We start from the raw sequence: 72,089 nt of genomic DNA, 5'->3' as shown, positions 1-72,089 counted from the left end.
CTTGGTTTACACAACGTCCCCGTTTTATCATCAATGCATGACTTTCTCAATCCCCGAGATAATCAAACTCCTCTAACACATCACTGCAATCAAGCACTCCAATATTCTCTAATTCGGCAACACTCTCTCTTACTGTGCACCATATCTTTTCCCTCCTCCCTCTCCTCAATTCATTATTTGGCACTATTACTTTTATATCGACAGTTCCCACACTTACGCTAACCAACTTATGCAGTCTGCTCTACCAGCACCACAATCAAACCCTTCAATAAATCTCACATTGGACACCACTATGTACAATCCTCACTTTGTCCCTCACTCATTCATGTCTCTATTATATACGTCTACACCAACCTTGCCTTGTCACTACAATACAACATGTATGCTCCACCACAACACACAACTTATTCGTCACCATTATGGGTCCTATTTCTTTCCGAGTCAACTCCTTGGTTTTCATTAGGTTCGTTGACCTATGACTTCATCTTAACCTTCTTCCGGCTCTTCCATTCATCACCTTTGGCTATACTGTCAGCTCGGCTTTGACAGCCAACTTTCCTAACCTCACTCGCACGCCTCTCGCACGCACCCTGGCTCGATGGTTTCCCTAGAACCGGCCATCTTACAATTTCATCTGTCACTCTGCTCTTGCGCGCTGGTCTTTGCCCCCTACGAGCTCGCAAGCCGCTAAGGGCATCACCTGTTCTATGACAAGAGATACCGTGTTCACCTTGCTCAGTCTGAGCCTCCTTATTGCCTGCTCTTTCCTTGCCCCTTTGTCTGCTCCTCTTTTTAGCTTTGATTGTGTTCCGGGTCATTTTTCCCGTTAGCCTCATATTATCAGTACGGCTACGTCCCCGCACACTAACTAGTCTTCGCCTCACGCAACCTTGTTCGATGCGCTTGGAAAGCTCGGTAGGGGACGGATGCGCTGTCTCGTTGATGTGCGTGCAAGACCGCTTACTGGCTTGCAAGGCTTGCATTACCCTATTGTCTGCGCCCACTTTCTCCTTCACGGTACCCCTGTCCGCTTCTTTTTTTCGCTTACTTAGGTCTTCTGCACAGCATTCCGTCTCAGGGCGCTGTCCTGGTTGTTCTGAAATGCCGGTACTAGGCTGCGCCCTACTGGCTGCATTGACCATCTCAGAATCTGAGCTGACCTTGGCCGTTTCGAGGATTGGGCTACTCTTACCACTCATACGCATTTCTAACGAACTTTCACTAAAGCCTTCAAGCCTGATGTTATTACTACCAGTGCACGGAGCGGCAGGTGCCTCAGTCCCAACTAATTCTCTTTCGGAGACCGTAAATCCAACTGAATCAACAGAGCCGCTCGGCGGCAGCAAGCTGTCCTCGCCTGGCGCGTTCTCAGTGCGCTCATCTTCAAGTGCCTTGCCTGCGGTTGAGCCACGCTCAGCCAGTTCACTGCCTCGCCCTTCGACTGCGCAAATTGTTTTCTTTGTCTTCGTTTTTACTTGCGACCTCGTGGTTGTCGGCGACCCGCGTTCTTTCTATCTCACGTGCCCCATCCTGATCTGCGACCTGCGTTTTCTCTATCGCACGTGACTCGTCGTGATCTGCGCCCTGCGTTCTTTCTATCGCACGTGACTCATCGCGGCCGGCGGCCCGCGTGCCTTCTGGCTCACGTGCGGCGCGTTCAACGCTCTCTTTCCGTGTCCCTTCTTCTAGCCACTGCTTCAATTCTGCATGTGCTCGCTGCAACTCTGTCCTTTTTAACTCAATTTCTCTCTTTTTCTCCTGAATCCTTCTTTTCTCCTCCTCAATGCTTCTTTTCTCCGTCTCCAAAGTTCTCTCCTCTGCCAAAAACCTTCTTTCCTCCACCTTTGACCTTTCCTTTTCTTTGTGAGATTCTTCGTCCAACAATTAAAAAAACTGCTTCTTGTTCAAACCTCGCGTTTGAACCAACGTCAACAACCTTCCCAAACCCATTCTCGCCGCTGGTAAGACACGTGATAGGGCCCGATGGAAATATCCTGGGTGAGGATAAATCTATCCTGGCAGGCTCGCCAATTATTTGTCACGTGAACGGATGGTGGGGTGGTCGTTACCAGCTTGGAGAAATGGACACCGGGAAGCTGTTGACGTGTTTGACATCACACATTTAATGGAAACACAAAAAAACCCTCAGGCAAAGCACTCAATATTTAAACTACACACCCGATAAACAATCAAACCTCAAACTAAATATCACAAATACAGTTCAAAGCAAAACACCAAAAGATTCTACAGTAAAGTCCCACACCATTATCGCAAATACACTCATTCTATCACCTTCAAGGTTATCTGTCTACACTTACAACTATGTCCCTATAATGGACTGGCCTACCCCGGTCGTCGGCTGTCGCACCCTTGCATGGCGGGGGCTCGGTGGTAGCCGTCCTCTTTTTGCTGCGTCAATGCCGGCGTTCGATGCGCACGGTCAATCCTTGGACGGCGTGGGCTCCGCGAGTCCTCACGTTCCTCTGTGGCTACCCCCTGGTAGCCGCTCTCGCTGGAGGTCCTTGATGCCGGCGTTCGATGCGCGCGGTCATCCCTTCGGCGGCGTGCTTCCTCGCTGGCTACCCCCTGGTAGCCGCTGCCCCTGGAGGTCTCAGGTAGGCTTGGCACGAACGTCGCCTTTCGGGGCCGTCGAGACGAACGTCGCCGGAGCGAGGACTCTGGCCGCTGGTGCCCCGACCGATGCCGCTGGGGCCACGAAGACACAGGTTCGTGGTGCACCTAGGATGACGGTGCCGATGCTGCCCGCTCCCGCCCAGGCTCGGATGGCGTGGTCGATGGCCTGGCCGCGTCCCCCTGGCTCATTCTTTTGAAGCGCACGTGCTCCGGCCGCCTCCTGGTTTCTTCGGTTTCTTGCCTGTTTTTTGGGGGGTTTGATGCGTCCCCCTCTCAGAGCGTGGCCTGACACATGACACTTCGGAGAATCCGCCTCGGCGTCGCACTGACGCCTGCTGGGCCAGCAACGTGGACTTCTAGTCTTGCGGATCCCTCGCCGACCAGCCACTACGGCCTTGCACCTGTTGATGAAACACTTATAGCATTGGAACACTTCCCAGGGGCGTGTCCACGACTCCAACCAGACCGAGCTCGACACAGGGTGGCCATAGAACATCGCCCAGGCCATCCTCCCGATATTCATCGGTGGGCAATGCAACGAGGTGGAGACCACGGCGGGAACCCGTGTGTCTTACTTTTCTTTGTATCGACGCTCGCTGCCAGGCCCTCTTCCTTCATTTTGCCTCAAAAGTAAAAATTCTCAGCTTCGCAGTATTATTCCCCTCGTGTAGCCATCTTCCCAAGGGTGATTAGGTTTTGTCTCCTAAAATACTGCTATCTGCGTTTTGCAACATTTGAGAAACTGTTCAGTCACCTTTCGGTCTCGAAACTTGTCATATGTCTTCTCTGTGTTAGACATTTCCAGCCATCTGTCAAGGTAGCTCTAGAGTAGTGAACAAATTGCTGCCCTGTCAAGGCGTCGTCTGGTTTCTAATTATGAATTTCACCGCGGAAACCTTTAGCCGTGAGTCTGAACCTCTGAAGAAATGCTGCCTTCATGGTGTCGTAGTCAATCGACTCTGATGCCGGTATTCTTCCGAACACAGTACACTTACGATCAGACAGGCACTCAAATCAACGGACTCTTCTCCCAACATTTCTCCATTGCTACTCTTTTGAAGCGATGGATATAGGCATCAATGTCGTCTCTTTGATCACAAAGGGAGCTGTAAGCTTTCGTGGGCAAATTTTAGTACTCTTTTTGTCCTTGCAGTCATTTTAGTACTACAACTGTCTTCGCACTCTATCATTATTCGTTCCAATATGCACCCTTGGTTCCAACCGCATCTGCCCTTGCTGTACTGCAACCGAGTCCTTGCGGCTTCCGCTTGACTCGTGTCACTGGGGTAGCATCCGCTAGAACACCCCGTGAATATGGTAAGGGGCCAACCGCGCCGAAGCCGCTGCTATGCGGGTGTTCGTGCTCGTTGGTCATGAAGACAGCTGAGAAGAGCTGCTGCTTCGTGGGCGCAGTTGTCCAAGCTGCTCGATGAGCTAGCGGAGCCGGGCTGGGAGTGCCTTAAGGCACATTCACATTTACGACAGGGCACGTCGCGCTGATTCGTGCGACGTTGCGAAGTGATCAGCAGGCTTTCGCTTTTCGTCGCTTTTTGAAGCCCATAGGCTATAATCCGGCATGTTTACACCTGGCAATGCAAACCGCGTCGATCCGCGGATGCCGCCGTGGGGCCCGCTGGGCCCGTAGGTGGCCCCGGTCAGCTGCTTCAACTCCGATTCGGCTGTTTGGTCAGTGGCTTCAGCGTACGCATGTACAAATCAACGAACAGCATGGGACTCATCAGTTCCGGAAAACCTGTTTGAATTGTAAAAGCAAGTATTCTTGTTATTAGCTAGACAGATAGCGGGTTGGTCTATTGGCTCAGCCTTTTGGTGCCTCTCTTGGGGAGTGGTCAGCACAGTAGAGTTCGGAGGCGTTCGGGCTCCTGCGTTGGTGAAATGATGCGAATTTTGTGTGCCGGCATACGAGGGTTGTCATGTGAGAGCTATTCTGGGTGTTTTTGTCTTCGATACAGCCAAACCCGGTTATAGCGAACTGCAATATGCGGTATGATTCCTTGCGTATATCCAATAGTTCGATATAGCTGAAGCCGCCTATGTAGGGTTTATTTTCGGCGAATTCGCAATACGCGGGAATCGCCCCCGCCACCCGGTGTGCAGTAACGAACAAAATAAAGTATGTCATTACCATGCACGAAACCATCGACTTACTGCAAATGACAAAGCAACTTTCCACCTTAACTGCCTACTTCCAAAAAAGTGGTGATTTTTGTTTCTCCTTTTGTTTTGGCAGCGTCAACTAACACAGAATTCCTTATACGAGACATTGTTTTTACCAGTTCGTACCCGTGTCCTCCAATGTCGAATAAATTCTGGCGGAGGACACCGACTGCCGGAAGCGCTTCATAAGGCGTTGGACGGCTATCACTCGCGACACCCTCTGCCTCCGTGGTGCTTTCCATCAGCATTACGACGGTGCTGCGGACGGTGTCCGCGTCCGTGGGCCTTACAGTGACGGCAAAGTCATCCTCGACACTCAGGAAATTTTTGAAGGACACTCTGTTCGACACAGCATCGGAAACGTTGGGCCGCTGCCGTCTTGGTCCAGACTCACTGACTGGGCGCGTACCTTCGTAAGTTCGGCGCGTAGGAAACAGTTACTGAAAGTGTCGGGCGTCATTTCGCTCTATGCGATGAGCAATGTCTCAATCGCGGCCTTTCTTTAGTGGTGCGGAATAATCTCAATAGCCGCTCCGAGACAATGCATTTTGGCGGCCATTCTAGGCATGCCGAGTTCGATATATCAGATGTGAACTCCGTTATAAGGAACATGTTTCGCGTGTATTTCCCTGACTGATTTATTTTGGTTCGATATAGAGCATTATTCGCTCTATTCGGTTCGTTGTAGTGGGATTTCACTCTAATAGGTGAAAAATAGCTAGCTTGAGTTCTTTATATTGGTTCCTCCAGGAATCCGCAATGCTTGCGTCATTGTTACAGGCTAGTAGCATGTCTTCTAGAGGGATTTTCACCACCTCTTGTCGCGCCACTGCAATAAATGTTCTTCGATTGAAAATGGTTGAACCACCGGGGAAGTGCTACAGGTCGGGCAACAGCTCTGCTAAACGCAGCCGCATCACGCTTCCTCGCAACTGTAACCACCACCACACCGCTGATGCGCGTCGGGCTCCACCGCTCGACATGCTCGAGTCGCAAGTGCAAATGCGCCTTTACGGGTTCCCAGACCTGGAATGGCACCCCATTCAGTCGCCATCAACGCAAATTGCTTTTGTCACCCTACTCCTCCCCGTACTTCTCCGTTTGCACCTCGTTTCGTTTCCTCGCTTCTCCGTCGTCTTTTCGACCATTTCCACCGTCATTTCCGACACTAAGTATTCACGATAAATTGCGACTAATGCCCTCCAAGTTACGACTAGAGCCCCTTAATAAATTACGACTAGAGCCCCTTAGGGCCTCGCGTTGTCGACGTAACCTGTCGTCGTCGTTGTCGTGAATCGTCTCATGTAGTCGCGGTACCCTTGCGAGAACGTAACGCGCATTAAACAAACCGACTAGGACACTCGTTTTCCAGCGCCTCGCATTATAACGCTTCGTGCTTCAGAGACAGGAGATTTTATAGCAAAGCTTTACACCTCTAACTACAACGGTTTCATCTCCGGATTTCGGTTTGGTTTAGAAGGCCCGGGTTATTTTGGTCTTATTACATGAATTATTCACTCGCCGAATTTACGCGCTATGAAACATTTGGCAACACAAATTTGGGGAAACTGACATAAGACAACTTATATAGCAGTCGTGAACTTCGCGCGTCACCTCAAGCATTCTTTAAACAAACTTCCCTTCACACACGCCACTGTTATAAATCGAAGGTGTGATGTCATAACGAAACCAACATCTTTAAAATATGCGCACTTTTATTCGCACGCCATAGTAATGCAACTGGTCTACCACCGCAGTTTGCTACTATAACGAGCGTTATAAAGTTGAAATGTACTGTTTGAGCAAAGGCGTTTCCGAAATTGCGGTAAACCTGGTATTTTAAATCGACAAAATTCACATCGCTTGCAGGCTTTCCGGATATTGCAGTCATTACGCCAAAATAGCTGGTGAAGTTGCAAAACTTCCACACGTTTTTTTCGTCTTGTGAGTGCCCTCATAAAATCACTGGTGAATGACCGACCAGAAATGAATGTAACTGTGCACAACGTTTCCCTCTCGCGAACCCCACCTCAAAACCCTATCAACCTCATCCGGAGGTGGTTGTTGTGAATTAGATATTAGCATTACCGCATACTCCGTTCAGGCGCTTTCGCACTCTCATTATTCAACGTCTATTTTCATTGTTACGTAGTTGCTTGAGTTATGATCGACGTCAGTAGGCAGTTAACTTCACAGATGGCCAAACTCTGAGTTTAAAACTTTTTCACCGCCAAATATGCTTATCTGTAGCATCAAGTTTACCTGGGATGCACAGGTCGTCGTAGCACAAATTAGCTAGAACAAACTTCGCGTTCAAAATCGCTTCAGAATGTCAAATGGGGTCGTCTTTTTAAAATCCAAATATACTGACATATTTATGTTTTATGGTATCCCGAATACAGCTATGATTGAACCTACCCACCAAAAACATGCAGCCTATTGCTTGGGTATTTTTATTACAAAGCTAACCTTCGCTGCAAAGGAAGTCTTTCTTTGACATGTACACTCACCCTCGCCTTGATCGCCATAACCTTGGACAAACTTGTTTTTGTTTTTTTGTTTTTGGGGAGGCGTGTATCGGAGCGCTGCTATTTTTGAACGGACGGTTGAGCATTACTTGTTCTGGGTGGGAGAATGCCAAAGGGTTGTCGAGCTAGGTGGAAAAGTGGTGCGGTGTACTCGCCATTTCTTGTCCAGGTGCCATATTGAGGGCTCTCGATTTGATAGAATTTTGCTTGAGTGACTGGCGGTTTGAGGAGCACACACGCACATCCTAAGCCGCGCTCGTCGATTCGCTGCCTCTGCGATGCGGACGTGGCTCTTTCTTTGCTGCTTCCCCAACATACCCTGGTAATGTGAGAGTTTATAAGGCACTACTTTTTTTTTAAAGCGGCGTTGGTGCTTCCAGGCTACCGCACTCGATTTCATAAATTGCACAGAAGTAATGGCACCTAGCGCCACGCAATTTTTTTGCTTTCAACACTGACGACATTGGTCTGATCTGCTTCCACTAGTAATCTCCATTGAAACTTTCTGGCTTTGAGGTGGGGTCTTTTTCCTATAGTGACGGTCTATCTTGAGCCCCTGTAATCCTGTCCTTTATTTGAAATCCAGCGATATTTTTGCGAAATTATTTTAAATTTGGGCTGATACCCATGGTTTTATAAATAAGTTTTAGGCTGGTTAAGTCGCAGGGTGCAGCCTATCAAGTATTTAATTCATGCCTTCTGCCGTACGGAAAGTGGCGTTTCTGTAATGTTGACAAAATGGAATGCCGCCGGAAAACTGCGGTTTTGAGGAGGGAATTGTTGCGGGAGTTTCAAACAGTGGCTTTATGCCCATGGACTAACTTTCAACCGAGGAGCTGAAGTCTGTATTTCGGTATTGCAGGAGAAATACAAAACAAATGCGGAGCCCTTGTGAACACGTGCCTCGCAGGGACCGTTGAGCGTTCCTTTCACGCGCACTTGCTTTAGCCGAAAGAGGCAGTCGTCAAGCGCTAACGTGCATGTAGTTCTTGGCAAGAGGAACACGGCGATCTAAGTGCATAGGTCGATGGCTACTACTAGCACAGCGCAGAGCAACGGCGGTACATACAAACAATTTAACACTTGTAGAAATGCGTGCTAATGCGTCCTTCAGTGCTCAAGTACAAAAAAATCGTGCAGCTTCGGTATGGTTCAAGCCTTGAGCAAACTTGTTGCAAGTTTCGCCAGTTGAGCTGGTGGGCGTCTAGAATGCAGGGGATAGGTCAAGCTTTAAACGACACCGACAACAAATGCCCATGCGACGTCGCCTGAATTCACAAAAGTTGCTGTACAAAGAGGGAGACGAGAGATTATACCAGCCGTTACTTGGAATTCGCTGGGGCGGCGGCCTGAACGCAGCAGCGTCGGCCACGACCGGGCTAGAGCAGTGGTCAGCCTTGTCGGCCGGTCAGTCTTGCCTCCCATAAACCCCTTAGTGCACAAAAACACACCCAATACACGCAAATACACCACACCCGCATGGCAGTCGGATGCGTACAAACGAGCGTTTCTCTGCCCAAAGCCCAGCATTGCTGAGTCATTGAGACGCATGCAGGACGACGCACTCAGAGCTCCGCCCACTAGCGAGGTCCCCCCGATAAAAAAAAGCGAAGAGTCTCCCACCCCCACCAACCTCTAATGCACAAAAGCGCGAACTGAACAATCTCTATAGCAAACGACATATAAATTATAATAAGGCTCCAAAAAGGATTGTAAAATATCCTGCCTCTGCCGGTACCACTTGCGTATAACCAGCCTTTGCCAATTGTGAAATAAATGAATAGGCCGAACGGCAAGAGAGGTTTGAACCACCCGAAGGTGGAAACAAAATAAAGTGGGAAAAATGCTACTAAGCGACACCACAGCCAGGAGAGCAGGCCGGGGAGACTCCCCTGATCTCCTTTGGGAAGTAGCAGGAAGGGTTGGGATGAGGGAAAGGGAAGTGGGAGAAGGGAAGGGGTTATGGGAAATAGGAAGGGATTGGGGACAGCGGTCTTTTGTTCTGCTCCTTGATGTCCGATTCCTTTTCAGGACTGAGTTGACTCAGAGAGGGCATCAGACAGTGCCAATATTGCCAATCTTGCGGCCCCTGCACGGGGTAACCGCTATCCGTTGGGCTTGTGAGCTTTGCCCCGACCGTCGGAGACAGGAAAGTCAGCCTAGCGTGAGGGCTGGAAGCGTAGTTCCTCCCAAACCTTCGGATCAGCTGCCGGAGTTTACTCATGGTACACAGTCGATGGTCCTCAGAAGCAACTCTGCACTCTCGCCCCTAAGACTTCAGATCACGGCGGCTTGTCCAAGGCCGTCGGCTTAGTTCGCCCCTGAGACATTAGGTTACAAGGGTTTGTCAGTCCCTCGGCCAGCGACCAATCCGCACTTGGGCCCCATATCGCATTGTAAGTTACGGAGGTTGCGCAGCCCCCGGCCTCTACATACGGACTGTACGGTTGAATGCAGTATTTGCTGATGGTAACATTGAACTCCCAGCCTCCTCTCACGCTGGATTACAGGGGCACGTTACTACCCCCGGCCGTTGGGTCATAGTTGGGGAATTAGATCAACCCCGAGCCAACAAGAGTCATAGTTACCTTGACCGCCCATTTCTGGGACTGGTATAACTTTGCGCTCTCGCCCCGAGACTTCAGGTTACAAGGGGCAATCCATCTCCCCTGGCGTGACGCAACGGCCTGCATTTAGGCTCCCTCATGCGTTGTGGGTTACAGGAGTTGCGGCGCTCCCAGCCTCACATACATACTGTACCGCCCGCCCCTGAGACTGCGGTTACAAGGGATCGTCAATCCCTCGGCCAGTGACCGGTTCGCATTTAGGCCCCCTCTCACCTTGTGGGTTACAGGGTTCGCTCCGCCCCGGCCTTTAGGCGAACTGTACACGTGAGCGCAATAGTTAGCAACGTTGACCCTCTGGCCTCCTCCCGCGCTGAATTACAGGGGCGCGTTACCACCCCCGGCCTTGGCTTTCTCTCACGCTGGATAACGGGGGCTCGTTACTTCCCCTAGCCAGAGAGGGTCATAGTTGATCGACCGGGACCATTTTCAGCCCCAACTGCTTCACCAAGAGAGTGTTTAGCACGCAGCCACCACCCCTTGCGAAGGATCTGATTCTCGTTGACCAGGAACCTCCGAGGCGGCAGCCAAGAGCACAATCCCCGTGCTGAAGGTGCGGTGTCCTCGAATTCCGAAGGACTCTTTTCTACGGAACTCCCCGTCCTCCTGCACTCTCGCCCCCGAGACGGGTTACAAGGGCCGAAACCCTCAGCCTGCAGACCAGTTCGCCTCAAGGCCCCTTCCAAACACCGGTTACAGAGGTTCGCAACACCCCCGGCCCCATGCTGGTATACCCCTTGCTTCAGCAGTGGTGCGCCCAGCATGGACGAACTGTACTGCGTGAGCGCAGTCGTACTTCGCAACATAGACCCCCGGGCCTCCTCCCACGCTGGATGACAGGGGCGCGTTAGCACGCCCAGCCTTTGGCCTCCTCCCACACTGGATTACGGGGGCTCGCCACTTCCCCTAGCGAAAGAGAGTCTCAGTTGATCCGCAGAAATTTCAACCGCGAATTTTTCCGAATTACCATTCCAAGCACCAACCTCGGTAGCCACCCAGGCTGTCCGGGCCTGCGTCCGCATCACGCATCGGTGTTCTTGGAAGGCACTTGCCCTCAAAGTACCTTGGGAGCCGCTGCAAACTGCCTTGGGCGTTGAATACCCAATACAGTGGGCCTGGTACACCACTGAATCCTGCCGTTGCCACGGACCAAAGCAGGACAGCGAAACCGACCGACACAGCCCAGTCCGCCGGCAGGGGGGGCCACGAGCAGGCCAGCAGTAAGATTTCCCCCCCTATAGCAAACGACAGTGCGCTCTCGTCGTTAATAACAATGACATCGATTTCTCGGAGCTGAAGACCCAAATCAGTGTGATCCCCGGTAAACTAGAAGCCACCACCAAAGCGGCAGAGGAGTTGGAGAAGAACACAGAGCCCAACTAGACCTTATGATGAAAAAAATCAATCTATCGCTGAAAGCCATACAGCAATCTCAACAGGACACCCAGAGGCACTTAGATGGCCTAGAGTCAACACCCTCCGCGGCACACCAATTTACGCCACCCCACTTGCATCCCTACGCTTCGGATGCCAACGAGCGCCAGCGCACTCTACACAGCAATAATAGGGATAGCTGAACCACCGGCGACATCGAACCTTTCCCCTCCACGACCATGTAATAACCCAGCCGATGACATTCGGGTTTGGCAATGGAACTGTAGAGGTCGTCAAATCAAAAGAGGACTGCTCCTCGAACACCTGCAAAATGTTTCATGCAAGCCCAACGTAATTCTATTACAGCAAACAATCCCATCGGCTCGTGTTACTGGGCACCAAACATTTCATACTGCGTACATACTGGACAACGCACTCAAGAGAGCCACAGTGGTGAACAAATCACTAACGGCCACCGAGATGCACGCGCACGCCGACGACATTCTGCACACTGTAACCACTGAAATCATACCGCAGCCTACAAAAAAACCGAGTACGCCGCAGACAATATTCATAACAAACCTGTACAGTCCGCCGCGGGCGTATGGAGCAAACTTCAATCGAATATTGAAAAAAATCCAAATAAGCGCGTTTGGCAAATTATCGGGGGTGACTGCAACGCTACGCATGCGGCATTGGGTTACAACCGCATCACTGCGAAGGGACGTAAATTTGACGCGCTCGTTTATAAACACGGCTACACGCTGCCAAAGATATCAACCAACCTACCAGAGAAGAACACTCGTCCTAAAAAAACACCACCTTTAACCTTACCCTGTTCAAAGGACAGTACACATGCCAGTGCAGCAAATCCCAAGAGTCACACATGACCACAATATCATCGAGACTCGCGTCCAAGTAGCCAACCTCAAGCGCCGGTGAAAGCAAGTCAAGCTTACACATTGGCACAGCTTTCGTTCACAGCAAGCGGAACAATCACCACCCACTTAAAACGGCTGGATAAATGAATTAAACGGGAGGCTCGTAAAATATACCACTGTAGTACAGACAACAGAAGAGCACCCGGACACCGACCCTCACCTCTTTTATCTCTGGGAAGCCCGGAGAGGACTCGTGAACAGTTGGAAGAAGAATAATCGCAACCGCAAGCTCAAAGACAGTAGCTAAACTATCTGTTGCAGTACAGCAATACGCTGAATCTCTCGCACGAAACAACTGGCACTCATTGTGCGAACGTCTCACTTTGAGACTAGGAAAGCGCACCACTTGGGCTCTACTGCGGGCTCTCATTCAACCTAATGAAACGAAGGCGTATCAAACCAACGACGTCCTCCGTCTCTTGCATCAGCAGGGCGTAGAGCCCGATGTGCAGATTCAACAGCTCGCCGCCAAATACGTACCTGCCGCAGACGCGCCGCGTTACAGGGACTACACTGGACTCTAGCCGGATGAAACTGAAAGGTACGCCGACATCGCGGTAGCTGAAGTCCAAGCAGCGTTAAAGTAGCTAAGGCGCAACTCTACTCCAGGCCTGGAAAAAATCGCTTAGAAATTACTCCGCAACCTAACAGACAGGGACTGCGAATCACGTACAGATTATATCACCATTTCAAAGCTGAGGAAGACGCTCATCTGATATAATCTGCGACCAATATCCCTCACATCTTGCCTCGGCAAACTGATAGAGAAGATAGTCCTACACGGCTCACAGACATCTAGAATGCAAGAACGCCTTCCCTCACACACTAAGTGGCTATCCATAATGCACATCCACGCAAGACTGTCTCCTGCAGCTCAAAAAAGACATCCTGGATGACCATAACTCGGCGCAGACGCGAGAATAGTGTCATCGGGCCTATTAAAAGCTTTTGATAATTTCGCACATGACCTTGTCCTTCAGAATGAGAATCTAAAAAACACGAATTGTGACCAGAAAATGTACAAACACATAAGATATTTTATTGTGGACCGCAGCATAAAGCTCCCCCTCGGACCCTATGAATTTAGCATTCACCAACCCCCAAACAGAGGCACACCGCAAGGCTCCTTCTTTTTTGCAATGCTTTTCAATCTTGCCATGAAGGGTCTCCCCAAAATTCTCGACCGCATACCTTGCGGTAAACATTAAATTTATGCGGACGACATCAAAATACGGACCAACCAAGGATCCCCGGCTGAAATGCAGCAGGCGCTACAAGACGCTCCTGATGCAACCGTAAGCTACGCGACCCCGGCCGGCCTCTCTTGCTCACCCGAGAAATATGAATTCTTGGTGGTCACGAAGCACATAGCGTATCAGAAACAAGAAGAACGGCCCATCACCACAGAAGCCTGTCCATTTCCCTAACGCTCTAATATCAGGGTTCTTCGTCTCACGATCCAAAGCAATGCCAAAGACACTATGACCATACGGAAGCTGCTAGATCAAGGGACACCGTTGATAAATATGCTACGCAGCATGGCCAGTCGGCACAAGGGAATGCGAGAGGCCGACCATGTGCGATTCAGCGCAGCACTCATCGACTCCCGTATATTGTATCACCTCCCATATCAAAATGCCACGAAGACGGATCTCGAACGCATAAATGTAGCTCGAAGGAAGGCCTTAATTCAAGCACTGGGAGTGCCGCAATATACATCGACACAAGCGCCCCAAGCCGCAGGAGTCACCAACACATTGGAGGCGCTTCTAAGTGTGCAGCGCCTAGGACAGTTTTACCGACTGCGTAGCACCGTCTAAGGCAGGATCATCCTCCGTGATCTCGGCTCCTCTGCGGACCCGCCACCATCCACATTGCAGGAAGAAAGTTGCCTCTCACTTTTACACCGAGCACGCATCACTATCGCTCCCTTGCCAGAGAACATGGACCCTGACCGGCATGCTGAACGCCGCCACATCAGGACCAATGTCCTCTCAAAAACGCTGTAGAACCTCGGCCCCGTCAGGCAAGTTTGCTACGTTGACGCACACCCTGGAGAGGATCAGGGCGGCATCACGGTTCTCTTCGAATGCCTAAACTGCGAACTTGTCAAGACCGAAGCAGACGTGCATGCAATCCACGACATAGAAACCATATACGCCGAAACGACATAGAAACCATATAAACCTATGACGTAGGCCATATACGCCGCTACCACCCACATATTTCGTCCCGAAAGACCCATCATCATGGTCACCGATTCCCAAGCCACCTGCACACAATTGATCAGAAATGACCTGCACCACCACAAAACCCGCCTCATCAAAGATGCGCTCCACTACAAACCGTACCCCATCCACATTATTTGTACTCCCGGGCACGAGGGTTTGGCAGGAAATAGGCGGGCACTTACGCTCACCCGCGCAACTATTTACGGGGCACCTGGCCAGCTCTCGTCAACCTTAAGCGATGCTGAGCTGCCTTTGAACCCGCGCGAATAGCTCGAGCCTTTTCGCACGCAGCAGAAGGTACATACGTCCCAACATCGTCCACTCGCTATGCGGCGGTCCGTCCTACTCCGACAGATACAGGCTAACATATTCCCTACTGAATATCTCACACATTGCTTTCAAAATTTACTAAGCACTGCTACGTGCTCGTTCTGTGGAGGTTACCCTGACATATTCCACACAATGTGGGCCTGTGATCGGCATATAAAGTTAACCCGTATCCCGAATCTATCTCTGGCATCCTGGGCGGCAAGTCTGGCTTACCCCAGCGCTCTGACACAGCTCCTTCTGACCTCCAGAGCGGCGGAAGCCATGGCCACAGCTTCCCAATAGAGCGCCCTGGACTGACGGTGCTTAGGAAAGAAAATAAAGTTTTATTTTTCCTACCTTGAGCAATCTTGGTGACAGTATTGGCGACACCGCGGCCTCGAGACCCCACAATAACTGTAACCTGCCTTGCTGATGTGTTTAAAGGTAAAGGGTAATAAACCACAAACGGTGGCCGTAGGAGCCCAGGTCAAGGTCCTCGCCAAATTTATACCACCCGCCGACGGTTGGTACTCAACACCGCACTTCCCGCCGTTACCAATTACACACCCAACGCCTATCACGTACCCTGTACCACCCCCCACCCCCCAGTTCCCGTTTAACAAATGAGGCTGCGTGCCTCATTCGGCAGGCTCAAACCTGCTCACTCCCCTCCCATCACATTCTTCACCTCACATCCTTCCTGTCCCACCTGCTCTTCCTACCCACCCATCCCTCAATCTCATTGGGACTGCACCCCGCCATCTCTTGATCCATCCCTCACCTTCGTCCCCTCCTGGGAGCTCTGGCTGTCTCCCCCGCCGACAGCGAACATCAAGGCTGCCCAGGAATCTCTCTACAAACATGTGCACCGGATCTGCACGGGCATTCTGGAGTACTACGTGGATCAGGTGAATTAAACTTTGAAATTAGGACCTGGACTTAGGTCCTGCAGAAAATGAAGTTTGTTGTCTCTCTCACTGGCGAATGGGCTCCCTGTCGGTTTACCAGGCAGGGAGCTCCGGTCACGCTATCACGCTATCAGGTCACGCTATCAGCGTGACCAGAACGAATACAGTACCCCCGTCCTCTGGTTTTATACTGTAGCATATAGTTTCTTCAACCCCCCCGGCAACTATCGGTTCCTAAAAATGGGCCACAACGAAGAAAATTGCTCTCCTCTTCTTAGTGTCTCTGTTCCCACACCTGAGAACTACTCGCGTTTTTAAGTCATTGAGTCTTTTGAAAAAAGCCTGTCACCTCACAATCCGTGTTCCTTATTTCGACATTTCTGGAAAATGTAATCGGGCCGTCGTACAAAGCTAAGGAGCAACTAACTGGTGAAGTTCTTGTAGTGAAGTCCCCAACGAGCTTCAGGCCCCGAAACTCATGAGTGTAAACCGAATAGGCGAACTGGGCATCAAGGTCACGCCCCATCGCAGCCTCATGCGCTTTCAGCGTGTGATGTCGGAGCCAGATCTGGCAAACGAGAAAGATGTCAATCTCCTTGAAAGCCTGGGCAATCGAGGTGTAACGACGGTTAGGCAAATTACCATCAGAAGGGATGACAAGGAAATACCAACTAGGCACATAATCCTCACATTCGACCGGCCCACTCTTCGAGATCACATCAACGCAGGCTTCATCAAAGGCTCCGTCCAAGAGTACATCCCGAATAAGCGACGCTGATACAAGCGCTAGCTGGTCGAGCTCGGTACTAACTCTCGTCAGGAACAACCAACCTGCGCCAAGTTCCCCCAACACCACCTCACTAATTATTCTACATCTAATCAATTCCTGTGCGCCAAATTCCAAGGACTTCACGCTGCATATTCGCGAGCTTGCGAACGGTTCTAACTGGAGTTAAAAATAATCAACCTCAAGGTAACGGAAAATGTCCCCTTCCCACAGGCGCGAAAGAGGTTAGCCTCTTCTTCCTGGGGAGGTACGCCGACGCGGCTCGCCTGGGGACGTAGCGTCGTCTCGTTTCGGCGGGAATCCCAGTACTTTGCTGAGCCAGCAGCGGCTGTGGTGGCAACCACACCACTTGGGGATACCGCTACATTCACTGCTTGCGCTCCATCTGCACAGAGAACACGCGAGGGCACGGAAGATATGGAGACTAAGGCACCCGAGGCACTTCCAACCCACACCGTAACGTCTCTGCCACCTGAGGCGTTCCAGACGCACTCGGCGGTCACGGCTCCAACGAAGTGCACCGGAAAGAATGCCAAGTCAAGGGGTATGATTCGCAGGGAACGTGATGTTTTCGGATGACGTCATGGACGTAGAGCCGTTCTGGCTTGCATCACAGCGAAATCAACGTCCTCTGGCGTCCAGGTCAGTACAGAAGGTGAAAAAAACCCTACCAAGAGTTCAAGCCCCCCAACGTCGACACATAAGCACGCACATATTCTAGATGCTCTAAACTTAAATAATTGGAAGAGAAATTGCCAGGAAATAGAACTACTGATGCCTTCCTAAAATCTTGAGGACCCCTATGAGTTATTGAATTCCAATCAGCCAAGGGTGATATGCCTCCAAGAAATCCATTGAAACTATGCCAACAAATTTCTTGAATAGTTACATGATATTTACGAAGGACAGTGATGGTGGTGGCACGTCCTCAAGCGGTGTGGCCAGCATTGCCCGAAAGTCCTTGGGGCGCCAAACTGTCCATTTACAGACCATCCTACAGGTTGTGGCCATTCGTACCATAATCTCTAAAAGGTTATAATACAAAGCTCCCTTTACATCCAACCTAACTTCCAGCTCCCGAGCTCGGATTTTGAAGGTCTGGTAGATTCGTTACCCGAACGTTTAATTCCCATAGGGAAACTTATTGCTCACAATTCTCTATGGGGCCCTTCCCGCACGCATGCCCGAGGTCGCCTGATAGATAAGTTCATAACATCCTCGGAGCATGCCTTTTCAACAAAGAACAGCCTACATACCATACTTTAGGACACAATAAATACTAACATCTTGACTTGGCTATCGGTGGTTCAATTCTCTTCCCTGCCTTGACTGCAGTCAGGGCACGGACCCATATGATAGTGAAAACTTCCCCCCTTCACTAACAGATATAGGTAAAAGCCCATGCAGTTCATCTTCACAGAACAGGTTCAATGAAGGAAGAGCAAACTGTAATACCATTGCAGAGACATCTAAACTACGCTAAACATCCATAAGAAAGCTACACGTTGGAGAAGCAAACCAACTCATCACGGGGCACATCCTCGACGCCGCCGCTAAGTCCATTCCCTACACCTCTGGTGCCCAGCCTAAACAGAGGAGGCCATGGTGGAATGAGGATGTAGGCGAGGTCAAGAGGACCAGAACAAGGCGTGGAGTATCATTCGACGGTACCCCACGTTGGATAAGCTCCTTTTGTTCAGGCGGGTAAAGACGTTTGGAAAACCTATGCGCCGTGGCGCAAAACGAGAGTTACCATCTGCAGGATTCTTGACCTCCAATAACTCATACACAGAGACACAAAGTGCGGACACGTACACGAAAACAGAAAGCACATCAGACACACAACCGGCCCTTGGTTAGTGCAACGGACGACACATTGGAAGACCAGGCTGACACACTTGCTTCCGACACGTCCGGTTCAGCACACTACACTAACACTTTCATGCAACACAAAACATCCCGTGAAAAGACGTCCTTGCATAAAAATGAGAAGTCTAACACTTCGTATAACAGCGCCTTTTTACTTCAGGAGCTAAAGATACCTATCGGCACTTGTATGCATTCAGCTCCAGGCGCAGACAACATGAAATACATAATGTTACAACAGCTACATAAAGACACGCTAGACACGCTCCTACACCTCTGCAGCAAAACATGGCTTTCTTGGCACTTTGCAATGTCTTGGAGGGAGGACATGGTTGTGGCGTTTCTGGTGAAAGGGTAAAACCCAACCTCTCTTGCCATTTATCGGCCCATCGCCCTTACAAGCTGTTATGCTCGTATATTCCACTGTAATACAAAGCGAGAGGCTGCAAGCGAGTGGCCGCCTGTGCCCGACACTGCCCCGCTTCTCGGGTGCGGGGCAAACAAGGGAGAGGGCGATCTCTTAGAAACAATAAACGCCACCCAGTTTCTAGAATGGGAAGCCAGTCGTCTCAACGCCAGCATTGCGTCTGCTCCTTCTTCGCGACGCTAAGCGCTGCCACCCTGTCTGGACGCCTTCCTAATGTTCTAAGTTCCGGTGTTTCCACTGAAACTATCATAACAAAGAGCGTGTTCTGCGAAGGTTCTGAAACCCTCAAGGGAGTGAAAGCCAAGCTATTCGTAAACGACGGTGCAGTTCCAAAGTTTTTCAAGCCCCGCACGATTCCGTTCGCATTTCTGGACAGCGTTGCAGAAAAAAATCAAAACATCCCCCTCGCGAGGGGCACGATCAAATGCAGAGCATTTCCGCGGGGGGCGTGCCTGGAAGTCTTATGGATTACGTATTGGCTGTTGTTGTTGTAATTGTTGTCTTCCAGCGTAGACATTGTCGATGAAGTGGATGGTGAAACGTGAAACGTGCCGTGAACCCCCTACCGCGGCTATAACGCAACGTGGAGAGGCTACGACGCAACGTGGCGCGTCTATGCCGCAACACAATCCAACACAATCCACTTTAATCCAACCCAATCCAAATCCAATCCAAGCCAAGCCAATCCAATCCAATCCAATCCAATCCAATTCAATCCAATCGAATCCAATCCAATGCCCTTCGCGAGAGAGTGTTATAGCGCCGAAATCGCGCCACCACATGAACGCGAACCGAACGCGGCGACAGAGGGTGTTGCGAGCGGAGAGAAGGCGAGGAGGACGCGGGGGAGAGGGCGCACCTGTGGCCGACGGTTGAATGAGTCAAGGATATAAGGCGCGTGCGTAACCATTCTGTGCGTGCGTAACCTTCCATTCTGTGTCGGCTCCGTGGAGCAGTCGGTAAAGTGCCGTGTACCTTGCGTTCCGCCCGCAGAGTCGTGGGATCGAAACCTGGCGCCGGAAGGTATTGTTTCTTTATATAGTGTAGGATGCGGACTACGGACGCCAACGCGGGTGACATCGTGAGTTACTAAAATGCTCTGCATTTAAAACTGGAAAAAATGCCACGAGAAGAAGTACTCGTACCTGTCAGACCGTCTGAATCGGCAGCCCCGATCGTTCCAGTTGCGAAGGAAGGCGGCAGGATTCGCGTGTGCGAAGATTTGAAGCTGACGATTAATCCTGTCGCGGTGTTAGAAAAGTACCCAGTGCCAAGAGTCGAGGACCTGTGGGCAAAGCTTTCCGGAGGTCAGAAGTTTACGAGGCTTGATTGAAGGATGCGTACCAACAAGTGAAGCTGGAGGAAGGATCGAGAATCTTGGCACGATCAACACGCCGGAAGGCCTTTTAAATGCAGAGCATTTCAGTAACCCACGATGTCACCCGCGTTGGCGTCCGTAGTCCGCATCACTACGTAGTCCGCACCCTACACTATATAAAGAAATATAGTCCGCACCCTACACTTAATTGACGCAGAGGGCCTGCGTCAATCATTGACGCAGAGGGCCTGCACCCAACACCGAAGAAGGTTGAAGCCGTCTGGAAGGCGCCAAGTCCCAAAGACGTCCGGCAGCTGCCAAGCTACCTGCGGCTCATCAACGTGTACAGGCGTTTTCTACCAGCCTTGTCATCAGTGCTCCGACCGTTGTACTTGCTGCCAGTGGAAGACGCGCGGTGGAAGTGGACAGTGAAAGAGGAAGAAGCTTTCAATAAAAGCAAGGAGCCGCTGACTTCCGCACCCGTCCTTAAGCACTTCGTTCCAACAAAGCCCATCGTCTTGAGCTGCGATGCTTCTCCGTACGGCGTGGGAGCTGTTCTTGCACAGATAGACGAAACTGGACAGCACCCAGTGGCTTTTGTATCGCGTATCCTTCTGCCAGCAGAACATAAATACAGCCAACTTGACAAAGAAGCATTGGCCAAAATATTTGGAATCACCAAGTTCCATCAATACCTGTGGGGCCATGATTTAGAGGTAGTGACGGATCACAAACCATTGATGGGACTGCTGGCACAGGACAAACCGATTCCGGACCCGTCATCGCCCCGATTGATCAGATGGGCAATACGCTTTCGGCGTACAGATACCAGCTCATCTACCGACCGGGAGCGTGTATCAGCAACGCCGACGCCTTGAGCCGGCTGCGGCTACCTGCACAAAATCGTACGTCCCACAGCCCTCAGATATCTTTATGCTTGAAGGATCCTGTCCACGACTCCTGTCTCCTTCGACTATTTCGAAGGCACCTCTTCGTGACCCCATACTGTTTCGTCTGCTTCGATCGTTAATGTGAGGTGACGAGATTCCGCAAGGAATAGAATGGTCGTGGTTTCAAAAGTGCCAGACGGAGTTCAGCGTTCACGAGAACTACGTTTTGCGGGGTGCCCGTGTCGTTATTCTTGAGTCCCTGCAGGCAGAGGTTCTAACCTTGCTCCACGAGACACATCCTGGAATGGAGAAAATGACAACAGTCGCACGAGGCCACGTGCGGTGGAACGGACCTGACCAAGACATTACCGACAAAGTGAAGCACTGGCAGGCGTGCCAAGAAAACTAGCGCATGGGAAGGAGAGTTCAATCGACTCCCTGGTCGTTCCCTAAAAACCCGTCGTAGCGACTACATGTCGACTTCGGCGGGCCATTCAAAGGCCATTACTTCTTTGTTTTGGTCGACGCGTTTTCAAAATGGGTGGACGTGGTCCCAGTGACTTCACCATCTCTGGAAAGTACTATCAAGTGCCTGCGGAAAATATTCTCCACGCTTGGATTGCCAGATATAATTTGTATCTGACAACGGCACTGCGTGTACCAGCGACAAGTACGCTGACTTTCTCGCTCGCAGCGGAATTCCCAGAATTCTCGTTCCCCCCTACCATCCTGCTTGGAACGGCGCCACCGAACGTGTCGTCCGAACCATCAAGTCGAAGCTCAAGAAAGCTCTGCCGGGGGATTTTCAGACGAGCACAAACCGCATCCTCCTCTCCTACCGGACGACGAAGCACTCGTTCAGAGGGTCGACATCCTCTGAGCTCCTCATGGGATGAGAACTTCAAACAGCTCTTGACCGGCTGCATCCGAACCTGCGAGCAGAGGTGGAGTTTAAATAACTCAAGCAGAAGGTTCGCTGCGACGAGAATGCCCGCAAGGCACGCATGCCTTCGCCCGGAGAGCCTGTATTCGCACGAAACTGTCACCTAGGCCCTGCTTGGATTCCTCGAACTGCCCGCAATTCTACAAGCTCGTGTTCAATTGAGATAGAGCTGCAAGACGGGACAGTCTGGAGCAGACATGGGGACCACGTTCGACCGGGCATTGCCCTCTGCATTATCTCCGATGACGAAGAGCCGCCAAAAACCACACTTGAAGCTGCCGAAAGGTCAGACTGACGCCGGAGGCCACCCAACACAGGATCTACTGTTTATGCCGACGCCTCAGCCGCCGAGGATCGTTCGCCAGCCGAGCCCCGCTTCACAAGCAACGGGGCCAGACACGGAATTTGAACCGCAAGAGGGGCCGGACCGCCATCATCGGTGCTCGCACCGACGACGGAAAGCCACCAGCTATTACGCACAGTGAAGACAGGCTCCCGAAGTGGTGAACCAATCAATTGGGGGAGGAGTGTTATGTTCGTATATTCCGCTGTGCTACGAAGCGAGAGGCTGCAAGTGAGCGGCCGCCTGTCCCCGCCACTGCCCCGCTTCCTGGGCGCGGGGCAAAAAAGGCAGAGGGCGATCTCTTAGAAACAATAAACGCTCCCCGATTTGGCGTAGAGACGCTACGCCAGCGTTGCGTCTGCTCATTCTTCGCGGCGCTCAGTGCTGCCGCCCTGTCTGGGCGCCTTCGTAACGTCCTAACTTCCGGTGTTTCCCCGGAGACGATCATAACACAAGCTGTCTGTCTAAGCTCTTCGAGAATATGATAACCAGGAGACGTGTACTTTCTTGAGTCAAAAGGTCCTCTGGAGAGCTGCCAGGCATGCTTCAGGGTGGAAAAATATACAAAGTATGAAATAGTAGCACTGGACTCCTGCAATAAAAATGCCTTTCTACTAAGCAATACTGCATAACTGTGTTCTTTCATATTGAAAAGGCATATGATAATGCAAGGCGCTATGACATCGTTAGAGACCTCATACACTTTGGTACATCAGGTAACATGCTGAACACTCTTTCCAGTTGCCTGACTTTACAAATATTTTGCGTCAGAGTTGGTTGGGCTCCTGCAATCGTGCACGTGCAGGAGGATGGCGTGCCTCAAGGTATCGTTTTGAGTTGCACCTTTTTTATAGTCAAGATAAGTTTTGTTCCGAAGGCATTGCACCAACAATCTCTTGTTCGATGTATGTGGACGGTGTAGAAATATCTTTTAAATCGTGTAGTATGTCCATATGTGAAAACAGATGTAGCTTGGGGAAAACAAGCTTGCTTGGTGGGCCGATCAAAAAAGTTTTAGGCTCAATTCTAAAAAACGTACCTGCGTCGTCTTCTCAAAGAGTCATGGTAGCCAGCTCGACCCTGAAAAATAAGTGAAGGCTGACTTCATTACTGTAAAAGAGGTACACAATTTTTAGGTGTCGTCATACACGAAAAACTCACATTCATTCCTCACATCAATCAACTGAAACGTAAATGCTGCAAAGCAATATATGCCACAGAGGTCCTTTCACACCAATATTATGGCGTGGGCAAGCAACTCCTCTTAAGTGTCATCACAAGCATGGTGGGGTGCTGTTCGTACTATGGGAGTGTCATTTATGGGTCGCCATCGGAAACAGTGCTGAAAAGGGTAGACCCAGTGCTGCACACGGGGCTTCTGCTCTCGTCGGGCGCTTTCCGTACTAGCCCCGTACAAAGACTACGTCGAGTGCGATGAATGGTTCCTAGATTACCAGCAATCATCCATTCATCTTTGCGCTTTTAAAAATTTGTCAATATCCCACCATCCTTTCAAACCTTTCATTTGTGATACACTGATGTCCCAACTTCTTCTGGATCGTCCATCTATTTCTGCTCCGTTCCCGCCTTGAGTGAGACAGGAAGTGTCAGAATTATCTCTCCCGTTCTTATACAACTCAAAACCGCACTTCAAAACCGCACCCAACCACGATTCCGCCGATGTTCCCGGTAGAACTGAGTGTCCGTGGCATATGTTCTCGTCTAGAAAACCGAGATGAATCCAAAGCAGTTGGCCCTGATGTCATCTCTCCTCGTATTCTAAAGCGATGTGCACCGCCAATTTCCCTATATCTTTATATAATTTATTCAAAATCCCTTTCAACGGGAACTCTACCCGAAGATTGGAACGTTTCACATGTTGTTCCGGTTCATAAAGGTGACTCAAAAAAAGATGTAACAAATTACCGGCCATTTAATTGACGTCAGTATCATACAAAATTTTCGAACACATTTTATTCAAGCACATATTGACCCATCTTACTACTAATAATGTATTGATAAATGAGCAGCACGGTTTTCGTAAAGGTTTTTCTTGTACGACGCAAGTTGTAGAGTTCTTTCACGAGCAGGCTTCCAACGTTGATGAAGGTGGGCAAACAGATTGTGTGTTTTTACATTTTCGAAAGGCCTTTGATACCGTGTCGCACTCTCTTCTCCTCGCTAAATTACAGACTCTACATTTCGACCAAAATGTGCGCATATCTGAATATCCAATTACTTGCTGAACAGCCGTCAATGCGTGCTTTTTAATGGGAAGTGTTCATCCTATGTTAACGTTACATCAGGCCTGCCCCAAGGCTCTGTTCTTGGGCCGCTCTTATTTCTTATTTTTGTAAATGATATTTCTGTGGGTATTTCATCGCGCATACGTTTATTTGCCGACGATTGTGTTTTGTACCGACAGGTTCGGAATGAAGGTGAAGGTGCTTCTTTGCAGAACGACGTGGATTGTATTATACGGTGATGCCAGAAGTGGCAAATGACGTTGAACCCTAAAAAGTGCGTTCACATGCGTGTTTCCAAAAAAAAAACCAATAGTAACGGCGTACACCATAGATGCGCATACTGTTACTACCGAACCGACATGCAAATATCTTGGCGTTGTTTTGTCGCATGACTGCTCATGGAATGCCAATGTTGATCACGTTGTTGATAAAGCGGCAAGGGCTCTAAACTTTATTCAGAGGAACCTAAGATGGGCACCCCAAACATTAAAAAATACAGCCTACCTCACATGTATTAGACCGATTTTGGAATACGCATGTCCTGTGTGGGACCCGATGCAGTCGAACTTGATTATTAAGCTCGAAAAAATACAGAACAGAGCTGCGCGGTTTGTTTTAGGGCGGTACAAGCGGAGAGACAGCTGCACTGCTATGAAAGCTGAATTGGCTTGGGAATTGCTTTCTTTGCGCAGGAAAAAACTGCGTTTGAAGTTTTTCTTTTCTGTCTTTCATGGGAAGACTGGAATTGACCGTCATAACTATTTCAGTGAACCCAGTTACATATCTAGTCGACATGAGCACCGACATAAAGTGAAAGAGTATCGTGCAAGAACAACCATGTTTACAATTCCTTTTTTGTGATGACCATTAGAGATTGGAACGGGCTGCAAGACAAGCAAGTGTTCTGTATGAACGAAGAATTGTTTTATTCCATTCTATAACCCCCCTGCTGTAACGCCTCTGTTGGCAAAGCGGGGCACTCACCGAATAAAGAATAAAAATAAAGAACTACAAATCACCCACTTCTCACTTTTTACCACCATGGCAGCTTCGCCGCGTGTCGTGCGACTTGTTTTTCGTAAGAGTTAATAAAAAAAACCTAGTGCCCGCAACTGCGATTCGGCTGCACGTGTTGCTTTTTCAAGAGAAATACAAGTGTGCCAAATTTTTTAGCGATCCGTCAAAGAGAGCCCTACCCTGTCGTGTGCTGCGCGCTTACCTTATTTTAAGGTATCGATTACCCTAAACTCGAAAAGCAGCCTTTTTACGGCCGAAGCCTCTGGCATTTTTATGCTGTAAACCACACATTCCATCATGAAATTTCCAAGTCCGTCATCTTCAGAGAGTCCTTCAGCTTCGTAGGTGCATTGGCATCTAAGCAGTTTTGTAAAAATCATGTTATTCCTTTAGTCTATAAAACTGTTAGGTCAGCATGTGTTTAAGTGTTGAAGTTACAGTGTGCTGGGAGCCAGGTCACTCGGAGATCGCCAGAAACGAGACAGCAGATCAAATTACCGCTGCTGCTGCTGCGCTTCTAACTCCACTTGACATAGCAACAATACCTCGCACTTACCTCAAGTCACACATCAGACAACAACTTCGCAAACCGTGGCACACACGCTGGAATGAACAGAAAGACAACAAACTAGACGTTATAAAGCCACTCTTTCTCCATACACCACTGACACACACAACAGACACAATGAAGTTACCCTGGCTCGGTTACCCCTGTGTAGCAGTTGAGGAGATGGTCTATCCATGATCCATGTGCTACTTCAATGCAAAGCACTTCTCACAACACAACACAAACACTTCGCCGAACTCTACATACAACACATCCCACTGCCCCCCGTGTTGTGCCTGTCTGACGATGCCATGTTTTCTGTCAAGCGCCTTTTTAACTACTTAGCAGAAGTAAAATTTTTAGACGTAATTTCGTACCACGTGTAATCACAACCTGGCCCTCTACACCAGCTATCCTCATTGTCTTTGACACATTTTAGTTTTGTTCTTGATCATCGATTGTAGTGTTTGCATCTTCTTTTTTCATATGCAGCAACTGCTTTGGCGCACTTTGTCCAAGTCAGCTTTGCACCACTAACACCTAACCATCATCAAATCGTTTTAAGATTGTAGCGGGCACTTCGTCATCGAAATTAAGCGCCCACAATCATCATCAGCAGGTTGGCCGCCTAACACGGAGGAAACGCAGCACTCGGCACCCGGTCTGGAGCGGCACCCCTGTTCTACTCACCTCGTCCTGACCATGGCATGGCCAGCACAACCTGAATAAACATGGGCTCGGCCTCACCTCCTCGTCGGTGGCCTAAAATTTGGTGACCCAGACAAGAAGCTTCGCCGTGGCTTCGCAACGATACTTCCCCAGCCACAACGCGGACGATGGCACGCGAAGAACTTTCCCCGCCCTCCCGCACCATCCCTTGCTGATTCCGTTTGACTCCATCACAAACCACACTGCATGGTTCGTCAAGCAGGAGAGCCATTTTTATGTTCGCGACATACACTCCCAGGAAACCAGGTACCTCGTCACTTTAAAGAAGTTACCTGCGGACCTTACTGAGCGCATCCAGCTGCCGGCACAGGCCCAAGTGCATACCACTATCTGATGGCCGCTGTCCTAAACCCCTACGGTACAGGAACGCTTTTGTCTACACCACCACGCCTTCCAACGGCATCCGTGAATTCCACGTCGCCGACAGGTCCACCCTCGCCTGACCAACAAACGGGAGCCCCTACTACGACTTGCGGCACTTCCGAATCGGCATTTCACTCAGTCAATTCGACGCACCACCATGGCGCAGTCCCACACGTTGTTGCATGTGCTGCACAACCCTACCCCTGCAGCAGTCTGTCCACTACCGCAGCTGCGCTGTCTCCGTGCCCTGCTGAACCACCAGGGTGGCGTTTCAGCCAACCGCATTTACCACCTTTCCTGGAAGCGGCTCCCGTCAACCCAAATACAATTTCGGCAACAACTGCGCCATTATCGCCGACGCAGCTGGAGGCATCAGTCGAAGACGCCGCTTCAGGACGCACGTCGACCATGGTGGCGGACGCGTCTAGTCCAGCTCCACTGTAGTCGCTACATAGTATGCTCGAGAAGCGCACTGTGGTACTCGTTACCTACGATGATTAAAGCCCATCCCCCGACAAACTCCTTCCTCAGTCCCGTGTGACCGGCCGTTACAACAAAGCCGACATCAAGGACTGTGTCATCGAACCCCCCCTGGCCCACACAACACACCCCGGACACACGACTCTGAGGTGTAGCTCTAACGGGACCAGTATGATTGAGCGTGCGTAAAGTTCACGAGACACAAGACCTGTACCTCCAACAGACCAGCCACATGTTCAACCTGACAACAACGAACCCTCTCCGCCGTTGAAGGGTTGTCAACCAGGAGGCACGAGCGCCGTCAAGCTTAAACGTCGCCGCCAACGCCGCAAGCACCGACCGCGACGACCGCCTCCTCCGATAGCGAAATGCCAAGATAACGGTTTTCTCCGGCTACGCCGACGCCTACGGTGCCTGTGATGCAGCCGTCATCGGCCCTACGTGAGTCGTCGCCTACTTCTGGTGACATCCCCACCGCGCGCATGCAGAGGAAATCCTCGGTGTCACCTCCATATTCCGCGTCATGCCCACGCATCGATCCTCCGCACAGTTCAATCCCCTGAACTTCCACTTCAACAGCCCAGGCGTGCTGCAAATTGACGGGGAACGCTGCACTCACTGCGACCACCCTTCCAGACCCGTCCCATCATCTGCATTAATGTGGACATTCGCGGTGGCCTGACAGCGGACCAGCCGATTTGAGCTGAAGTTCGTCCACTACTCTGCTCCCAGCCCAGGTTTTAAAGCACACCGGAAGCCCTCATGACGACGACTTGGGCTGTCAACGGACGCCATTACGAAGCTGACCGGAACCAACCTTAGCATTTGTATATCCTTTGGCTCGGACTCCTTAAGGACCCCTGACCACGGACACACTTTTATAGATATAGTTATGTAGCCTTCATCATATTCGTGTCACCATGTACGTAGTTTTCCTCGCTAGTTAGCTACTCATGATCCTGTTTTCTCACCGTGACCCGTGCTCGGGGGGAGGGCTGTAGCAGTCACTTCGTCATCGACATCAAGCGCCCACAATCGTCATCAGCAGATAGGTCAGCTGACACGTAGCACTCGGCACCCGGTCTGGAGCGGCACCCCTGTTCTACTCCCCTCGCCCTGATCATGGCATGGCCAGCGCAACCTGAATAAACGTGGGCTCGGCCGCACTGCCTCATCGGCCGCGTACAAGTTCATTTTTGAACCTTCTGGCAGCGACAGCTCCTAATCAACGCGGATGCCTATGTAAAGTAATCAACCTACGTGGACGTTTTATCGCCCCGAAATATCTGAAAATTTGCTTTGGAAAACAGAAGCTCATAACATATTTAGCCTGCTTTGTTACCGAGTCATCCTTTATTTTACTGCTGAACAATCGAGGCCTCATCATCAGCACTATCATATCCATCACCATCCTGGTTGTGTTCACTGAATGACAAAGGCTTCTCCCGAAAATATGAAGCCGCGTCCGTCGAGTCGGCCAACAAGTCCGGTCAAAGAGTGTATGGAAAGTGCGCATGAATCAGAATAAGCGTATATATTTCTGTTTAAACTTTCCTCCTTACCATCCCGTTCTTAAGCTCCTCCTCACCCGAAAATTCTGTCCCCCCTTATTATATAAAAATGTTGTGACGATATTTATGAAATGCAAACACGCAGTTTGGTTTGTCAGTGTACAATACCCGAGCCGAGCCAGAAACCTACGCTCATTGAAACTTGTGCAATCGTAAACTTGGCAAGCATTCGAGGGTGCAAGGAGCGCAAAACTACTAATGTAGGCCTTCTAGAACTTTCAAAGTGCCTAGTTTCTTTGTCCGCCAATTAAAATCTCTGCTATAACTCGCCGTGTACTGGCGCAGAGGTGTTTATTAAAAGTCATTTTTATTCGGCGCCCAAACACCTCATGGACTTAAAAGCACCTGAACCTTTAACTCCACGGTACACCAATATTTTCCATGACTTCATACACATTTTTCTTTCAAAATGCGGATTTTGTACAAGTAGTGTAAAGCTGAAGAACGGCAAAGCTGGCTGTGGCTCTGTCATTTGTTCAGGACCCTGCTGTGAAGCTCACATTATTTCTGAACATGCTGCTGGAAATGCTGCATGACCGGCAGGCCCAGATCATTTTGTTCTAAGACTTTCACATCTCTCGCAAAGCCCACAGCGTTAGCACACACTTCAACCCACGGCCACGTCCGAAACAAGAGCCGCGCTCCGAACGCGAAGGAAATGCAATGCGTCCAAAACGCGATAATAGCTGAATCGCACAGATGCCGGTTTCATAGCGCGCGGAGCCCAGGTTTGATTCTCACTACGGAAAGCATTTTCCTTTATTCCAATTGGCTGGTACTCACTTAGTAATTTTCTCGCCGCTGCTGACGCAGTACCCCTTGGGAATTTCGGCTGGCCTGATGGTTAGGTTAGAGTTTTCACAGAGAAAAGGTCCCGGGATCTTTTCCCTGAAGTGCCTTAACCACATTTTTTCATGAGGCTTCGAGGTTTTGAGTATAACGGAGAGACAAAGCACCGTCTAAACAGGTATGCAGTTAATAGACGGTTTTGATATGGTTGATTAAATTCTGATAAGCCAGGCAGAGTTTGTGAAAACGCAACACTCTGTATTCAGGGTCGACTCCTTGATAAGTATTCAAGCTTTGCACCTTTACCATTTTGCTCGTTTTTCGCAGTGAATAAACACGTGTGCATATTCCTAATTCGCACCCTGTCTGTGTTGTGTCTTGGGCATGTCGTAAGAAGCGCCTCCATTATTTACAATTCGCGTTTACGGAGTACCTTACAACAGTTTTACTTTTCTGGGCCCACCTGATTGCTTTCAGAGTGGGTAAAAAATTTGCTCGTTTTCTCGTCGTTATTTTTGGCGCGTTGAATAATATCGTTCGGGCGACGTCCTTGGACTGGGCCAGTTTTGTTTGAGTTGTACCAATAAACGCATACGACAGCCGCTTCCAGCAATATATTATAGTACCTAAAATGGGACAGGAAAAAAGAAAAAAGCAACAGGATGAACGAAACGAAATGGGCACAATAGCAATGCTGCGCTGCATGGTGTACCTGCTATGGCGAGCGAATCACGCACTGCCCCTGTGTGCTTGCGGGGGATAGCTGGGGATAGCCAGGAAAAAAGTAGACAGTTCTTTCCAACTGTTGCAGGCATCGTTTCAGCGTTGCCTGTTATGTATTTCCGCATCTGGGATCGGGTCTTTAAGAAATAAGCGGGCTAAAGAAATTTACTCGCTTGCGTTACAGACTTCTGCCTTTTCTTGGTTCTTGCAGTGTTTCGTCGTTTGGAGAATTTCAGTCTACGCGGCCACTCTCGAGAAGCATTAGAAAACAGCCGAGAACCCTGCGCCTCCAAGGATGAACGTGCGAGTTCAAAGATTACCACTTTGTGGCAATTGATTTTTTTAACATCGTTTTTTCAAGATACTTCCTTGCTGATTTTCGCAATAAATTTTATGCAATACCTACACCACATCAACCCTCTCAAATACTCTCGCGTGGAGCGTCTACTAATATTTCAAAACCCATAGTATTATTTTAAACCATCTATTATTAATTGTATGGCTTGTTAATTAACGTAGTAGAGACGCTCTGTTCTTAGCATTTCCTTTGTATAGTCCCCCCGAGTGCCTTCGAGAAATTTCTCCAGTCGAGGGGCGACGAATCATCGCTTGGTCGCCTGCTTGAAGCATGTAAGTCTACGTGTCCATCCTATATAAAAAGCGTTTGGAGTGTGGCGTTCTAGCTTGTATTATTGCTATGTGTTTGGTGTTTTCTGACTTGCTTCCGTATGAATATTTCTAGCGTAGATTTATGTGCCTTGCATTGATTTAGTCTAGTGACCAATCAAGTTCTCCATATCACCTTTGCGGGAAGCAATGGCTCTAGTGAGGGCCGATGTTGATTCAAGGGAGCGCAGATCTTACCTCATCTGTCCCCGTCACCCTGAGTGTGTGACTGGAGTCGGCTGGCATATTCTCGCAGGTGTCCCTCCTTCAAGGGTTGCGAAGCACGGACCTTCCCATCGGTTTAACATAGGAAGTCAGAAAGGAAATAACGCGAAACAAAAATTGCACCAATGCCTGAAGAGTTGATTTCCTGATTTTGGCGTCAAAATGAGCCATCCCTGAATCTAGAAATGGCTGCCGCAGCAGGCAAAAACACAACGTTGACAAAATTTGGGTACAACATTCAAAGCGGTGAAAGAAAGAATGCGCGTGGTACACCAAATTCTATGCAGTGGCCAATATTTTTCGCCAACCAAATAATGGCGGATCTAGGAAGTGCGTTGGAGCTTCAAACTTACAAATGTGATTAGGAGCGGAAACAGAGTTCTACAGCTGCACTTTTTGAACACTGATTGGGGTAGTAGAAGAGAACATTTTTAGAAAACGCTTATACATTAGGGCTAACAGTCAGAGAAAAAAATGGAAAGTAGAAGTGAAGAAAACGACGCAAAAACTCATTGACGCGATGGCAATGAGAGCTCATAAATACATCTCGGTGCTCCCAAGGGAGTACGTTGAGCATGCTAGCTACAAAATAACTGAAGCAAAGTTGCTCTATAAGCGTATATGTATAGCTAACAAGCGCGATTTTCGTGGATTGTCAGTAATTGTAAGAGAGATAACTAAGCCACGAACAAGAAATGAATACTTATGATGGAAAAATGAGGGCATGGGCTATAATAGGAGTAAGGTGGCAAACACTGGATTTGCTGCAGTCATTTTGGCTGCGTAGACGCTGCAGAATCTGCGTGGAAGATAGCTTTAGAAATAATTCCGCATCGGACATACGCCTCAGGATATGGTGCAAGAGAACCCAAAAGGAAAAAACAGCGAAAACATATTCACGCTCGCGTCACAAATAAAACTACCGCCTTACCCGAACGACTGCTAACACTGTGATGTCGAAGGTATTCTTGCAAGAAAAACTTGCAATCACGACACCAACCGTTAGATCCACAATCTCGCAGCTTGAAATAACATGCGATAGTTTTGCTGTCGTGCACGCAAGTTGTTGCCGGTATCCCATTAAATTTCTTTTATGTCAGGAGCCCAAGGGTTTCAAGAAAAAATATAGAAGCCTCCACGCCAATTTTTTGAATTCGAAGCAGTATTGTTTTCTGGGCTATCGCTTTTATACAGAGGAGACCCATGAGCAAGTAACTCGGCTGGGCCATCCAGAAATTAGGCACGACGTTGTTTCCAGAAACGAAGTTGTCACATGGGTTTAGAAATGTTAAGGCTATTTCGGGTGGGAGGGAATTCAGGAAGACAAAAGAAAACGCGCGAGAAAACTAAAATTCTACTTATGCTTAGTGAATGCGGAAGCTTTAACATTCCGTTTCTCTACGCTTTGTCTCATTACTGTTCCTCTTTGCTTCCACACATGCAGATACCCTCTGCATGTTACCATTTGTTTCAAAAATTAAAGTTACCTACGGGCCACCTGTTTTATAACTGATTTCATGGAAAGGATTAGGTGTTTAACACGCTCGCTGTGCTCTCACTGCTGCTGTAAGAAGCGCCGAACAGTGCAGTTTTTAGAGGATGCTGTGTCACGGCGCTATTGTAGAGCTCTGCAAAAGATGTTACTCGCTTTGCTACCCGCTTTGTTAACCGCCTGTAATTAGCATACTCAAACTACTTATGGCCTTTCAGTAAATGCCTCTTACCAACGATTCTAAACCTAAAGGAATAACGCATTGAGGAAGTCTACCTATACTGAGCCTCAGCCACCATCCACCGTGTTATGGCGGTTCGGTACTCGCCTGACGTATTATAGACCAGTTAAAACACGGCGCCATAGATGCGGCCATGTGGAACGACATTACGTCATTCGCAATGCTGGCCTTTCAGAAGGCGTTTCAGGCCATGGCTTTCGCTGGTTATCGTCAGGATCAGCTAGTGCCATGGCTGCTTGATGGACGAATCTGGCAAGTCCTTTCAGAATGCTGGTATAAATGGTTGGTGGCGTGGCCTGCAATTGGGTAAGGTGTGCGAATGTTCATAGATTTGTTAATAACGAAAAACTCAGAATAAAAAAAAAGCCTCCGTCGCATGCCCCCGCGTGAGGGACACGAGTGAATGCAGAGCATTGGGGGTGGTCACGTGGCGTAAGTTGTGGTAGTTGGCGGTGGTAGTTGTAGTTGTTGTCGTAAAGGTTGGGTAGTTGGGTTGCGAGACGAGAGAGAGAGAGAGAGAGAGAGAGAGAGAGAGAGAGACGTAAGTACGTAACATGTTATTTATTGCCATCGTTTGCACCCCACCTTCTCTGCGGGCCAATCGGTTGGATCTTGATTATTATTTTTCTTTCTTTTCTTTTCTTTGTTATTATCCCTCTCGGGCGGGGAGTGCGCCATCGTCTAAGTTCATAAGCGATGGAAGCAACACCTTCAACCAGTACCGCGACGAGAGCCAACGTCAGCGTTGCAGTACCAGTTCAAGACATCGTGCCATCCTCTTCACCGACGGTGGCAGAAGACAAGGCGGCGAGACAGCGCGCTGCCAACGCCGAACGCAAGCGTCTGAAGCGCGCTGCCGACGCCGAACTTCGTGTACGAGAAGCCGCGACCAAACGTCAACGTCGGGCCGCGGATCCTTCGCTCGGGCAACGAGTATATTCGTAGCGCGCAGTAGAGGGAGAGGAGGTAGCACCTGCTGCTGCAACGCCTCTTTCAGCGCCGTAGCACGCGCATGCACGCCCGCACCTGTCGTTTAAGAGCGAGGAGGAGTGGGGGAGAGGGCGCAGCTGCCGTGGTGCGGACGCCGAGTTACGGACGCATAACATCGTGAGTTAAAGAGTTGTCTGCATTTAAAAGCTGCATCAGTGCTGCTTTGATTGGCGTCCACGCGTTTTGTCCGACACGAGGCAGTACGGCGGCGTAAGCTTGTGGTTCCATTTCTCCATGCTTTCCTGGAACAAAATACAAGCCAGTTGTGACACGGTGTAATATAACGCTATTTCATGTATAATAGTAATGTTATAAAACTTCTGAAAACTCCCCTTTCCACTAAACGCTGCAAGAGTTGGCTTTGAGCGCATTATATTATGAATGCGAAGGGCTGTAAAACAAAATAACTATGCATGGGTGTGAAACATGTGTGCTTCTCCATGACCAACTATTCGTTTGCCTGGCTCAGATTTATTAACGCTGGAGTTACCACTGACGCAGTAAGAATTGTATAGCTGTTACGCAATGTAAGCTTTTGCCTGTTCACTACATGCTAGCTTGCGGCCGTGCAACTGCACAAGAATCGCGTAATCGTGCAAATAACGTCGGGCGCGCTCGTGCACAAATCTCAAAATAATACTTAGCACTTGCAGGGAAGTTCTTAAAGAGACAACAGGCCTGGTTATCGCATGAACATTTTGTCCAGAGGTGGAGTATAAGGCTGTTGATGTGAGAATTTTTCGCATGTCCTTATCCTGCATTACCGAGTTTGTTTGGCAGAATAATGTCACGAAGCCAAGGATCACGCAGTTGTCTTGAAGTAAAAACAAGCTTATTTAGGCGAACTTGTGCTCCCCCAAAAACTCAAAGAATACAGAGGCGGTGAAGCAGAAGCCAACAAAGTGACCTGCGCAGGCGAGTTTCATCGGATCAAATGCCGCGGCACCTGCTCGGCGGGCATTTATCTTTGCGCGCGAGTGTTTCTCGAACCGTCTAATTACGTGCACAACACTGTAGACCAGAGAAGTATATTCTAGGCTGTTGGTGTTAGTTCGAAACGCTCTCCCTATCAAGAGAAAGAACACGGGCGGCACAGAAATAAATATGGGAAACGCGCTTGACTGGGCACACCGATAACACAGACCGGCGCCGCCGGTCTGTGTTATCGGTGTGCCCAGTCAAGCGAGATTCCCAAGTCAAGCGAGAATACGAGATTCCCATGAGTTGTAACAAGAGTTATATTGGCCAAACAGGCAGATGTTTCAACGACAGAGCGCGAGAGCATTGTTGGGCTGTAAAAAACAACGCAGGGGGCCACATCGCTGAGCACTGTAAAAGGTGCACTCAGCAGGGAACTAAATGCACTCCGCTCTTCAAACAGGCCACGTTTTTAAAATGGGTGCGTGATAGGCAATAAAGAGAAATTGTTGAGGCTTACTTCATTCACAAGGCGGGAGATAAGTGCATCAGTACACCATCGGTTACATTATCATTCAAAGAACTCCAGTTTTTAGATCTACACGTGTAGGTTGGCAAACGTTGTTGGTGTGACGTTTTTGAATGACGTCAAACAGTGTAATTAATCCAGGGTTTTTCATGATTAAAGTTTAGTTGGAAGTGGCGCCTTGTCTGTGTCTGCGTGTTTCTTTGGTCCCCGTTGTTTAGCGCCTCAAATTTATTCAGTATGTTCAACCAACTAGCCCTGATCAAGCTTTTGTTACTGAAGCTACAGCTTTCAGCTCTGGGTGCCTAACTAGACACAGCCGAGGAAAGTGGCTGAGAATGATCTCATCCTAAAAGCAGGCCGACCACCCAGGCGGCAAAGAAAGTGTGTCCTAAGACCGGCACGTCTATGGCCGCTTTCTGGCATGTCCGGCCAGCATCCAGGTTCTGGCAGCCACTGATCATTCGATTAGCGGCCAACATTCGGCAACCAGCGCTTCGGTATTTCTCCGGCCGCCTGTGTTCAGACGCGCAACGGCAGCTAGCCGGCTGACAGATATTCAGTTCATTTACGGCTGCCGATGTTGAGAAAGGGAACGGCCGAAGTACGGCTTTAGGGCATCCGTGTTTCCTTCGGGAGGCGGTGTTCAGCCGAAGCGCGACAAGCGACCGGCTGCAGAATATCCGTATTGTTGTGGCAGTTGGTGTTCGAAAGGAGACCGGCCAGAGCGCGGCTGCCTCGCATTCGCTGCTTCAACAGTGAATCACGCGTCCGGCGGCAGAATACTCGTTTTCTTCAGGCAACCGGTGTTATACAGGAGACCGGCCGACGCACGGCCACAGAATGTACATTCTTCATTCGGTTAGTGGTCCTCGGCCGAATTACGGCAAGCGAACGGCCGCAGAATTTTTGGTGACCGGTGTTCAAGAGGAGACCAGCCTAAGGTCTCAGCTTATACGTCATTCTTTCGGTAAACGGCATACAGCGAAACAAAGGCACAGGTCTGGGCCTCGAGAATTCATGCACATACGTGTTTGAAAGGAGACCCGCCGGTGTCGTACCAGTTTTTCCCTGTGTGAAGACAGAGCCCTAAGGAAATTTAATGACGCAGACGCGATTTTTATCCGCTCGGTGTTTCTACGTTTTGAATGAACGAACTTTATTTCTCAAACAGTAATGAGTCTTCTGGGTGAACGGGCAAGGTGCAAGGACTCACTGGGCATTACCAGGGAACCTTTTAGGCCATCCGAATGCCAGTTATTCAAACAAGATGACTGTGCCACACCGACGTGTGAGCTTTACTCGTGCGAAACACAGTGCGAAATTTTACTCGTGCGAAACACAGCTTGCTGAGTTTGCGCACGACATTCTAGTTAACATGAATAACAACCTTCAAACGGACGCCATTTTCTTAGACTTTGCAAAGGCAATTGATCCCGTCCCACATAACCAACTACTCTTAAAATTAACTTGCCTCGGTTTACCTACAAACATAATAAATTGGATTCAGGACTTCCTTACAGGCCGCATGCAATTCACGTTCGCCAATAACAACCAATCACCGCTTACAGCTGTTACATCGGGGGTACCACAGGGCGCCAGTCTGTCCCCACTTTTATTTCAAATTTATATAAATTATCTGCCAACTAACATAAAAAGTAAACTAAGACTTTTTGCCCACGATTGTGTCCTCTACTCTGCAATTAAAAGCCCCGACGATAACAGCACCCTGCAAGATGACCTTAACACTATCGCATTATGGTGCAATAATTGGCTTATGCCCCTTAACTTATCGAAATGCAAAGTAATCTCATTCTCTCGTAAACGCTCCATCACCCACCACAGTTACAATATTAATGCTGTTCCCATATGCTCTGTAACATCGTATAAATACTTAGGCGTTCACATGTCACCATCATTATCATGGGAATTACACATCGACACAATCTGTTCGAAGCATCAAGCACTCTTTGTTACCTCCAACGAAATCTAAAATCCGCGGCCATAGAAATAAAAAAAACTTGCTTATCTAACATTCGTGAGACCAAAACTTGAATACGCGTCATCAATCTGGCATCCATCCCAAGCATATCTGACCACTAACCTAGAATCCATACAAAATAGCGGAGCTCGCTTTATCACCTCCCAATACTCCTCCGGTACCAGCGTCACATCTTTAAAACAGGCCATTTCCCTTCCGTCACTTGTATCGCGCCGTCATATCGCACGTTTATGCGTACTTCATGGGGCCTATTATCATCCAAAATCCAGGCGTGAATTGTTAAATCCAGCCCACCGCACGTCAGCGCGCCTAAATCACACACAGCCAATAGCACACTTACCCGGTCGAACATCGGCATTCACAAGTTCATTCTTTCCCAATGCAATAACCCTTTGGAATTCGCTGCCCGACAATATAGTATCATGCATTGACCGCGCATCTTTTCGAAAAAAATTGGACGACCATTATCACCACTCCGAACATCAATGCTGATTCATAACATAGATCCTTACTACTTGGAACCTGCACAATTGCTCTTGCTTGTCTTTTCTTTTTCTGTGCTTTTATGTCTTATAACTGAACATGTGTATTTGGTAATTTGGTATTAGTTTTCTGTGATCTGCTTTTTTTGTTGTTGTTGTTAGTTGTGCTGACTGATGGATGTCAGCCACTATTTTTTTCTTTCTTTTTTGTTGTCTTACCTATATGTATTTGCCCCCTTTATGTAATGCCTTCGGGCCCTTAAGGAACTAATAAATGAAATGAAATGAAAAGCCTCGCCAGTCATAGCCGCTACCACGCCTCGCCCGCCGGCTTCGTCGACGCATCGGCTCGAGGCTATTCGCCCCCCAATAAATGGAGAGCATTGGAGGCATCGACCCTGCAGAGATGTTCGACCCGAGGTGGCGGTGGTTCGCCAAATTATGTGGGCTTAAAGGGTGTCGAGCAAGCGCCCACCACGCAGGAGCTCAACCAGCGCCATGTCGAGGACTCCCCACCAAAGAAAGGCAAGGACACGCAAAAGCGCAAGTTTGCGGTTATTCTTCTTACTATAATACTGCGAAAAACAATGTTGCACTATTTTGTTTGTGATAAACGTAGAAGAGGCTAAGCTCGTGCATTGGTAGGCTCAACTTCGTGCCCTTCTTCATGGGATTTTATGAATGATTATTTAGAAGCACGTTTTATTTTAAATGTGCCATAACAACAGAGATTGTGAATGACGAAGCCTGGATGTTAATTTAGTTTCGGTGTTCGAAGGTAAGCTTAGCTACCCTTCGGTAATGACTCATTTGTTTAAACGTAATCGCCAGCATCCTAGCAAACACGAATTTCGTCGGTTTTTTTCTTGCTCAACGCAGGTTGTTGCGTTCAGGAGCGGTTTGGATCTAGCAATAGATAGGCCTAAAGTAGTTGACTGTATTTTCTTGTACTGCAAAAAAAGCATTTGGACGTGTTCCATGTCAGCTTCTTGTTAGTACATTGCAGGCTATAAACTGAATGAATCGGTTATTGCATGGATAGCTGAGTATATCTCTCTAAGACAGCAGTCGGTCGCTCTCAATGGTTGTTCGTCGATATCTGTTCCAGTGACCTCAAAAATTCCGCAAGGGTCCGTTGCAGGCCCTATTGTGTTTCTGTTATATATATGTGTTATTACTATTGGCCTCAAATCTTTGTTCAAAATGTGAGCGAATGACTGTGCAGTTTACAGGACTATAGCGAATGAACGTGATTCCAAATACCTAGAGCATGATTGTAGTTTAATAACATTAGTGTGCTGATTTAGAAAAGTCGTTGAATGTTAAAAAGTGTGGTAACGTCACCTTTACAAGAAAACCTTCATTCCGATTGAATACCTGTACCGTAAATTACGCTGCTTTACGAACGGCCTGGGAGTATAAATAACTAGGCGTTTATTTAACGAGAGGTTAGAGGTTAAATAGGCACGTTCACAACACAAAAGTTACGGCTGCACGTGTTCTTGGCTGTCCAAGAGAAAATTTCAGCGAACCTCCATCTACCTTAAAAGAGCAACCGTATTTCACTCATGTTCGCTCAATGTTGGAGTACGCCTGAGTTTTCTGGGATCCCCATACCAAAGAGCATGTTGATACGCTCGAAAATATACAGAATATGGCAGTGCAATTCGTATTAGGTAATTGGCACGCTCAACTTAGCATGAGAGAAAGTAAAAGTAAACTGAAATGGCAGGACGTGAAAGATCACAGACGAAACCTCAGGTTGGAATTTTTTAAGTATGTCCAAGCGCCATTTTACATATCCCTAAGTGGGACCGCTAGCTCAAAGCAAATTATTGACTTTCCTCTAAAAGTGATGCCTTGCGCGATTCAGTGTACCTTAGATCAATACGAGAGTGTAAGTATATTCCACGAATGTTTCTACCAGCTGTTTATAATGACGATTTTCACCGCGCTTTGTGGAAATATTTTGTTTTTTGGTCTGATATTTCATGCTTAGTGCTTTGTACCTCCTTGCTGTAATGCATGCAAAGGAAAGCAGGTAATAAATAAATAAATAAATTAACAAACTTGCGGAGAGGCGAACTTGCGGAGCCGCAAGTTCTCCTTCGACGGTTTGAAAACCTTACGCATTTAAACTTGAACAAAGAAATATTTATTGTTTTATTCATTGAAGTGTTAGGTTTGTTGTATGAATACTGCCATTGCTATGTTATTTGTATTAAACAAATTATGAAACTAGTCTTACGCATTTCCTTGCGTGGACACACAGGGATACAACTACAGCCGCCTGAAGCAAGACGTCATTCGCAACGCGCCAAGAATTTTTTTAAAGTTGTACAACATTAGAGGAAAATTGAGTTATTTTCGGCTATTAAGTGGTGTGCACGTAATTCATGAAAACAACATAAAAAATATATTGAAAACGAAAGCACTTGTTCGATCTCTCCTAGGATAAGCCCCGGGAAAGATCATCAGAAAGCTTCATCGAGTAGAAAATTTTTTTGCAAGAAAAACGGCCAAATACTGGACATATTTTTGTGTGAAAGAATTTATATTGAATGCTCCTCAGTTTTTGTGGAGTACCAAAACGCTTCGTCAAGGCAGTCGCGCCGGTTTTATATACAACAAAACTGGTCAAGGAACTGATGTCAAAAGAGTTGATTTTGTCAGAACATGAAACTGTTACGGAAGATTTTCCTAAATGAAATTGGCTAAAAGCGGCACTTTTATCTTTGTGATACTCAACCGCCTCTTGCCCACCTCCCCCCTCCTTACCCGTTTGTTGCAGGTAAGCCACCCCACAGAAGGTATCAGGACATGGACAATACATCTATTTCAGCTCTACAAAGAACTGAATATTTTCTGTATTCGACAGTAAAAGAGGCACAGCAATTAAAGGAACGATAATTTCTGAGCACTGTTAAGCAAGGCTGTGGTGAAGGTTGGACGGCTGGTGGTTGCGCACGGGCTCACTTTGCTGTGGCTGCATTGTACCCAAAATGATGGGTATGTGCTGCTGCACAGCGCGACTGAGTCATCTGCTTGCGCGACATGCAGGGACCTACCTCAGTACAGTTAACGTACTGTGGCTGAACTCCAATGCCCGTAACACAGCCGTATTTCCGGCATCTTTAGTCCGGCTGCAGTCCGACGACCGCATCTCGGCTGTCCTCCGGTGGCCGTACTTCGCCCGTACACAGGGTGGCTTTGGAAAGGCCGGAGCCCTACGGCTGGAATCTGGCCGTATGAACGTAAGCCGGTCGACTGGCAGATGGACACTGGCCGTTGGACAGCCATGGGAGTACGGCCGTATACAGCCAAAAGGCCCACATTTGTACACGGGCCGAGCATGGCTGCCGGAAAAAGCACGGGCAGAAAATCACCGGCAAAAGTACACCGGCTTGATTGAGGCCGAACAGCCCTGTGCTGCCTGGGCAATTGCATAAAAACCTGCGGCGCCGATCCCTAATATTGCACAAACAATGTATGGGTTTGTTTATTTACTCTTTCTTTTTACTCCCGGTCATGCCCGTCTCTGTTATCTGTGTCCCAAGCGAAGCGCGTCTTCCATTCTTTATTTTTATTCCGCAAGGGCTATCTCATTCAGATAAGCAGACTGTTTCGTCTGACTTTCCCTAGCCCACAATATTCTTCTCTGATCTGCAATGTTCTGGATGTAAATCGCCGGTTGCAGAAACACTCGTGCCGAAAAATAAAAGCCTGCAGAGCAGACGCTGTGGTATTCGAATGGTCGACGCTCGCCTTCACACGTCACTTTGATGACGGTTGCTTCGCCGCCTGTATTCTTTCAGTTGTTTAGGGGAGCACAAGTTCGCTCCAATAAACTTTTTAAGTGCGAATGCACTTTATAAGCGACCCCAAACCTTCCACCGCCGGCGGCGGCGGCGGCATCCGCAGTCCTCCTCTCCCTAGCAACGGCGTGGAGCGGAGAGGAGCGTCGGTAGCAACGGCGCGGTGACGTCACTTCACCACGTGACCGCGCTCGCTCCGCCTCCTCGCCGTGGCTGCGCGGGTGCGCGCCGCTCCCCGAACCGCTCCTCGCGCCTTGACGTCATGGTATGACGTCACAGCGCGCCTCCTCTCCCCAGCAGCTGCCGCGCGCCTCTCTCTCCACCGTGACGTCACACTCTCTCCTCTCCCCCTCGCTCGGCTGCAGCTGCCGTGCGCCGCTGTCCCTCTCCCCTTGCGCTCGCCTCCTCTCTCAGCCACCTGGCTCGGCGCGCTCGGCGCGGCGTACCCCCCTATATATGCAGCGATAAACTGCCAGACCTCCGTGGGTCGGCTCGCGTGCGCTCACGGGCGAATGCCAAAGCATTTTACCTTTACTCCCCCTCATAGCATCACCCCGTGCATTCGCACTTAACCATGTTCACCCTCGGGGAAATGCTTGGGAGTTTTTCCTTGAAGACAACTCCGTCGTCTTTGGCCACGAGACAATATTCTGCGTCAATAATAACCATCACCACTACGTCAATATTAGTCTTAACGCACTCCTATAAGATAACCCCTGCCCCCATACAACGTAGAAATTATCTGGTCACCTCTCTCCACAAGGTGAGCTGTTTTATATCAAAGAAGCATTGCTCTATGTTCTCACACGTGTTACAACTGAGGCATCTTCGCCCTAAACATTATGGGGCCGTCTATAACATGTGGACCCTGAGAACTTTTATGTAATTCACAGTGGCACAGATATTGGCCATAATAGCCTAAGGGTCCTACTCTCGACTCCCGGAGCTCTTTTTTGATAGGCTTTCAATTTTGGTCACGTGCTTCCGGTTGACAAAGCGGTTGTGTAAGCTGTCGTCATTTTGACGTTTTTTGACATGTACGTTTACGTTATTTCTCATTACCGAAAGCGCATAATTCTTGGCCGGCAATGAAAAACCAGAATAAATGCGGTAGACATAACAACGTAGGCCTGTCTTTGCTATGCAACAACAATAATGCCTATAATACAGGCCCGCTCTGTTATTGGCTGACAAGGCTTGAGGTAATTTAAACAGTCGGCGGGAACGATTACGTCAAGCAGTGGCCACTTCAGCCTGCTTTAGAGTGACGTAATGCTACGTACCAGCTTGAAAATGGTGGATGTTTTTGTCGCAAAATACAGGAAAATAGGGCAAAAAATTGCCCTGGCTTTCGGCCCCCCAAAATTTCCGCCAATTTGACGCAGGCGCAGTGTCGCATGCACGCTGTTTAAATGTTTCCCACCGAAGCAAATGATATTTTCAACTGCTTCCAAGTCAGCGATCATGGAGCATACAAATAACGTACAGTATTTTGCTTTTATGTTTGCCAATAAAATAAAAATTATTTGTTTGGTGTAACCGCAACATAAGAGGGCAGTACAAGCCTCTCCATGACGAAGAGAACCCAATGCATGGCATTTCTCCACACTCGTCCTACTAACTGTTGGGTCACACGATCGAACTCAGGAGAAAAATAACAAAGAAAAGTGACTTTGGTTCATTACAGCGCTGACTGAAGTCGAGGTTGACGAATGAGTGAATCGGCGACATCGATGCGCTCCGCGGTTATCAGGCGTAGCGCTTCGCTGCTCTTGTGTGTCATAGAAGCGATGGTCGCGGCTGCCTTTTTCTGTCATCACGCCATAAACTTGTAACATAGAAGCAGACGATGGCGGGGCGGCGCTGGCGGAGGGAAGGTGATAACGCAACAAAGCTTGCACTAAAGCACAGAGCCCAGCTATGTTACTAAAAGCGATTGGAAGAAATAAACAGATTCGGTAAAAAAAAATTTGTGATGTTCTTTAGCTCGACATCCGCCTTTCGTTTGCTTTTGGATCAACGTACTCGATCGCCTTGTGTTGTTGACGCCAATTTTGACCTCCGGAAATGTGTTTTTCTTCTCAGCCGCAGCTACCGTCCTAATTTTTATAGTACATGCCAAGTGTTTTTATATCTTTCTTGCACAATATTTGATACCTTGGTTGCGATCTTTATGAGTGAATCGTCAAGTTACACTGCATGTCGTATACCTATAGGTGCAGCACGTCAGTGATTGCTTACGTCGTGCCGACGCAAAAAAGAGCATGGCGAATCGCCGGCAATTTGTGCGGTCGAGGATAGGGCCCTAAAGATTGTGGGCGACAGTGTGGCCTGCCTCGGTCTTGACGCATAGTGCTGTCATTTTCTGAGGCATGCTTTGCGGCCCTCAAAAGCGAAATTATTTCCAGGTTCTTTCATTTTTTATCCTTTTACTATTCCACTCCCCTACTGCAAATCTCACGACTGCAGCATGCTATATACGCGTGCGACCAGAGTATTTTGCAGTCTGGATGGTCGCAGCAGAACAGTTTTGCAGAGGACAATATTTAGACGCACACTTACCACTGCCCCCGCTGTCTGAGTTGCGCGAGATAGCTTTGTTACCTCCTGATCAGACTAAAACGCCGTAAACTAAGAAAGAAGGCTTATCCACAACCCAGAACTCGACGTGCAGGGTTACTTTTGTTTCAAACATAGAGCCTATTTTTGCTAACTTGCGTGGGGAGAAAACCGAACATTCACCTCGTATCTTGCCACAGACTTGATATCATTGTAGCTTGCAAAAACAAACATGCAACCTCTTTCACCGATTACATAAGTACCGTGGCTTACGACGCACAACTGAATTGCGGCCACTTTTATATCGTACAGAATGGCCGATGCTTGAGGGTGTGGGCAAGAGAACAGAGACTTGCAGTACGCAGCAATTTAGGTGTTCCATGAGTGAGCATTATAAATGACGCGGGGGTAAGCTAGGACTTGAAAAACAAAGTTCCTTATGTGAGCTGCACACAAAACCAAAAAACATACAAAAGAATCTTATTAAAATAACAAAGCGAATTACAACTACATAAGCACACCATTCTTGCCACTTTTCCATGACACGATCCAATCCTCGAGTGGCTTCCTGTAATCAAAAACTTCTTGATTTGTTGATGGGTTTTCTGTCGTCCGTGTAAACCTTTTTTTAAAATTTTGTTGCACTAGTTTTGGCGTAGACGTGCATGTACTCTCGATAACAATCAATTCTTAATCAGCGCCAGTTTGTTTCCTACGTATTTTTATTCCTCCATTGCATTTTCTTCAAGCTGTTGCGACTTTTCATGAACACGAACCTACTAACTCTCGACAGATGCCTGCTCACTCTACAAGCATGCAAACTGGCGTGTAAGCTTTAGTAGGAAAGCTTTGCCGCCAAACTTCTGCAATTCGAAATACGCAGCACAGGGAAGAAACAATACGAGGCAGAGAAACTCGGACCAGAGGCTGCAACCGCCACAATTCGCTTATTTAACAAATGTGTTACATTATATCCTTGTTCCGAATAGCAAAGAGTTTTTTATTCAGCCTACCCCTACACTGCAGCAGTACAGCGCTGTGCGGGCAAACTAACATCCTTTTTGAAACGTACAGCATCACTGGAGAACGAGCATAGCATCACCCGCCTGCCTTCACCATCGGGCACGCACGGACGAAGCAAGAGAGAGGAGACCATCGACTGCCCACGAACCGTCGCGTGACTGTGGGCCATGTCACGTCGGTTATTTATTTATTTATTTATTTACTTATTTGTTTATTTGTTTACGTATTTATTTATTTATTGTTGGATTTAACGCGCCGATGTAACGAAGACGATGAGACGCGTCATAGTGGAGGGCTCCGGATTAATTTTGACCACCTATGGATCTTTAACGTCCGCCGAAATCTCGTACGCACGGACGTTTTCGCGTTTCGCTTCTATCAGAAAAGCGGCCGCCACGGCCGGGAATCGAACCCGCGTCTGTGTGCTCAGCAGCGCAACCCCTTAGCCACTGAGCCACCACAGGGAGTTAATCTAAAGTGTTGAAGAGCTCCTTTAACTGTACAACCTACTGAAAATGTTTTCTATAGCAGTGTGACGACCCACTCCCAAATCTTCGTTGGCTGCCAAGTTAGGTGGCCCGGCCAGGCTTGGTGGGAAACATTGTGCACGGCTGGCGAATAAACACCGACGAGCACAGCCGCACGCGGTCAGTCACCGTCACCACCAGCAAGCTGTGGGTCGTCACTCGGATGGAGTGCACTACGACCCTCCCACGGAATAAAAGCGAACTAAAACGTTCGTTGGGAGACTAAGGCTGCCTATTTGTATGAATGTTCAAAGCATCACTCTTTAATTCCGCAAATTTACCTATAATAATTTAAGTTCGTTCATTTTCATGTTTTAATTTTATTTTATCCTTGGCTCGTAGCACTGCAGTTTTATACACCACAGTTGTTTTCTTGAGGAAACAAAAAATATGGCAGACGATTACGGGAGTAGCTATTACGAAATTTAAGTGCAGCGCGAACTGTAGTTTTCTCGGCAACGGCGCATAGCTTCTGTGTCTCAGGAAGTGATCGCGTCTTCAACAAATGCACGACGGCAATGCGGTATACTCCCGTTATCTCGTAAGGGGTTGCTGCCATGGAGCATGTCTCGCGCGGTCTGGAAATTCCGCCCTCCCCCTCACACTTTCGTCGTACTTTAAGCCTCCGCTTTCCTGCTCACTCTATCTTCGGTGGCGTCTTCATTCTCTCTGTTAACGAGGCCGACGCTGAGAAACTACGCCAAACAACAGGAGCGGGCGCTGTTACGTGTGGGCCCGCCGACGGCTTTTCTTTCAGCACTGATCGGCTGTGCGGCGAAGCTACTATGTGCGCCTTCCAAACAAGCCCCACAATGTCGGTGACTCATGTTTTCACGTTTCGACAAGCTTGGGTCAGACGCCTCACTTTCGTCGCGCTTAAACTCCGGCGGTTGCCAGCGACACGTCGCGACGCGCCCAAGGACACAACGGCCCCGCGGTCGCAGCGGAGTCCTCCTCTTTCCCCTCTCTCCGACTCAACGTGGGCCGATGCTACCCACTGCTCACGAACTCCGGAAAGAGCGTTGTGTGTGTCGGGGACGTTCGTGGCGTGTGCACATTCTAGAGGGAAGGCTGTTTTGACCGCCGCTTTTGGGTATAAATTGAGCCGCCCAAGCGCTGTAGATCCATTCCTGTTTGAGCAGAGAATCCATGCTGTCACTCTGCTGGAGTCCTGTACTGTTACCTCCCACGTCGGGGCATTGTTGTTTGCTTCGGATCACCTCTCGCTATGAAGTTTGCTTCGGATCACCTCTCGCTTCGGATCACCTCTCGCTTCACAGCTGCCACAGCGGCTGGCTGCTCTTCACACCACGCTACCACACGTATGTCGTAGGCAACGGAGCTCGGCTCGGGTGAGCCCCCACGGTCGCAACACTGCTTAGGGGCTGCGCTCTGACGCATGGCTCTTCATAGACACCGCTGTGCCGCCCTGTGATCCACTCCCTTCGCCCACCAGTGACGGGCCGCACATCATCTCCAAATAATGCGTACTCGCCACAGTCTTCTGGAAGACAATCATGTACCCTCCTGGCCAGCGGGCAACTCCTCTTACGTGTCATCACAAGTTTGGTGGGGTCCCGCTTGGACTATGGGGTGGTTTATGGGTCGGCAACAAAAACAGCTCCCCAGTGCTTCCCTTGGGGCTTCGCCTCGCGTCGGGCGATTTCCGAATACAAGCCCCGTACAAAGCCTATACGTCGAGTGCGATAAATGGTCCCTAGATCATCAGCTTCTGTACGCTTCAGTACATAGATCTTCTGTACGCTTTTAAAATTTCGTCAATAACCCACCATCCTTTCAAACCATTTATTTCTGATACACCCATGTCCCAACTTCTTTTTAGTCATCCATCTATCTCTGCTCCGTTCTCACATAAGGTGAGACAGGAAGTGTCAGAAATATCTGTCACCTTTTCAGACACCTACAAATCAACCCTTTCCGACTTTTTACCACCATGCCAGCTTCGCCCCGTGTCGCGCGATTTGTCCTTTGTAGCGATTGATAAAAAACGAGTACCCACAACTGCAATTCTTCAGCACTTCTTGTTCCTTCAAGATAAATACAAGTGCGCAGAAGTTTTTAGCGACGCGTCAAAAACAGGCCGTATCGTGTCGTGCGCTGCGCACGGACCTGATTTTAGGGTATGTAACACCTTAAACTCAAAAAGCAGCATTTTTACGGCAGAAGCCAATGGCATATTTCTGGTTTTAAAGGACATAGTTCATCAAAATTCCCAAGTGCATCATCTTCACAGATTCGTTGAGTGTAGTACGTACATTGTCATCTAAGCAGTTTTGTAAAAACCATGTTATTCATTTAGTTTACAAAACCATTATCTCAGCTTATGCATTAAGTCTTGAAGTGACCGTATGCTGGGTGCCAGGTCACTAGGGGATCGCCGGAAACGAGACAGCAGACCAAATGGCCACTGCTGCTGCACTTGCAAACACAGTGGACATAACAACAATACCGTACACTGACCTTACGTCACACATCAGACAACACCTTCGCAATACATGGCGAGCACACTGGAATGAACAGACAGACAACAAACTACAGGTTATAAGGACACTCTTGGGAGCATACACCACTGACACACACAACAGGCACAATGAGGTTACCCTGGCTCGATTACGGATAGTCCACATGCATGCAACACACTCATACCTGCTCATGGGATCTCCAAGACCACTGTGTAGCAGGTGCGGAGACGGCCTATCCGTGATCCATGTGCTACTTCAATGCAAAGCACTCCACACAACACGACAGAAACACTTCGCCGACCTCTACAGACAACACATTCCATTACACCCAGCATTGTTTCTAGCGGATGATCCCATGATTCCTGTACAACGCACCTTTAAGTTTCTTAGTGACATCAAGTTTTTACACATCATTTCCTATCCCGCGTAGTTGTTTTTAAACCCGATTTCATGCCACGCACCATCACAACCTGGCCTTTTACACCAGCCATTCTCATTGGCTTTTTCTGAATTCACTTTTGTTTTTGTTGAACGATTTTAGGGTTTATGGTTACATCCTTCATACCTAACCACCGTTTGGCGCTCTTTGCCCTCGTTGTCCTCGCGCCATTAAATACGAACCATCATCATCATCATCAGGGTACCGAAATGGGAAAACTAGAAATCACATTTTTGAGGCAGCGGAGCCTGTTTGGAGCGGTTCCTTCGACTCGTTCCGGTTCGGGTTCAGTTCTAAAATTGCGGAAAGAATACGGTTCCGGTTCAGTTCAGGTTCCGGGCGAAAATTCGGGTTCGGTTCCAGTTTTCGGTTCGGTTCCGGTTCCGTTTCGACAACCTGCAAGTCTGCATATTCCCAAAGAATATACCGTAAGGGTTCGAATCTTGGCAAAACCTTTTTTAAATGAGGTTTTCATCGGTTTTTTAAAGGCAAACAATGGGTGCCAGAGTACTTTCCCGTTTAACCTACAAGTGGCGTTCGAGGGTGACCTCATTATCAAGGCAGCCCACAAATTTTTTTTGCTCACGCTTTGAATTCATGAAGCTGCAGTCGGTACACAACATCAAGGTTAAATAAAGTAGCAAGTAAAGTTATGCTAAGTGAGTCTTTGTTCATCACCCTATCTTATTTTGTTCAGATTCAGATTAAGATTGTTTAGATTCATTAAAACATGTCAAAAATGGGGTTCTAGACAGCAGTATTTTGCGACCCAATCTTTTTACATTTTATATCAATGACATCATGAAGCTTGGAAAGAAGTTCACGTTATGAAATACGGGGACGACTGTACGGTACTTCTCTCTGGGAATGATTTTACAATTACTGGACCACTCGCTAGCTTCTTTTTATGCAAACTCAAAGAACGGTAACAGTCAAACTAGCTTGTATTCAGTGAAACAAAAACAATTTTTGCCATTTTCCGAGCACCTGGAATACTACTCACCTGGCAGGATACGCTTAAACTAGGACCATGCAAAACCAATATCGAAAAGTATGTGAACACTCTCGGCATTGTGTTTTCAGAGACCATGACATGGAATGAGCATGTTACTCATTTGAGCTGGAAGCTCCAAAAGATTATCGGTATCCATAGCAGGTATTGTTACATGTTGCCCCAAGCCACCAAAAGACTACTTTACGAGTCTTCCGTTAATTCGCAATTTAGTTATTGCTCGTTCATATGGGCAACCACGCGATGCCAGCATATGCAAAAACTATCACTATTACTCAAGAAAGCAGTTCGTGCAGTTTAGAATGCATCTTTCATTGAACACAAACGAGACGTGTTTATTAAAAGTAGCATAATAAAGCTAGCAACATATACGCACATCAGGTAATCCGAAGCTACAAAACGGCTGCGGAAGGAAATTTGCACTTATTTCAATCTTGATCAAATTTACTTCCGAGCACACATGCATATTACTACAGATACCAGCCGTCATGGTAAATACGTTCATGTCGCACAAACTACCGTCAACAACACAGCCATACATTTCCTTTCATTCTAAATTATTTTCATCGGCGCCGCAGAAAAATCATCACTTTATACAGATCTTATACTCGGGACTTTTTTATAACAGATATCGATTCGCGCAATGCAAAAACTGAAATACGCGCGAATATATGTAGCTTATTTAAAATAACAAGTTATCTGTCCGAGAGGTGTCTTTAATGTCCTTATTTTATCTTTTTTCTTGGTTGTCGTTATGCAGTGTTCGCAATAACGATTTTATTTTCTGAACCGCATATGAAGTAGCATGAGTTTGCCATTGCGTACTCTATTTTTTTTCTTTCTGTTGAGCGCCGATCTGTCCCGACCTTGTACGAGAGCGAAGCTTGGTCAAGCCGAAAAAAGGCAGCTTTTTCTACGGCCACACCATTTTTCGCTGAGAGCTGTACTTGTGAAAATAAAAGAAATTTTTTATAGATTGATTGACCTTCGAGCGTTCAACCGACTGACTACCCAAGGGCCGCTTTGCCCGCATACCTGCTTTTCCTAGGCCTTCAAACACCCGCATACAAGACGTCCTAGAAGTAGACGTGTATCGCTCTCCTAACCAGTCAACATGCGCCATCGCGGTAACCGAATATGAAAACAGTAAATTCTAATTGGGTTTAATGCCAACCACAGGTCACGCTACAGCAAAAGAACTTAGTAATCCCTCCTTAGGCTTCTCAGATTGCATTTGTTTATTTATTTTTTTTATTTATACAGACCGCAGTACAATTGGGCTATCGCAGGAGTGGGTGAGCGCGCAAACTGTAAAACACTTTTGTGCACGTAATAACAAAGATATATTCACAGCCACTTTAAATTGACGCATGTTTCATGAAGTTTAGACATGATGGATAATACATACAGCAAGACAATAAAATTATGAAAAATTGACATAACGCAATAGATTTTGTTTATACAAAAAGTTTCCGAAAGGCAACGACCTAATTTCACCTGGTAGTAGATTTCATTTTTGAATTTTTTGCGGGCAGAAGCTGTATTTAATAGATATTTGTGTGTATGAAAAGTTCCAAGGTAACGTTTGTGGCTATTTCTAGTAGATTTATTCTTATCCGGAGACAAAGAGCTGTCCTGCAATACGTAGCTGGGAGAATTCTTAAGAACATGCAAAAGTTTAGGACATTCAGAATCGCGACGGACGGACAGGGTTGTAATTGTATAGTAGCAACGTTTTATGACGGTGGAAAGCTTTAATCGAAACGACGATAAATAGAACGGATTTATTCCTTCCAAACCGATTCCAGCGGGTTAATTTCAGGTAGTTTATAAGGGCTCCAGATGGTACAGACGTATTCTAGGATGGGTCGGATGAGCGTTTTTTAAGTTAGCAATTTTGTTTCGAGTGGACCTTCGCGCAATTTGAGATTTAGGTAGCCTAATTTTTTTCAGTGGTTTGTTGCATGTGCATTCAATGTGCTGTGACCAGGAAAAGGTAGGTGTAATAGTGGCGCCCAGGTACTTACATTCGAACACCCGCTGTAAGTGAACAGTCGTTAAACGAAGAATTATAAAATGAAACGGAACTGCGCCTACTGAAAGATATTGTCAGAGAGCCAAAGACGGTGACGTTGTCTTGAAGGGAAAACAAAGTTATTCGAGCGACGTTCTGCTCCGCTAACCACTCAAACAACACGCAGGCTGCCAAGCAACATTCAACCAAGTGACGTGCGCAGGTGAGTGTCCGCGAATCGAATACCGCGGCGTGTGCCCTGCGGGAATTCATCTGTGGGCGCGAGTGTTTCTTGAACCGTCGAATTACATCCAGAACACTGTAGATCGAACAATATTATTTTAGGCTGTTCACACTATTTTGAAACGCTTTCCTTATCAAAAGGGATAACACGTTCGGCATAAAACTGAAGAAAGAAACAAGCGCTTCTCTTGGCAAACATATAACACACACCGGTGCAGCCTCGCAGGAAAAACGAAACAAACGAAAAAACACAACGCATAATTAGCGGCAATAGATTGACTGCTTTTGTAAAGCTTATATTTATTTGCCATTTCTGGCAAGTTTGTGGTACTCGGCCGGGGTTTTTTGGAACACTTATGGAGGGTTCTGAAGCACTCCAGTATCTGTCAGTTTCTCTTAGCTATCCCAGCACGTTGCGAGCGGAGGAATAAAAGTGTTTGTTGAGGTTGTTCCTCCAGCATTGAGCGAGGTAATGCGCCCGGTTCACAACGTCACAAAACTGTGAATATGAAATGGGAAAGTTAGAAAACAGTGCGTCCCGCGTGATATCGCAACATCATGACTCTTGAGTAGAATAGGTGAGCAGCAGCTTCACGGACCATTGCTTTTACGGAAGCTGTGGTGTGTGCCTGTCTGCTTACTGACGTAATTGAAGATGTAAGAAGTCGAAACAAAAGCAAAGGAAGAGGCGGAAACACGTGTAGCAAAAACAAAGCTGGCCGAAGATATTCCCTCCAAAAAAACCGAAGGCGAGCAATGATATTGGAGCACAGTGTTGCAGCAATGAGGTCTGTAAAAGTCTGTATAACACCGTAGTTCGTTGTCGCCTTTCTAGCATGGTTTCGTTAGAAAGTTCCTACCAGTGCTCGCCTTATTGCTTCATCTATTGTTTTTTGCTGCAATTGACAATACAGCCCAAACTGACCTAGTCGTTATATGGATTTCAGTAAAGCCTCCGATATAATTTCTTATTAAAATTATTTCAAAGTTCAATTAACTTTTTTTAAATCGGATTGTAAACCTTAGAAACAAATATTTACATTCCCCAATGTATTTTTGGACATTAATAATTATCATTCACAATGTCAACCTATAAATTCTGGCGTTCCTAACGGTAGTTTTCTTGGATCGCTACTTTTCTTAATTTATGCAAATGATTTACCAAAATGAGCCAAAAGAATGAATTCAAATCGGATTATTTTCAGATGAGTGCATCTTATGCAGCAATCAGAAAGTTTCAAGTGACAGCTCTGAAGAGGTAAAAATTACACCATTTTCCCGAAGGGAACTATGTGGTGATGCAAAGCAGAATAGTAGGCGTCCATTCAGCTCATCGAACGGTGCAGCGTGTCTCAACCGAAGTACCAACTGAGGAAGCGCCACGCGGACCGAGGTTTTTATATAGAGCAGATGGAGTGGAGAGGAGGAGATGAGAGAAGAGACGCGAATACGCGCTTATCGCGCAGCTGCCGTGTTGCCGTTATGTTGAGTGATCTTGTGTTTAGTAGCGCCAGAGAGAATTCCACGTCCGGGTGCACAGTAGTGGCAAAGGCACGCAAGTACTGTTGTGTAACGGTGAGTAGGCGGTGGTGCTCGAAGCGCCTAAACTCGTTCATCACGTTCTTGTCCATGTTGTCGTCTCTGTGGTAGAATCGGTAGTCTCCGCCAGCGTTGGTGAGGTAAAGGTTGTTGACGTTGGTGCACCGGCTGAGAGCAACGTACACGCCCTCGTTTTTGCCGCTTTTTTGTTGTTGTTGTTCCTTCACTATATTGGCGCATACCCAATCAGGGGATCGGCCAAACATCAGTCGTTAATTCGAATGAGATTACTGCTTAGGTGGGTGATTCGAGGAAAAGTTTGAAAATTTTGGAAGAATTTTTCTTCTTGTGTTTGAGGAATTGAGTGTGGAAATTAGTCAATATTGAAACAAAATAAATAAAGAGAGAAAGAAAGAAAGAAAGAAGAAGGAGGAGGAGGTGGTAGAGGAGGAGAGGAAGGAGGAGAGAATGGGGAGGGGGAGAATATAATTAATACTACTAATAAAAAAAGCGGAAATGCCTTCTTCTCCTTCTTCTTCTTCAGCGGTTCCCCTACGGGAAGATGACGACGGCGGTTGAACGCGAAGCTATCTCCTGATGGATTGTTTTGGTTGGCCAGTCCCTAGTGGTATCCCGCCACAATCATCATCAGAGGCGCTGCGGACGGGGCACGGACGTGGGACATTCCCCCCAGCAAGAGATGCTAACACCCTCCTCTAAATTTTTCACATGTCGTTTCCGTTGACGTACAGCTTCGCGTGCATTCGTTGTATCAGTAGCTTCTTGACGTAGTTTGAATGAGTCAAGGACATGAGGCGCGTTCGTAGCACTTCCTCCTGTCTCGGTTTTGTAGGGAAGTGGGAAGAGCGCCGCGTACATCCCGTTGCGGCCAGAGAGGAGTGGGATCTAAACCGGGCACCGCTAACTATTTCTTTTTTTATAGTGTAGGGGGAGAGGTGCGGACAATGGATGGACGCCGGACATAGCCCCGAGAAAGAGATGTTTTGCATCTAAAAAAAATTAGCCCCATCTTCCCGAAGGGAACGCTGAGTAGATGAGCATCTCGGGGTTCCCTTGTGTTTCCGTTGTGTTGTTTGTGGGGTGATGCTGACGCTTGCTTGCGCCAACCCACTAACTGATGGGACTATTGTTTCCATCACATTTCATCGGAAGAACGGAGTGAAGTGGAGTCAACCTCAGCAAGCACTGAACTGAACGCGCGCAGCCCGCTACCCGATTTACATTCAAGGTTGAAGGACAGGACACGAGAGGAGGACAGATGCGCAAGCGCCGAGCCTGCGCCGCGAAATCAGAAGCGAGAACGCGGGATAAGCGAAGGCGAAGTGCTCGCAGGTGGTACGAGAGAAGAAGTGGCGGGAGTATCGCGCAGCGGTGGGAGAGAGGGAAGGAGGAAAGGTGCGGCTCCGCAGTGTGAGTGCGGACCCGACGCGGGACATGCCCAGACTACACGATGCTCCGCATCTACAATTGGTGCTAGCGTTGGAATATGAAACTTAGCACCTAGGGGACAGTATGTACGCGTGAGTGAGTGAGTGATTTATGGGTACAGAAAGTGGAAAAGCAGAGGACTGGGGATATTTTAGATGCAAAGCATCTCTTGCTCGGGGCTATGTCCGGCGTACGTCCGTTATCCGCACCTCTCCCCCTACAGTATAAAAAAAACTGCCACCTCCCCTTGCGGGAACCCTTGTGTGGATGGTACGAATAGGGGGTTCACGGTGTAGCGCTGGACAGCGGAGGAACGGCGCTAGAACGATGGAGCGGAGCGGCGCAGGTACCGCATTTTATAGCGCCCATAACGGTGAAGGGACGCGCCGGCGCCAGTGCGCCTGCCGCGGCTATGACGCAACACAATCCACTTTAATCCAATCCAATCCAAATCCAATACAATCCAAGCAAAGCCAAGCCAATCCATTCGAATCTAATCTAATGCCCCTCGCGAGAGAGTGTTCGCTACCGGAGAGGAGAGGGGGTGAGCGGCGGAGAGCACTCACCCCCTCTCGGATGCCGACAACAAGGGGCGGATGCCGACAACAACGCTGACGCCAGATGCAGGGACAAGGCGAGTGAATGAGATGCAGTCGCATCTAAAAAGAAATAGTAAGCAGCGCCTGGTTTTGATCACACGACTCTCTGGCTGCAACGGGTGGTACGCGGCGCCCTTCCCACTGCGCTACAAAACCGAGACAGGAGCAAGTGCTACGAATGCGCCTTATGTCCTTGACTCTTTCAAACTACGTCAAAAGCTACTGATACAACGAGGGCACGCGAAGCTGAACGTCAACCGAAACGACGAACTGAAAACTTTAAAGGAGGACGCTGAAAACTTTAGCGTCTCTTGCTCGGGGGATTGTCCCGCGTCCTTGCCCCGTCCGCAGCGCCTCTGATGATGATTGTGGTAGGATGCCACTAGGGACTGGCCAACCACAGAATCCATCACGAGATAGTTTCGCGTTCAACCACCGTCGTCATCTGTCATCTTCCCGCTGGGGAACCGCTGAAGACGAACAAGGAGAAGAAGAGAAAGCTGCGAAGAGGAGGGTTTGTACGTTGCTCTCGCCCTGTGCGCAGCGCTTCTGATGATTATTTTGGCAGGATGCCCCTAGGGATTGGCCAACAAAAGAATCCATCACGAGATAGCTTCCCGTTCAACCACCATCGTCATCTTCCCGTAGGGGAACAGCTGAAGAAGAAGAAGGAGAAGAAGACACAGCTGCGAATACGAGGACGTGTACGTTGCTCTCAGGCGGCGCACCAACGTCAAAAACCTTTACCTCACCAACGCTGACGGAGACTACCGATTCTACTACAGAGACTGCAACAATGACAAGAACGTGATGGGCGAGCTTCGGCGCCTCGAGCACCACCGTTTACTCACCGTAACACAACAGTACTTGCGTGTCTTTGCCGCCGGTGTGGACCCGTACGTGGAATTCCCTCTGGCGCTACTAAACACCAGATCACTCAACATAACGGCAACACGGCAGCTGTGCGATAAGCGCGCATGCGCGTCTTCTATCTCATCTCCTCCTCTCCACTCCATCTGCTCTATATAATAAACCCGTTCCGAGAGCCGGTTCTTGAGTTGGTGCTACAGGTGAGACAAGCTGCGCCGACCGTTGAGCTGCATGGACGGCAACGATTCTCCTTTGCATCACCAAATAGTTCGCTTCGGGGAGATGGTGTAATTTTTTGAACTCTCTTGGAGTTCACCAGCATACAACCCAGTACGGGGGAAAGGGAGAAGGGGAATAAAAGAGGATAGGTGAGATGCTAACAACAAACAACATATCAATAGCCTCGCCCACCGAAAATACCCCCTGGCGCATCCCCAGCTCACAAATAGGCAAACGCGCACCTGGCGACATCTTCAGGTTCATTCATTTCCCTGCAGGGCGGCGCTCCATCAGATCCACCCTTCCCTCTACCCCTCACCTTATTGCCCCGCATGTGGCCAGCGCCCCACAGTTGCCCACTCTATAAGGGCCTGTCCTTCCAATCCCTTCAATTTAATCAGCCGTGACTAGCAATGGGACGGTGCGCTGGCTTGCTCCGAACCGGGCGTTCAGATCGCCTTAGAGGAATGACCTGCATCGTCGACGCCGACCGCCAACCGGCGGCCACTACGCTTCGCTAACCCCAGCCGCTGAATAAAAGCTGTTTTTTCTCTCTCTCTCTCAGTGCCAAATCACTGACATTCTTATCTCGGAAACTGACACTTTTAAATATCTGCTTTTACAGCAAATACTGGTCTATCCCGGTCCACGCACATTCTTAACGGGACACTGAAGTGAATTTGTCAAGCTCCCGGTTTTGCTTGCGGTGCGTAGACTGGCTCAAATTACCACACTTTTCATCGTTTCTCCGGTTGATAAGCCGTTAATTATTTTATGAAGCGGGAAAGAAGAAAAAAAAATTCCCCGCATTTTCCCGAGGGGAAGAATGTGAAAGTGCGAATGCACGAGTTGAATTTGCGCGGTTCGGTAATGTTCGCGAAAGAGAGATCACACACACACACACAACTGCAAAGAAAGAAAGATGCATTTATTCACAGCCACCTATTTGTGTTGTCGTTGTACTTGATTGGTAGAGTGGATCTCAGCTTTGAAATTTCGTGTCAGTACTCCTTTAAGCAGGTGCATTAGCTCTTCTCACGTCCGATTCTTGGCCAATCCCCCACCTGGGTATGTGCCATGTCAGCGGCCAGGCAGCGCGCGCCCATCTCCCCCCGTTGCCAAGGAAGACGAGGAGATTCCTGGCCAATCCCCCACGTGGGTATGTGCCATGTCAGCGGCCAGGCTGCGCGCGCCCATCTCCACGTGCGCCGACATCGCCGGTGGACGCAGGTTCACGGTCGCTTAAGAAGTGCATTGCACTTAAAACTACCATGCGCGGTCTGTGGCGGCCGCACCAAATAAAGCTGTGACGTCGCGAGGAGATGGCACCGTGATTGGACGATGTCCGAGGTTAGCATTCAAACAAGTTTCGGTTTCGGTTCTCTAAAACAACATGTTTGACCTCCGATGGCATCGTTGGATGGGCCTTCTCGATATCTCAGCAATCGTCGTACCGCCCTTCTGCCATATTGTTGGTTGTAAAATGCCTGAGACATGTCTCCCAGGACGGCTTGGAATCGCAGAAATCACTAACCGACGCCTACGCAGTGGATAACGCCATCCGCGTCCCCGCTGACGCTCAAATTCAAATGCCATGCGCTCTTCCATCATATTCGGAGCTTGCGTCACTCACGCCTGTATCTCAAAAAGCGTGTTCACACCAGATTGAGGGTGTGCTGATTCAGGCCTGTGGCCACTTCCTGCAAGCAGCAGCATGCTAACCAGAACTAGCTGGAGCGTGAGTGGCAATCTGCACGCGTTCTGCAAACTCGCTCGTAGAACAGTGAAGGTTACGGCCCAAAAAAGGTTAACTCAGTTTAGAAAATATCGGCCGAAAACGAAAAAATCAACTGGCAAAAAAAACGATGCCCCCTTGGGGATTCGAACTTGCAACTTTCAAAACGATAACTAGCCCCTTAGACCACTCGGGCACAAGCTAGCTCTGCCGAGAATGGATATATAATGTATAACCAGTTCACACTTTTATTTAGCCTTATCATTTGAAGTACTTTGGGTGATATTTGTCGTATAGCGCCGTGCAGTAAGCGTCCCCCAAACTTCCACAATATCTCAAGTCTAGCAAGTGCATTTCTTGGACGGAAAAGCGTTCGGAGATGTGCGGTCGTGCTGCTGACCGTTGTGCTTGTTCACCTAGCGCAAAAACGTGCTCCCTGCTCCCTAGTTTTGCGCTGTACAGTAAAAGTTGAAGTTTATTTTATTTTCTCAGTACCAATATTGACTTCGTTGACTCTTCTCCCGCCTTCAAGTGGACTTAGATTTTCCTACTATCGTAAAGTCAGCGAAGCGTCGCATCTGCCCTTGTGCAGCGCTTGTTTGAGGCGACAATTCATATTTTTATAACAGTAATTGCATGTTTATGAATTCAGTGACATGCTCTGAAGTTTATTCTGTTTTTATGAACATGAAAAATTCTCAAAGCCGGGATGCAGATGACGTCCAGATAAAGCCGGTGAAATACGTCCTTGATATATTAACCCCAGTACTTACAGACATCTTTAACCTCTGCCTTAATTCAGGCGTTTTTCCCACCGAAATGCAAAAGGCAAAAGTGTCCGCCCTCTTCAAAGAGGGGGACAGGAGATGTGTGTCAAACTATCGACCCGTGTCAATATTGCCGGTATTTTCTAAAGGGCTTGAAAAAATCATTCAAATTCGGATGGCATCTTTTTGTAAAACTCATAAATTAGTTTCTGATGATCAATTCGGTTTTGTAACGCACAAATCTACGGAATTAGCACTACTTCAACAAAAAGAATACGTACTACGCTCCTTTGAAGAAAAGAAAGTTGTTCTAGGCGTGTTCATAGATTTTTCTCAGGCATTCGATTGGAATAATCACAACATACTTTTATCGAAACTTGATAGGTATGGTTTCCGCGGTTGCGTTCAGTCTTTACTCGCCTCTTACTTAGCCAATCATACACAGTATGTTTGCATTGACACCCACAAATCATCTGTTAAGCGTATAATAGCTGGCGTCCCACAGGGTAGTATATTAGGACCCTTGTTGTTTAATTTATTTATTCATGATATTTTAAGCTTATGTCAACAAGCGAAGTGCATTTTGTATGCCGATGATATGACCATACTTTTTTCGTTGGACTCGTCAGACCAGATCGGAAGGAAAACTAACGCTGTCTTGGAGTCTGTTCAATGCTGGTAAATTACTAATCGATTAAAAATAAACGCAAATAAGTCTAAAGCTATACTGTTTCGACCCAGAAATAAACAAATCATTGTTCCACAGTATGTTAAATTTGGTTCTGACTTAATAGAAATTGTGGAATGCCTGCAGGTATTACGAGTGTATTTCAGTAGTCACCTTACTTGGGATGACCACGTTAATTCTGTAATTATAAAATTTTCTCGCATTGCAGGAATTCTTAGCAAACATCGTCACTTCATTCCGCTTAAAGTTAAGTTACTGCTTTATAAATCTTCGTTTGAAACTTATTTAAATTACGCTCACCTAGTTTGGGGAACTACTACACTTGCTAAAAAAACAGACTTCATGTACTGGAAAAAAAATCCTTACGTTCCATTTGGAATCTCAGCTTCTCGGCCCACACCGGTAATTTATTCCAGAAATACTGCATTACCAAAATTTTTTATCTTTATAATGTAAGATTAGCTCTTGGCTTTAAGAAAGAACTAGCGAAAAATTGCAAAAGTTTATCTGAGCTGGCCTGCCTTTGCCCTAATTCGCCTGTGTACACTTGCAGAAACACTGAACGATGGCATGTGCCCACCTTTCTTTATCTAAACTTTATCTAATACTTTACCGCGCACTGAACAAACTGGAAGCACGAAATATAGATATGACACGTACTTCCAAAAAGGAAGTGTGTAGATTGATAGCGTCATTCTGGTAATGTTTCTTTTTTTTTCTTCTTTAGGTCGCCCATCTTGTTATCGCCAAGCTAGCACCTATCAATGCTGCCTTGCAAAACACTTCGTTGCGGGCCTTCCTTTAATTCTTCTCTTCTTTGCTACTCCAATTTTTCGGGCCTTCAATAATTAGCATTACTGTTTTTCCTATGTGTAACGTTTTAATGAATTGTACATCTTACTGTGGGTAATGCCCTGATTGGTGTAACCATTTTTCTTGAAGTGCTTATTCCTGTTCTGTTGTATGCAGTCGCTCATATGTATACTTCTTTATCAGTTTTTGTTTACGGGTGCTTTTTTTTTGTGAACTGACATTATTTGCATTTTGTATGTTTCAGTATGTGCCTCGTCGTTTCTCTTTTTCTTGTTTGTCTTTTTTTCTCAGCAAAAATATGATTTTCCTGTAGCGTTCTCATGTTTTTCGAATACAATATCGTTTCTTTGTTTAGTTGTTAGCGTGCATATATATATATTTTTTTACTTTGCATATCTTTGTTATCGCAATAGAACTGCGGTACTTTGGTGTGTTTTGTGTTTATTACTGCAAAAGCTGTACAGCATGCATTTTTGCCGCCAGCTGCTGACGTTGAATTGGGCTGACGGGCTCGTCAAGCTGCTTCTATGCAGCTTTTATCGTCAGCCTTCGATGTAAATAACGATAAATTGAAATAAAAATAAAGATACCTCACCTTGATTCGACTTGGAGCTAGATACAGTGTACAAACTAACAAAGTAAAGAAAGGCACATTCTTTCATTCACAAACGTGTGGTGGCTTAGTTCCAATTGAGCGAGCCAATTGCGACGACCCGTCGGCGGCCGGCGGTCTAAACGCTGTGCCGAATGACTCGATCGGAAGGTCGGCGAACCGTGCCGTAGCACAGCCAACTGCCAGCTCGTCTCCTCGTACCGTCACACGAAAACGCCACAAAAATTAGGCGAGGGTGCATCGAGGAGGACAGCATTTTCGAATTGCTTTTTCTACTAAATAAATTAGCGTAAACGCGCTCAGAGTGGTCGAAACACGGCCTATGGACTCCGGACTACAATTTGCGCTAGTAATCCCGCAATGTTTACAAATCACTTCAGTGTCCCTTTAAAGTACGCGCGTCAGCCCGGAGAAAACTATGCTTACATAGACAAATGTATATACTCCCCTGCTATTATCAACACAATACTGCCACGGTCGTTCGAATATACCTGCGTGCTTTGAGCCCAGCATACTAAAAATACATAACTAATCTTGTAGAAGTAAATTCAGAAATTCCCGTCAGCTTCATTTACAGTCGCACGGCCGGGCGCGAATCGCCTCCTCCTGTGCTGCCCTTACGGCCTCTTCAATACTGGCTCTGCGCATTGGGTGTTTTCTTACGTGTAGTTGGACGGGCTGACCGCACGAGGGCAGCACCACATCACCACAATCTCCGCGTCGCCGCGTCTCCGCGCAAGAAAAGAGCTAGGCAGTTTGAGCGTCGACAACATAACCAGTGAGCTTTCGCGGTGGCATTCCCGCCGGAAACGCGGCGATTGGTGTACCTGATGTGGCCCAGATTTTTTTTGTTCTGATATAAAAATGCAGTTCTTTACGCAATGCAGTTCTTTACGCAATAAGATCAGAGCAAAAGTTGTTCGCATATATACATTTGCTTGCAACATTCGTGACTTCAGGCGCACCATGACGGATTAAGTTTTATTTTATGCCCAGCGTTATGCAAATTTGAGAAAGAAGCATATCACGTATGACTATACCCGAATAAAAACGCAACACACCCCACAAGAACTGCCTAATGTGGACGTGTGAAGCGCAAAAAATTACACCAAGGACGAAGGAAGACGGCAGGGACAAGCGCTACTTCCAACTATACTAGGGACCTATACCCGGGCAATAGCTCATGTATGGTATCATTCCGCCAAAGCGACGGACCCCCGATGACAACGGGCGCGCGCGTTTTAAAAGGAGATTGCCATGAATGCGTGATACTGCCTACTTTTTCTTGCGTAGTTTATTTGTCGTCACTGCAGTAGTTTATTGTCATATCAATCCATAAAATGAGGGAAAGGGCTCGTGCATGTTTAAAATGGTCACAATACCGCACTACTTTCGAAGCTCGGAATAACGTCCTGCTGGGGTAATGAGGCACAGCGGCAACTTATATGACGAGTTAGTACAGTTCCTTATAGCAATCTATAAAGACAATAGAGTGCACCTTACTTGCGAAGGAGAGAAATGCGCCCAGCAGGTCAACATCAATCGGGGACTGAAACAGGGATGCCCTTTGAGCCCAATACTGTTCATGCTTTACATGGCAGGGTTATAAAAGAAACTGGATGAAAGTCAAGTAGGGTTTAGCCTAACCCATATGCTGCAAGGCGAAGTGGTACAACAGCATATTCCGGGAATTTTATACGCAGACGACATTGTTCTTTTAGCTGATAACCGAACCGATATTCAGCGGCTAATAAATATTTGCGGCCAGGAAGCCACTGACCTTGGGTAAATTTCAGTGCAGAAAAATCAGGAATAATGGTTTTCAATGACGCTACCACCGACGTAGTTACTATCCAGCAAGGCGAATTACCTAGAGTGAAGGAATATAAATATTTTGGAGTGTGGATAAACAAAGGGGATAACTACTTAAGTACTCACGAGGAGCAACTTCAGGTTAAGGGAAAGCGAAACGCAGCTATAATGAAGCATAGAGCTCTGTGGGGGTATAACAAATATGAAGTAGTAAGAGGAATGTAGAAAGGAGTAATGGTTCCGGGTCTCACGTTTCCGTACTCTGCTTAAAATCAGACGTTGTATCAGGCCTTGAAGTAAACCAGAGAACGGTAGGACGTTTGGCTTTAGGCGCGCATGGAAAAACAACTAACGAAGCAGTTCAGGGAGATATGGGCGGGGCGTCGTTTGAAGTTAGAGAAGCTCAGAGTAAAATATGCTTTGAGATGAGGTTGAGGGCAATGGATCAACGAAGGTGGGCAGCTAAAGTTTTTAGGTACCTATACTTGAAATGCGTGAACACACAGTGGTTAAGAAAGACTAGAAGGCTAACGATGAAATACGGAAAGAACAGTGGGGAATCAAAAACAGCCCAGGAAACCAAAAAAGAATCAAGGCAGATTGAAACGAATAAATGGAGGGAAAAAACGGAAACTAAAACGTCGTTAGAGATGTGCAGGGCTGAGAAGATGAACATCAGAAAGAAAAATTTCTACGATAATTTCTAGTGCAGTGCTTTGCTTTTTGGGGCTAGAGCAGGTTGCCTGCGAACTAAGAGTTTTGTGAGGAAGTATTCACAAAATGAAGGGGTATGTGTGGTCTGCGGCAAACAAACAGAAACTATGCGGCACATAGTGTTAGAATGTGAAGGTATCCATCCAAATCTACATGAAGGGAATATTGGCTTTTAGAAGCCCTAGGATTTAAGAGTATCAGAGAGAAAGTTAACTTCAAGGCTGTCGAGGGGACGAAAAGAAGATTAGAATGCTGGTGGACGAAAAGGAGAGAGGGGAATATTGCCTAGGACAGTTACCACCTGTAACAGGGAAAAGAAAGTATTTCGGGCCTAAGAAGCTTTAGTGCCTGCCCTAAGCAGCGCTTGTATTAAACCAAGAGTGTAAAACATGGTTATATTAGTCTTTTTTGGTAAGATGACATGTCATCACTCCGCTTCAAAGGGGAAACCAATCATCATCATCATCACCATCGTTGCCGTTCTTAAGTTGTAACCGAGCATAGCATTTATTCGTAGCTTAGCCTGTGGTTCCATTCCTGGCCACGGCGGCTGCTTTTCTGATCGAGCCGAAAAGCGAAAACGCCTGTGTGTTTGAGATTTCGGTGGACGTTTACGATACTTAGGTGGCCATAATTATTTTGGAGCTTTCCAATAGGTGGCGCCAACTTGCCTGTGTAGCGTCGGTGCATTTAACCCTGTAATCAATCAGTCAGCATTTACGGCACATAGTGTTAAAATGTGAGGGCATCCATCCAAATCTACATGAAGGGAATATTGGCTTTCAGAACCCCTAGGATTTAAGAGTATCGGAGAGGAAGTTAACTTCAAGGCTGTCGAGGGGACGAAAAAAAGATTAGAATGCTAGTGGACGAACAGGAGAGAGGGGAATATTGCCTAGGACAGTTACCACCTGTAACAGAAAAAAGAAAGTATTTCGGGGCTAAGAAGCTTTAGTGCCTGCCCTAAGCAGCGCTAGTATTAAACCAAGAGTGTAACACATGGTTATATTAGTCTTAAGAAGCTTTAGTGCCTGCCCTAAGAGTGTAAAACCAAGAGTATAAAACATGTTATATTAGTCTTTTTTGGTAAGATGACATGTCATCACCCCGCTTCAAAGGGGAAACCAATCATCATCATCATCACCATCGTTGCTGTTCTCAAGTTGTAACCGAGCATAGCATTTATTCGTAGCTTAGCCTTTGGGTTCCATTCCTGCCACGGCGGCTGCTTTTCTGATGGAGCCGAAAAGCGAAAACGCCTGTGTGTTTCAGATTTCGGTGGATGTTTACGATACTTAGGTGGCCAAAATTAATCTTGAGCTTTCCAATACGTGGCGCCTAATCGCCTGTGTAGCGTCGGTGCATTTAACCCTACAATCAATCAGTCAGCATTTACACTTAAAAACGGTCATATATTGCTCAAAGAATGCGCAGATCAGCGAAAAATTAGATTTCGCCGCCTATAGAAGCATACATCTGTCAGGCGACACAATGGAAATGTGTTTTGAAACAGCTCGTGTTCTCAAGTACAGATAACAACTATGCAACAACCGACAACTGTGTTTCACGCGGTACCACACACACAAAAAATCAAACAACAAGGCAGAGAGGGTGCGGCCGTTTATAATTATTCAGGGGCAAGATACGCAATTTATTTGTGCGATAAACCCACTGACGCCATACGTATGCAAGTGTGGCCAAGGCGAGCCATATAAAACGTCCCAATAATTTCTCTTGCTAGCTTGGTTTTATGCTTTCCTATCCCTACAGTCTCATTAAAGAGTGGCGTGCATTGCACTTCCGGCAGTGTGCGCTGAGTTGCAGTGTGCGCACTCTTCACGTCCCGGAGGTGCTCGCCCAAGTCCTCGTTCAACTATCGCGATGTCTCTCCTACGTACTTGTGAAAGCATGGTAGGTCTACGATGCAATAGAAACTTTCCCAATAGACCGCCCTAATCTGCGCAATACAGCCCAACAAGAAACGAAGCATAAAATAGCAGTCCTTCGAAATATAAAAAGTGTAGAAAAATCACAAATGCAAGTTGTCCTTTTTGCTGCAACTACTATGATCCCGTCTTTCGTTTACAGATTCAAAAAATATATATTCCTTGTGAGCTGTGTCCTACCCCGCTGTGCGAGTCTTTCCGGTTGATTTCTCGGAACGATTGGTGAGACCTGGATTGGTGAGACCTGGATTGGTGAAACGTACACCTCTGTTTCACTCCAGGAAAGGACTGCATGTACAAATTCCACACTAACCCGTAAGAAGCATGCAGTGAAGCCTACGTTATGACTCGTGGCTAATGTTACCCACAGGCCACAAAGCTGTATTTTAGGAACTATAAGCAGAATAATTTTTCTTTTTACGAGATATGCTTATTCATGTTGGAACTATTGTAAATATTGTAGCGTACAGCGAATGCATGCACAGGGTAGTAGGGGTTTTAATGAGGCACAAAAGAACAGCAGCAGTCAAGGGTCTAACCTAAAACTCGAGAGCCGAGGGACCGGCGCCAGTGCGCGCGATCCGAAGACGAAGATTCTTCGTTGTTGCCTCGCGTCAGTACAGGAGAGTGAATGGCGTCATGCGCGTAGTTTCTTGCCGGGCCGTGTTGTAGGCAAACGTCGCGTATGCGAGAATTGTGTCCCAATTTTCGTATTCCAAGTCGACGTACATGCTCAGCATGTCTGCAATGGTTTTGTTCAAGCGTTCGGTCTGGCCGTTCGTCTGTGGGTAGTAGGCCGCAGATTTTCGGTGTGAAGTACCGGTGAGATCCATGATGGCGCGTACCAACGCCGAGTTGAATGCGGTTCCCCTGTCCGTGATCAAAATTTCTGGTGCTCCATGGCGCAGAACAATGTTGTCCATGTAGAATTGAGCCACGTCGAGCGCAGTGCAACGCTGAAGAGCTTTTGTTTGGTCGTATCTGGTAAGGTAATCGGTCGCGACGATTATCCACTTATTTCCCGAAGAGAAGGTTGGGAAGGGGCCCAAAAAGTCCATGCGGATCTGTTGGAAAGGTGTTTTCGGTATTTGTACAGGTTGCAGTAAACCATCTGGGCGTCCAGGCGGTGTTTTTCGTCGCTGACATTCGCGGCAGGTGCGAATGTAGTGTTTCACTGTCGCAGGAAGCTTCGGCCAGTAGTAGTTCTGCTTGATTCGGGAAGTTGTACGCGCATAACCAAGGTGACCCGCAGTCGGCTCGTCAGGACAGGCCTGTAGTATGTAGCGGCGAAGACACGCAGGGACAACTAAAAGGTAGGCTCTGCCATTTGGGCCAATGTTGCTTTTGTAAGGATGTTGTTCCGTAAACAAAAGAACTTTAGGCCGCGTGAGAAGAGCTTGGGCTTCCGTGTAGAGCGGCCTTCCAAAAAGTCCACAAGTGGTTGCAGCTCGGTGTCTTGCCTCTGTTGTTTACACAACGTTGGGGCGTCGATTGCTCCCAGAAAAGCCGTGTCGTCTTCATCTTGTCTTCATGATGTTTTCCTGTTTTCCCGTCAGATCAAACTCGTGAAGTCGCAGGCTCCAGCGGTCTATGCGACCAGTGGGGTTTTTTAAATTGGCCAAACAACAAAGTGAGTGGTGGTCGCTCACTAGCTTGAAGGGACGGCCGTAAAGGTACGGGCGGAATTTCACGACCGCCCATACAACAGCCAGACATTCCTTCTCAGTGGCGGAATAGTTGGTCACCGCACGGGACAATGTCCTGCTTGCATAAGCAACAAGTCTTTCAGCACCGTCTTGCCATTGGGTAAGGACGGCGCCTAGAACTACGTTGCTGGCATCAGTATGAATGGTGGTCGCAGCGTCTTCATCAAAATGGGCGAGGACAGGTGGCTCTTGCAAACGCCGGCGCAGGTCCTCGAAAGAATCTTGCTGCTCATTGTTCCATACGGAGGGGACGTCGTTACGGGTAAGGCAGGTTAGTGGAGCCGCGATGTGTGCAAAATTTTCTATGAAGCACCGGTAATAAGAACACTGGCCTAGAAATCGCCGCAGGGCGCTTTTGTCCTTGGGCGTCGGAAAATTGGAGATAGCGGCTACCTTTTCAGGGTCGGGTGTGACGCCGGCGTTGCTGACAACGTGGCCGAGGAAACAGAGCTTTTCATAACCAAACTGGCACTTTTCTGCTTTCAAGGTAAGACCGGCGGCTCGTACGGCACGAAGGACTGAAGATAGTCGTTTCACGTGTTCTTCAAATGTTGACGAGAAAACGATAACATCATCCAGGTACACGAGGCATGTCTGCCACTTGAGGCCGGACAAGACAGTGTCCATTATTTTCTAGAATGTTGCCGGCGCCGAACACAAACCAAAGGGCAGGACCTTAAACTCGAAAAGACCATCCGGTGTTATGAAAGCGGTATTCTCGCGGTCGCGCTCATCTACCTCGATCTTCCAATACCCGCTCCTAAATCCATGGAAGAAAAGTAACGGGCGTTGCGAAGCCGGTCTAGACAGTCGTCAATTCGGGGCAACGGATAGACGTCTTTTTTGGTCACTTGGTTTAGCTTCCTGTAATCCACGCAATACCCTAAAGTGCCATCCTTCTTTTTAACCAAAACGACGGGCGACGCCCACGGACTTCGAGATGGCTGAATGACATCGTCTTGCAACATTTTTTCCACTTGGCTACGAACTGCTTCACGTTCCTTGGTGGACACGCGATAAGGGTTTTGGTGAAAAGGCCTTACTGCGTCATCAGTGATGATACGATGCTTCGTGAGTGACGTCTGTCGGAACGCAGATGTCGCAGAGAAGCAATACATAAACTTCATGAGCAGTTCGCGGAGTTCTTGGCGCTGCGTGAACGGCAAGCTGGGGTTGACATCAACCGCGGTAACAGGACTGCTCTCGCCAGGCGGGGTGCCTTTTAAGGCGAAGCAGTCTTCGTCGCCGCCAGGAATGTCCTCGAAAAAGGCGTCTGCAGTATGTTTAGCGACGTTTTGGTGCTCATTACTGAAATTTGTCAGCAATAACTCCGCTTTGCCGTCGACTAAGTGCACGACACATCGGGCAACTGCAACGCCGCGACTGAATAAAAGCGCATCGACACGTTCTGCGATTCCGTCTACAGTGCTTCGCACGTCGCAGTTGACGGATACGAGCATGCCGGCGCGCGACGGTATGTTGACGTCGTCGTCGATAACCCACAACGATGAGCGACATTCTTGGCTTTCCGGCAGGCGGGGGCTCGGCGATAAGGTGATTAGGCGCTCGCCCACATCGATGACAGCTTTATACTCTCTTAAAAAGTCCATTCCTAAGATGAGCTCCCGGCAGCACTCTGCTAGGACCACGAAAGCGCTGACGAAAGTAGCGTCTCCTATGCTGATCCTGCCAGTGCACTTCCCCACCGGCGTCATTAAGTGGCCCCCAGCAGTGCGAATTTGAATCTTAGGCCATGGCGTCTTAACTTTTTTCAACCGATCAGCGAGGGTCAGGCTAATGATCGAGTAATCCGCTCCGGTATCAACAAGAGAAACAACTTCATGTCCATCCAAAGATACGACGAGATCGGCGCTTCCACCATCGGCGATAGTCACTCTCGTCGTCGTGTTTTCCTTCAGCGCTTTGCATGATTTCGAAGGTCTTGCAGGGTTATGCCATCAGCAACCCTGCCTCCCGGAGTTGCTGCTTCCAGTTTCCCCGCCTAGGGCTTGCAGATCTTCCCCTCAGCATATCTGTAGCGTCGCGGCGGCTAAGTGGAGCGTCGTTCCCTGGGGACGGGGATCGATATCGGCGGGAAGGCGAGGGCGAGGCATTTCGGCGAGCAGCGAGGAAGTCTTCGATTGCAGCAGGTCTTTGCCCGAAGCGAGGCCGAAGCGAGGCGAGGCGACCCCAGCCCGTGAGACGCCGACGAAGACCTGCAGAGAATCGCAGTGACGAGACAAGCCGCCAATGTCGTATCCCCAGCCCTTCTGCCCAACGTGGCTCCTACAACCGCCGACGCTGTCACGCATGAAGACATCGATGCTACGGGAGCAGCATCCCAAAGAACATCATCGGAATCCGTGGCTGCAAGCGATTATTCCTTGTAAGTTTTCATCGCATTCCTAATCCGCATCACAAGTTTATCCTACCGCGGCTTCGACCGGGATGGTCTCCCTTGGCCGGGGGGTCATGTCACGGAACTCACATATAGGCGGACAATTCCACACAGGGTAATGATCCAATTAGGACTACGACGATGACGACGACAACGAAGCTGCTGGCGCGGGCTCTCTAATGGCAGCCATGTAAATACTGTACATAGATCATTCTACCTTTTAATACATAGCTTCATCTTCAAATGGTTCGAGTCATTCGCTCTGCCGCCACGTAACATTTGGTGGAGCTGCGGGGTACATCTCCTACTGACCCGAGCATTACATGCCATCGACGTGGACCCAGCCATCAACGTTAAGGGGGCCGCTCCAGGAAGCCCCACCCCCGCCGTGACCACAGCTGCACCATGACCTCCACCCCGTACCCAGCACCTATACTAGTGCAGCGTACAGCGAATGCGTGCTCCGGGTGTTAGGGGTTTTAATGAGGCACAAAAGAAGAGCGACAGCCAAAGGTCTAACTTAAAGCTCGATAGCCGAGGGTGGTGGTGGTGGTGGTGGCCCGTAAAATGGCGCATACCCACTTAGGGGGATTGGCCAAGAAGAGTTATGTTTTCATTACAATCAATCAAGCGAGACAAAATAATGGAGCAGAAGAAAGAATTTGGTCTAGGTTAATGAGAGAGAGAGAGAGAGAAAACACAACACAAAAACCATAGAGACAAGAATAAGAAAACTATAGTAAAAGTAAGCCTAATCGGAATGTTTTTAACACTGCAGACTAGCTGTCTCCGAAATGAAGGAGTGGATGGCGTTGCGCACGTCCCTATGGCATCGGCCCAGCCTAGTCCCCCCAAACGACAAGAGCACCGGTACAGTTAAAGGCAGTCCAAGACATAGCAGAGGAATCTCCAGCAGCCTTCTCCGATGGTTAGAAAATCGGCGGCAAACAAGAAAGAAATGCTCTTCGGATTCAATTTTTTTGCAAAAGTGGCACAGAGGGGTGGTTATAAGATTTGCCCTGTATAAATACCAATTAAGTGGTGGCACACCACAACGAAAATAAGTTATCAATACTTCGCACAAGCGAGTTTGGCATAAACTTCTCTCCCAGCGGTACCTGAGGTGTTCAAGTTCAGGAGAAGTGTTCCGGGGCCAGCGCGCGCGATCCGAAGACGAAAATTCTGTTTCTTCTGCCTCGTCGTCGACCGTTGCGTGTGCCCTTTCTTATACAACACGTCACAATATGAAAGCTATAAATGTTTTTTGCAAATATTTTATTGCCTCTTCAACAAAGGGTCAAATACACTTTACACCTCTCTTCCTGTTTGTAGGTGTAACGGGTTGCCCGCCGTATGATGGAAATAATAAAAAAATGTCACCAGGCGCTCGAGCTCGAAGCACGTAAGAAGCCTTGAGTAACCTCAGGAATTTCTTCAAGTGAGTCGAAGTAGTCCCGCAGCCATCCAGAACTCAAGATTCATGTAGCGGTCCGGAAACAAGAAAAAAAATATTGGCTCCAATTCACGCTGTGAAGGTGGGTAGACTACGAAGTTGTAAAACATCACCTACAATGATTTCCCATGCAGCGTCACTTAACTTCACACACGTGGCTCTGCAAAGACGGAAACTAAACATTCTGCGAAACGTTATTTGAAGTTCGGGAGAGCGGCGTCTCGGATGCAGCAGCGTCGGCATTTCTACCGAGTTTCTTTCAAAGACTGCCAGGAGCCTCTTTCTTGTGGTGAGGAGTAGGAGGCACGCGCGGTTATGGCGCCATCTCTCTGACTGCCTCCCCTC

Source organism: Haemaphysalis longicornis, unplaced genomic scaffold, assembly GCF_048455015.1.
Source record: "Haemaphysalis longicornis isolate Haplotype H1 unplaced genomic scaffold, Haemaphysalis longicornis Haplotype H1 scaffold_3, whole genome shotgun sequence".
NCBI classification, from domain to species: Eukaryota; Metazoa; Arthropoda; class Arachnida; order Ixodida; family Ixodidae; genus Haemaphysalis; species Haemaphysalis longicornis.
This window is presented reverse-complemented; position numbering follows the sequence as displayed.